Source organism: Cyclopterus lumpus, chromosome 8 (assembly GCF_009769545.1).
Source record: "Cyclopterus lumpus isolate fCycLum1 chromosome 8, fCycLum1.pri, whole genome shotgun sequence".
Classification (NCBI taxonomy): domain Eukaryota; kingdom Metazoa; phylum Chordata; class Actinopteri; order Perciformes; family Cyclopteridae; genus Cyclopterus; species Cyclopterus lumpus.
In genome coordinates, this window is record NC_046973.1 from 11,677,852 (window position 1) to 11,749,940 (window position 72,089).

Here is a 72,089-nt window from a genome sequence, read left to right on the forward strand (position 1 = left end):
TGATTGTCTCTCCTTCCCGTCTGTCAGCTTCGAGCATCTGGACAATTTGGAGAAGCTGGACCTCAGCAACAACCAGCTGGGGGCGGTTGGCTCCGGCGTGTTCCGGGGCCTCTCCCGGCTCCGACAGCTCTACCTGCACAACAACAGGCTGACCGTGGTGCAGCACGGGAGCATGGACATGCTGCCCGGACTAGAGGTGCAATGAACGGTACCTGGAATGACTCTGTGTGTCCAATGTGCCCGTCTGATTCCCCGTCTGTCTGTCTGTCTGTCTAGGTGCTCCAGCTGAGCAACAACAGCATCTCGCAGATTGAAAACAACGCTCTGGCACCGCTCTACAGCCTGGCTGTCCTCGCCCTGGATGGAAACGACCTGCATCACCTCAAGTTCAAGACCTTCATCTGCCTTCACACCACCGCCACGCACATCCAGCTGTCAGGTTTACAGTATCTACGCCTGCTGTTGGCATTTCATGGTCGTCCAACTGAAGAGACACCAACATTGCTCACAATTGGAACGTGCATATTCACTCTAGTGCATAGGAATTTGACAAAGTAGTGAAAAGATATAAGTTATAAGCTCAGTTTCTCATTTAAATGGCAACGGTTTCCTTTTCACATCATGACTAGTACATTTTCATGTGATTATCCGTGTCTGTCCACGGTCAATCTCGCGGAATATTTTGGGTGGCCAGTTTGCTCCGCGGCTCGAGAGCAAACAAAGCAAACAAAACTCCCAGTGTGTGGACGTGGAAGGATTTGATTAATAAAAATGTTTCTTGTAAACATACAAAGTGCAGTTTACGTCCAGATGAAATGAAAAATGCCCTTTTTTAACCCTTAAAAATCACATCCCCAGTCCCATTGTGCCCAATACAACAATATAGGCTTTTTCCTTTTTATCATTTTTATATCAAAATCCAATCATCTTTTTCTCCAGAAATACACAACTTGTGTAATGTATATATATATATATATATATATATATATATATATATATATATATACTACCGTTCAAAAGTTTGGGGTCACTTAGAAATGTCCTTATTTTTCAAAGAAAAGCACTGTTTTTTCCAATGAAGATAACATTAAATTAATCAGAAATACACTCTATACATTGTAAATGTGGTAAATGACTATTCTAGGTGGAAACGTCTGTTTTTAATGAAATATCTACATAGGTGTATAGAGGCCCATTTCCAGCAACTATCACTCTAGTGTTCTAATGGTACATTGTGTTCTTAGAAGACTAATGGATGATTAGAAAACCATTGTGCAATTATGTTAGCACAGCTGAAAACAGTTATGCTAGTGAGAGAAGCTATAAAACTGCTGCAAATGGAGCATTCTTTGATGAAAGCAAAGTTTGAAGAACAAAATTAATATTTCAAATATAAATCATTATTGCTAACCTTGTCAATGTCTTGACTATATTTTCTATTCATTTTGCAACTCATTTGATAAATAAAAGTGTGAGTTTTCATGGAAAACACGAAATTGTCTGGGTGACCCCAAACTTCTGAACGGTAGTATATATATATATATATATATATATATATATATATATATATATATATATATACACACACACTCACATACATACATACATACATACATACATACATACATACATACATACATACATACATACATACATACATACATACATACACACACTGTCATGACGTAATTAAATCTCCGTCCAGGGAGCACCTGTCATTAACATAAATTATTCCGTAATTCAGAAAGTAAATTATATACTTTCCTGAAAATTCTGATTTACCAAATAATACACTTGTGGCTCTTACAGACACTATATATATAGTGTCTGTAAGAGCCACAAGTGTATTATTTATATATATATATAAAGACGCTCCAACTTCTCTTTCACTTGGATTTTAAAAACCTAATGAGTGAAATATGAAAAATTGAAACAATTCATAAATGTTTACTCTTTTGTGCATCCGTGTCAACATCTCGTCTCCTAACCTCTGCCGTTGCACCACCAGGCAACCCGTGGCACTGCGACTGCGACTTGCACCGCGTCTTCAGCAAGATCTTGCACGTCCGCCACCTCCACGTCGACGACTACCGCAACGTGACGTGCCAGGACCCGCCGCAGCTGGCCGGGGCCTCGCTGGCCAGTGTGGACAGTCGGCTGTGCGTCGCGGAGACCGCCACCGTGCTGGTCATCACCGGCACCGTGCTAGTCACCGTGGCGGCGGCCCTCGTGATGGCGGAGAGGAACCGGAAGAGGAACAGCGGGAAGAACTATGACACCGAGTCGCAGAATCAAACAAACACCTGACAACGTGAAGACCTTGTGAACTCCCCTGTTCCTCTCGTGACGAGGAGGAAAGATGGCCGCCACATATGGACGATTACTCTACACGTTCCCCATTTTCCTTTGGTAGAGTAGAAGTCTGGAGGACACTGGTTTGAGTTCTCGCTCATGTTTTCACTTTAAAGCAGAACTTCCTCACCGTTAAAGCCCCGACGTAATGACTTTTCTTGTTTCTGGAGAAAATCGATAAATTCAATTTGTCTTCAGTTTCTTTTGAAAAACAGAAAAGATCAAATCCTACACATAATTAGGGTCCGAGCGACTGACGAAGTCAGTCCGAGAGGACCCTATTGAAATTGCTTCGTCTACATTGGGAGCATTTCTGGGGCACGTAGACATTTTTAAAACTAACCATATTTGGCACGCTTGTCAGGCTTGGTGAAAATAGCCATCTGATCAAGGAGTCAAATTTTTGCAATTCATAGTTACTCTCTAGCGCCCCCTCCAATTTTGACCGGCGACGCCCTCACCCAGAATGTCCGATTGACTTGAAATATTTCACACATGTCCATGTCCACCTGCTCTACAAAAAAGCCTCTCAGACCCCTAAGGTCCACCTCCTTAGATCTTCCGCCATTTTGAATTTTGTGAAAAACACCTAATTGACTTTCTTAACTACATGCTTGGTCCAAATCAACAAAACCTGATATCAACCTAGAATATGTCAACCGTTTATTTATATCTCATTGTGGTAAGGATCTATGGCCCAATGAACATCTTAGGGGCGTGTCTGGTTTTTCAATGCTCATAGGGTCAACATTATTGGGACTAATCACTTTGAAACATTTTTCCTAAGTTCACATGGCATGCCTTAACTTGCAAAAAAAATCTTGTGCGATTTGAAGACCAGGGGGCGCTACAATAATTCGCCGAAGTTGGCAGTTTTTCGCGTTTTGGGCACTTTTTGTCGTTATACATTTAACGTTATCTCCCACAAAAAAATTCCAATCAACTTCAATCTTCTTTCCAGGATGATCAGAAGGCCTTAAGCATGATTATTCTGCAAAAAAAACGTTGCTTTCACCCACTCTCACTTGTCGTTAAAAAAATTCTAATAAAATCCCAGTTTCTGTTTTTTGTTACGCTAGAGACTGTTGCTTTAACTAAACCAATCTTTCCAAAAATAATCATGCATGATGCCAGTCAAGCCCTGAACACATATCCAAGAAGAAAATGTCATAGGAACACCAACTAAAAAAATAAAATGACAAGTTTCAGACCAGAATATATATATATATTTTAAATACATATTTGTTTTAAATATAAACTATATATTTATAGACACAATATATAAATAATTATATCTGTATCTATATATTTATATATGTAACAGATTTGTATTGGGCAGGGAAGAATTTAACTTGGATGATTTCTTTTCCAGCATTTATTTGCTTCTGCAGAAGACAATACCTTGAGTGTGGAAGTTGTGTGTTCAAATCCAGGCCAGGGCAAATTTTGTCATCCCTTTTTTTTTTAACCTTTAATTTACATGATGGGGTCTAGACTTCACGTAGAGACACATGATGCATGTATCTGTTCACATTCTCAAAGCGCTTCTACTGGCCAAAACAAATGAGCCTAAAATGCATCAGATTCACATGTAATTTACACAACGTGGTCTACACTTCACGTAGAGACACATGGTGCATGTATTTGTTCACATTCTCAAAGTGCCACCTAATGGCTCAATTGGACTTGCTCTAATCTGCCCCAACAAGACACGGCCTGAGGATATCGACAAGTCTAATTTCAGTCGTAGTCAGAGCGCCACCTGCTGGCTCAACTAGACTTGCTCTAATCTGCCCCAAACTTGTTGTGCTTGTTACAAGTCACGGCCTGAGGATATTGACAAGTCTAATTTCAGTCAGTCAGAGCGCCACCTACTGGCTCAAGTGGACTTGCTCAAATCTGCCTCAAACTTGTCATGCTTGTTACAAGTCACAGCCTGAGGATATCGACAAGTCTAATTTCAGTCTTAGTCAGAACGCCACCTGCTGGCTCAACTAGACTTGCTCGAATCTGCCCCAAGCTCGTCATGTTCATTACAAGTCGCGGCCTGAGGATATCGACAAGCTTATTTTCACCCCGCCGGCGCCCCCGACTGGCGCGGGTGAGCGAGGACCCGTTCATTGCTGCTCGCAGCTTTAATATTATTTATTGTGTTTTTTTATGTGGATGCAGTATGATTAATAAATCCGTTGAGCCAACCAGTCAGAATCAGAATCAGAATCAGAAACCGTTTATTGCCAGGAATATTTACACAAACGAGGAATTTTTTTTGGCGGAAGGTGCAACATTAGACATGACAAACAACAATCAACGCGACAGCAACAGTGCAATGTGTGTATTAACTTAAGTATAAGATAAAGTGCTCGGACAAATAACGTTAAAGTGTTTAGGTGTGTGTTTCAAGTGACATGTGTGTTTAAGTTAAAGTGTATGTTACATGTGACGTGTGTTTAAGGAGAGAGGAAGGAGGAGGAGGAGCCTGAGGAGGGAAGAAGAAGGAGGAGAGAGGAGGAGGAGGAGGAAGAAGAAGAAGGAGGAGGAGGAGGAGGAGGAGGAGGAGGAGGAGGAGGAGGAGGAGGAGGAGGAAGAGGAAGGAGGGGGAAGAAGGAGGAGAGAGGAAGGAGGAGAGAGTAAGGAGGAAGAAGAGGAGGTAGTCCTGGGGGTGACAGAGTCAGTCAGTGGGGGACCCGGGCTCCATTGATGAGCCCGACTGCCGACGGGAAAAAACTTTTGGTGTGGCGGGAGGTCTTTGTCCTGATGTCCAGGGTGGGAGGGGTCAGTGACAATCTTTCTGGCCCACTTCAGTGACCTAGAAGTGAACAGGACCTGGAGGGATGGCAGATTGCAGACAATAACCCTCTCGGCCGAGCGGATGATGCGCTGCAGCCTACACTTGTCTTTGGCCGTGGCTGCAGGGTGCCAGACGGTGATGGAGACAGTCTGAGGCTCATTGGATGATATTCAAACAGCAGAGAAAGCCACTCAAGGCTTCTGGTGATCTAATGACAGTGATTGGTAAAGACAATCAATCAGAGTGATTTAATGGTACAATCAGAATGTGACAGCTTCTGTTTCAGAACATTCAGCTGACGAGTAACAACGACCAATGAAAAACAGCGACTAGAGTCGAGACCACAGTCCTGCTTTTCTTTTAGATTGTGAAAATAATGGTCCCAATAGGTCAAACTCCAAGAACACTGGATTTCACCTTTCCCATAATGCAACTCATTAAATAATGTAATATATATATATATATATATATATATATATATATATATATATATATGTATTGAACCCCATTAGGAATATAAAAGTGAGATATATATAGTCTAGTACATGAGAAAACTAAAATGGCACAGATGGTGCCAAATGTGCCCAAATACTCATTTTGGAAACCTTGCCTAAACTGTCTTTACTAACAAGGCTAACAAAATTCTGTTCTGCTTCACTTTTTCAAAGTCGACCTTTGCAGAGATACTGTTCATATATTGTGCTATGATGCTGAGGGAAAAAAACTACTAGCTGCATCATTCCAAAGGTTTGTCTTGTAAAAAAACACTTATTATTATGATAATAATAAGTGTTTTTTTGCAAGACAAACCTGTAACTTTTTTAATTTGTGCTGTGTGACATCTTCATTTAATCTTTACCAGTAACATATAGGCTGACACATCTGGAGTATTCTCACAAGTGTTTACTTTTATTATAACACCAACATTATTCAAATAGCCCTGGTGGTAGAGAAGATACAACCTTTTATAGTTTGGGTATGTTTTTCGAGCAGAATCCTAAAAAAAATAGGTTGGGGTGTAAAAGGTTAAAGGCTGTCATTAGATCAATCAGCCAATAATATACAATACTTTACCTATGATGCTGACATTAAATAAAGAAATTGTAGGAAAGAACACACTTGTAATGTCATACTTCTTGAGCGTCCATACCACCAGCACTGTGACCGTAAAACATCCAAATGCATGTTCAGGATGTATATTCCCAGTCAGCAACAGTTCTTTATGAGGACCACGTGTCTTACTGAGGATTAGTGTGATGGATGGAGGCACAGAGAAGTCCTATCGAGGTCATCAGCCAGATGTCAAGATGATTACTGCTGAAGTGGCATACATTTATTTGACGTGTTTTTGTTAAGAGTCCAGACAGGCCTAACTGCAGACATTCTTTTATCCTTAGTTTGTGCCTTCACTTTCACGGAGAATTGTTACACATATAAATAAGGATGCTTTTTTGAAATGTCAGCAACACTTCAGGGAAAACCAACAACAATTTAAAAATGGTGCTGCTCAGGCCCAAATATTACTGTTTCTTTGTTATATATCCAAATCCGAAAGTGCCAAATGTCAACGTGGCGGAACCCCAACGTCATTCGTGAATATTTGTTTGAAGCCCTTCCCGACTGCTGGGGTAAGGTATCCACACTCCAACTCATAATCCTCCACAGCCGTTTGCTCCTGTATTTCACGTGTGTAGAAAGAGACAGCCAGACATTTTGGTTTTGACAAACAGGATTACAATTTGGAGATATTTTGACTGATCATCCAGCAGCTCAACGGCACATATCCTTCCTCTTTAAACAATACTCCACGGTTAACGTTAGCAGAGCAGCTAAGAACATGTGAATGAGACAACTTTGGAACATTTTGGAGGCCAAGCACATCTCCAAACAGTCCTTCCACCGAGAGACCAAACTGATATGAATCTGGTAGCATGTCATGTTTTGCGTGTTGTGTTTAAGTGTTTAAGTAGAAACACACTGAAGTCAACATTGTATTTGTGATTAGACATGGTGTGGAAATTAGCTGGCAAAGTGAGTGCAGTCTTTTATTCTTTGAGCTGTAGATCTGTTGTCCCAAGGGGGTGCTGTTATTTCTTATGCCCCTTTTCAGCACCAGCTGAGAGATATCCTGTTTTTTAAATTTTATTTAAACCTTTATTTAACCAGGTGAGTCCCATTGAGATTAAAAATCTCTTTTTCGAGGGTGACCTGGCCAAGACAGGCAGCAGCAACAAAAAAACACAGAACAAGACAAGTTAAAAGAAATTAATAGTTAAGAGACAGTGACATTTTTGGGAACCTGCAATTTCTTTCATTTTATATTTAAAACCAGTAAGTGATATCAGATCTTTGAGTTTGAACTCATTCTGCAACATATTCCATGATGAGGTGCAGAGTACACAAAAGCTTTTTTCCCCCGTTTCTGTTCTGGTTTTTGGGACAGTGAGCATCAGGAAGTCCTGCGAACGCAAGAAGTATTGTCCCACACTTTTCTTCCTGATGAGGACACACAGGTAGTTTGGCAGCAGACCAAGGATTGCCTTATAAATGAAGGTGTACCAATGACAGCGCCTCCGGGTGGCCAAAGCAGGCCATCCTACCCGTGAGTATAACTCAGTGGTAAGTCAGAGCTTTTCAGTTGGTAATGAACTGCTGTTCAACCCAATCGTCTTCAACAAGGAGGTGGTGAGCCACTGGTGTGGCTCACAGGATGATGGTGTGTGTATTTATTATATTATTTTGCAAACATCTGTACTTAGCCAGAAGGAGGAGTTATATTTATAAGTTATTGCTATAAAGCTATGTGCTGACAAACTGTAAATATTTAGAGCATTGGTTATGTAATTTTAAAACTACCTTGTAGTCTTCAGCAATCATCGACTGTCCCCCAGTGTTGCATAAGGAGTTGGAGGTTGTTTAAGTTCTTTTTATTAAGTACTTAAAATACCGACTGTTTTTTAAAGAGATCCTTTGCATTTTTCATGATGCGGCTTAAACATCTATGAAGAATAGGAATATCAAAGTGCTCCGTGGGATGTTGGCCTGAGATAAGTAGGAAGTACTTCTGCAGCAAATCCTCAAGACTTGATCTGCAGAATGTAATGGAAAGAGATTGCAATTCAATTCAGTTTATTTTGTATAGCCCAATATCACAAATTTGCCTCAGAGGGCTTTACAATCTGTACACGCATCCCTGTCCCAGGACCTCACATCAGATCAGGAAAAACTCCCCAAAAAATAACCTTTCACAGGGAAAAAAGGGAAGAAACCTTCAGGAGAGCAACAGAGGAGGATCCCTCTCCCCGGATGGACAGATGCAATAGATAGAACCAGGGAGCCAACACACATCATCACTGGCCTCTTGTTTGCCCTCTTTCCAAACATCCTGGTGAGATCAGTCTGAAAAGCCAGCAGGAAGTATGTAACAGATTTCCCCGTTACCCGGTGAGTCTCGGACTTAACAGAGGCAGCAACACGGCTTGATGTAGTTCCAAAACCTTTTAGTGTCAACAATCACAGTACAGCTGAATGACGGCTCCTCACTTCTCTCTCTCGCCTCAGTCCCTACTGCTCTTTATTGGGGAGAGACACAGACAGATTAACCCCAGCTGAGACTGATTAGACATCATTCCGGCAATGTTCCCTGCCGTGAGACTCTAAAATTCCGCACACGCACACACGCGCACACACTAGTTCAACAAATGTTATAGGCATTAAGTAAATAAATGACAAATTACCTTCTGAAGCTCAACGGCTGCCTTTTCTAATTTTTTTATCCGGTTTACCAATCAATGCATTTAAATACATTTAAAATTCTTCTCCTCACCTACAAAGCCTTGATTGGTGATGCACCATCATATCTTAAGGAGCTTGTAGTACCATATTGCCCCACTAGAGAGCTGCACTCACTAAATGCGTGACTACTCGTGGTTCCTAGAGTCTTAAAAAGTAGGATGGGAGCCAGAGCCTTCAGTTATCAAGCTTCTCTTTTATGGAACCAGCTTCCACTTTCAGTCCGGGGGGCAGACACAGTTAAGACTTTTTATCGCTGTATAGGGCATGTATCCATGCATCTATATGGAATTTTAGTCTGTTGTTGAACCACTCACAATATGTACAAAGTCATAAATAAATAGGTTTTAAAACAGTTGGTAGGAGCAGAAGGAACATCCTAGACCTGGCTTTTTTCCTAATATCTTATTTTGTTAGTGTAAAGTCTGTTATTTAGTTTGTATGTGTTGAATTAAACAAATTAGGCTGCATTAACTGTATTTAAGTACTGCACATAAGTACAATTCTGACATTTTGTCTTGTAAAAAGTAAAGTAAATTGTATAAAAAAGACAAAGTTATTGCAATTGATATTAAGTTTTATCAATTATCATGTTTAAGGGTCTTAATAATTTTAAGTAAGCCATTAAGTAAAAAAATCTCATGCAAATAGACATGGACATAGCAGGGGTCCTCAACAATCCACCATCCAAACATTTAAGGATCTGCTTTAATAACAGTTCCAATATTGGGAAATTATGAATATCATTTAATTTCAATTAAAAACAGCACAGTAGTGTAACTTCATATGTTATATTTTTTCATATGTCCAAAATAATGTTGTTTTTGACTCGTTATATCAAACGTGGTGCAACGTCAGAATGTTAAGTGATAGAACGTGATGTTGAAATAGTGCTGGCTTTGCTCTCTATTGCATTATAAAGTACCAACCACAAAAACAGGCGCTTAAAGACAGTTAATGCCTTACTCAAAACCACTGGTGATAAAGGACTGTTTCAGCTTCACTATGTCAAATTGAAAAAAAAAAGTCCCCACTTTAAAGCTACTTATATATATGTTGATTGTCAAATTGCAGAACTTAGTTAGTCTGGGTTTATGGTATCGACCAAAATAATACCCCATACAAAGTAGTATCGAACAGTATCAAACAATACTTGCATTCAAAGTGCTAGTGTTGGTATCCTACTTTTTGATTTTTACTTACTTATTGTTATGCACCAAACACCCTGGCAATTACCTTGAATGTGAAAGCCTTCTTGACAATAAAAGTGATTATGATTTGACAAACGCAGACGTTTCTGAAATGGGAACTGACGTTGAATTGCACAGCTTCCATTTAAAAAAAGGAAATTAATTGACCAGATTTCTAGTCAGTATTAAAGGCATGTTGTGGAGTCTGGCCGGAGGAAAACTGACATCCACGGTCTGGGAGACGTTCACACCCAGAGGGGCTTTGGGATACAGGTGCACAGCTGGGCATCTCTTTGGATATTCTCCGGGACAAAGGCAGGGGGAACTATTTTCATGAAAAAAATATTTGCAATAGGAACACAAGGCTAAATTGTAGAAAACCCTCCTCTCAACCGCTTAATTGTGTTGAGTTTGGACATTAAACCTGCAGTAAAGATCTTAAAATCCAGATATGAATCCTGATACGCTCTGTGATACCAAAGCAACCGAGGTAACTGACAAACTGGGTGTGAACTGAGGGCAGAAGACACAAACAACTTCACTGCTTTTTGTTTGCATCCGCACGGCCGTCCGTCTCAACAGAACCGTATAGCTGTCTAGTTCCTCCCTCGACGTTTGTCCATGTCAGCTTGGCCACTGTCGTATGTTTACGGATCGTAAAGCCCTCTGAGGCAAATTTGTATTTTGTGATTTTGGGCTATACAAAATAAATTGAAATGGATTGAATTTGTGTCCCTTGTGAAACTAGAAGTATATGTTGAGGTTACCCTTGGAAAATAACGTGGCTTCTCTCTTAAAATGACATAAGAAAGTTTGCTAAAGGCGGTTGTATTTTATTACTGGTAGTTATGTTGTTACCTTTCTTACATTACTGTTCAAACACAAACCATGATCATTAAAGTTGCTATGTACGATATCTTTTGCATTTCTGTGGCCTCTTAATGAGTCACAGCTTCCGATGCTCACAGCTCTAACAGTGCTGACAAAGCAAACTACGGCAAATGGGCTTTCGGAGCTAACGGTGTTTACACGAGGGGGACCCGGGGGATGGGCGCTTCCACATCGACGCCAAGTGTCGAGGCTCACAAACATGCATTAAAAGCAATGGAGAAGCTCCGTCTCTAATTCTCCCTGCGATTACTCCATCAGCTGATTGGGGGGCGTGCACTTTAAGTTAACCAACTAGATTCTGCATGGTTTCCTTAAGCCAATCATGTCATTGTGATGAAACTTTTAAATAGGTTCTCCTCTCTGCTGCTGTCAGTTTTCATTTCAGGTCAAACTGTTGAAACTCTCCTCTAGCCCAGGCACCTTCAGGTCGTGCTCCTCATTCTACATCTCATTGCAGCAACTCCCTTCTTCACCACCAGTGTCTGGACTTCAGGGAGGATGTTGCCTTATCAGACCTCAGCATCACTACCCTTTGTTTATCCTATTTTCAGGATGGAGTCCAATCAGCAAAGACTTTGCACTATTCACATGTTATTCAATTGTAATGAATTATTGTTAAATTCCAGACAAGTCTCTCCTGATTCAAATGCACTGAATCCTGAATATAAAGCAGGTAGTTTTGTTTTTTATAAACCTAGCCAATCGTTTTACACAGCGATAACCATGCAACATTGTGCCTGCCTCCAAGCTTGATATGAAAACATTTTTTGAATCAGAATCGTCGACATTCAGCAGCGAAGTACAATGTCGACTTTCTAGTGACTAGATGGGTAACGCATCAGTTTAATGAAATGACAGAAAGTCATTTTTTGAGAGGAAAAGAGGCATTGCCTGACAGGAAAGTGTTTCCATATTTTGTGAAACATCTTGACACTACACTTCGCCCCACAAACAATTTATTTCACCTCCAATGTTTGAGGGATGACATCATTTTCAGTGACCATATTTTTTTCAAAGCCTGTACGAATAAAACTAAAACTCTGGGAGATTTAGTGATAACATATATTTTCTTTTAATGTAATATGGGCAAACTGACCATCTAAAGAGCTTCAAAAAATCCCAGTCACTCCTTTTTAAAAATCTGCTTTTACCTGGCCTCACCTTGCCCACATCCCTCTGATGTTTACCCCCAGTGTAAAGTCAACTGCTGAGTCCCACTCGCCTGCAGAGGGGGCTTCCTTTCAGCAAACAGAGCCTCCTCTGTCTGAAACCGGAGAGGTCAGCATTCCTCTGCCCAGGCCTCAAATAAAGACCTGAATTCTATGCAGAAATAATCTAGATACCCACGGGGACTGCAACCTATCCTGGGAAAGCTGGCTCCCTCAACGTGGACAATCAGTGTCTTTGTCAAGCCAAGCTGATGCCAACAGGCTGAGCACCGGAGCAGGTCCACCCGGCAGTCCTGCTGCCGGAGCTGTGCAGACAGGTCTGCCTCGCTGTGGAAACACTGGAATATTTTTTATCATCAATACTGGATTATCAGTGTGTTCTTGATGGATCATGGATGTTCAAATTGGATTCGACGGCCCGCACAAAATGTAACCGGCTCTTATGGGTTGCCCGACAACAACGCGGCATCTCCATCAACTGAGAGGTAGGCCACGATTATTCATACTTTCTGACCGAGACGCGGTACACGCTGCCCAGTGAAGAGCGTGGGATGTGTTTTCAGACCAGATTGGAGGCTGACTTTTTCTTACAATGTAATTTAAGAGATTTTCAGATCTCAGGCAAAATGTCACAGTGCATGTCAAAGTTTTTCACAATCCAGTCGGAGCTTTTAAGCATACAGGGACACCCACAGACCTGATTCAGCTCCTAAACCAAAGTAAAGACCCTCTCAGTTGCATTTCTTTCTCCTCCCCACACACTCACACTCTCTGTCTCATTAAGATCAGCCCTTCCAAGAGATTGATCAAGAATTTCTGAGAGTTTGCATTAATCTTCCAGATCAAATCCCTGTACAACTGGTGAATAGGTAAAAAAAAAAAAAAAAAGCCCTAGTTCAAGTCCTAAGGGGGCAGTCAGTGAGAGAATTAGGCAGAATTCAAATGTCAGACCACTTAACATGCTTTATTTCAGCATTCAAAATAATTAAAAACAACTCAATTTATTATACATATACAAAGTAGGTACAGATCCTTGTGGTGTTTCCCCCCATGGGTGTATCTGTCTGCATTATCTCACAAACTCCTTCCTGATGGCTCTCTTTCTGTGCATTGTTTGAAAAAATAAACTTAAATCTCCAATTTTTTCTTTTGTGAAAATTCATTCTTCGCACAAGAAAACAAGAAACAAAGTACAACAGATGTGTGAATGAAGGGGGTGAGGGGGAGGGTTTCGTTTTGGAAGGACAGAAGAGGTGGAGGTGGGGATTTAAAAACACGAAACCAAAAATTTAGAAAAGAAGAGATGCGGATCCGCACTTCACTTTGAACTTGAAGTTTTTGTGCAGAGAGAAGAAGTCTGTCTCATTCTGGGTGCCAATAGTAAAACAACTGTGCTTTTGTTTTAGCACCAAGAGGGCCCTGCCACACCAGAGTGACCTTAACACTACACTACACAACTGGACAGCCAGGAGACCTCAAAGAAACAATAGCACCTGAAGTTTGAGCTGTTTTTGCTTCTGCTAAAGTAAAGGTGAAAGTCGACTACCCCAACCACAGGCTTCCCTTCACAAACACTGGGCCCCCTTTTAATTAATGTACAGCTGATACTCCTTGCATTTCTGAGGTAGCCATAGGATTGTTTTTCCTTTCAAAAAAGAGGTTGGAACCCATGTTTCTCTGCTGGTGGTTTTAATGTGACTTTTCTTTCAAAATAAAAAAGTAATAGAAAGGAACAAACAAGAAAGCAACAACAAACAAATCACAACAGCAACACAATCAGCGGATGAGGAGGAGGGGGGAGTTGTCAGTGTTGTCTGTAAGTTGAGGGTATGGGGTGGGGGGGAGGGGGGCAGAACAACAGAGACAAACATGGCTGTCAGTTTCACCGTTTATTCATCAACACCTGAAACGTGGTACAAAGCAATTGGGTTCTGTCTGTTGGGGACTGTCCTTTCATTCCTCTCGCCACAGTGGTGTATAAAAATACAAAAGTCATCTGTGTGTTTCTGTAAACTCCAGAGAGGCCTGGTATGGCTGGATGAAGAGGGGAAGTCAATTTTTTTACACTTTACAGAAGCATATATTATTTTCTTGTTGCCAGTGAAACAAAATGTCTTCTCTACAGGATCCTTGGTGTTGGTGATGGTAAAAAAAAACAAAAAAAAAACCAAGTCAGAAATGAAGAAAAAAAAAGTAGTGGTCCCAAACGCGACGATGCAGATTCCGCCGCATCGCCGGCATCTTGTTGAAGTGCAGGTTTTAGGCAAAGTGGACCATCAGAACAATGGCATCAGGAGCGAGGGGTCAGATTTTTCAGAAAAAATGGCATTAGAGAAATGTTTTGGTGGGCTTTTTTTTGAGAGAGATGACTGCTAGAAAAAAATGAAAAAAACACACACACAACAACAATTTCAAGTCCAGATTTCTCTTTTTACAAGAAACAGACGGGTCCAACTTCAAGGCCAAACTCTTGGTCTGGAGCACCAACGTCCATAGGAGCGATATCAATGATGGGCAGGCGAGATGTTTTCGATGTCTTGTAGTCGATGACTGTCTTGCCCCATGTACCGGTGTGTGACTGCAGGGAGAGAAGAAGAAAGGGGAGTTAGGGTCAACATTCAAATTGGCAGCTGCATGGTTAACACTGGACATAAAAAAATAATTCTGCCTGAATTTTTCAAATCCCATGAACAGCAAGACTAGATACAGTAGCGAGCATGCATGTTTGAAGTAGGGTCTTTGCTATCTGACTCAAAACTAGTGTATACCATTTCAAGCTTGCTGAACCTACTTCGTCATTCCAAACTTTAAAGGTTTAGCATTTGAAACTCACACAGCTGTCAGTGGAATTACATGAAAGTGTCAAGTTAAGTTTTTCTCACCGTGCATCCATCTTCCAGGACACTGTAGGTGAAGCGGCTGTTGCCCTCGGCTCTGATCTCGATCTCGTTGGAGCCCTGGAGGAGCAGGGCCTTCTTGAGGTTGCCGACGGTGGCGTCCATGTAGGCGACACTGTTCTTGCAGTGGTAGGTGATGTTCTGGGTTGCCTCAGTGGACATGAGACGCAGGAAGGTCAGCTGGATGTTGACATCCTCTGGTTTAGAGCCCTCGCTGCCATACTCGAACTGTATAGGAAAGGGGGAGATGTTAATGACTGAGGGATAAGAAGTGGAGAGATAGAAGTTGACCTAAGAGCAGGCAGGTAGGGATGGGTTTGGAGTGAAGAAGTACTCTGTTTGGTTGGTTCAGCATATTTACCTGGAAGCCATCAGTCATAGCCTCTCCGAACCAGACGTGCTTCTTCTCCTTGATGTTCTTGCTCATGTACCAGTTCTTGTTGGCGACCTCGGGCTGAGTTGGGGTTACGCAGGTCTCTCCGGTCTCCATGTTGCAGTAGACCTTGATGGCGTCAAGAGTGCAGCCCTGGTCAGGGTCGATCCAGTACTGGCCTGGAGAACAAGCAGTCAGGAGAGGAAAAGTTCAGAAAAATCCAGTATACTAGTTTAGATTCTCCAATCCTCCTCTACACTTGGATTGACTGTTGGGTGAAAACTCACCGCTCTTCCATTCAGGGTGGCACATCTTGAGGTCGCGGCAGGTTCTGGCAGGGTTCTTGCGGGTTCCGTCAGGGCTGCGGATCTGCTCGATCTGCTGGCTCAGGCTCTTCAGGGTGCCATCCACCTCTAGGTCGCGGTCACGGAGAACATTAGCGTCATCAGCGCGGAACATGCGGAAGGGATCGGGGGCCTTCTCCTGAGGCTGGGAAATGAAGCCGAGGTCAAATCCGCCACCAGGGGCACCTGGTGCTCCGGCAGGTCCAGTAAGACCTGGAGGACCCTGCGAGAAAAGAAGGGCAAGAGGAGGAAGATTAAGAAGTTGGTTATTTCAGTGCTCGTAGAGGCTTTGTGGTGCTCCTAGCAAACCACAACCTCTTTTTTTCCCTCAGTTAAAAGATACAAAGTAGATGGACAGAGTGGATGGATAGTTAGACAGCTAGACTTACAGCAGGTCCCATCTCTCCAGAACGTCCACGAGGTCCAGGAGGTCCAGTGGGTCCAGGCAGGCCAGTCATACCGTCCTTACCACTAGATCCAGCAGATCCAGAAGGTCCCTGTAAACAGCATGAAGGGAAAGTCAATGTCAAAGTCCCTCCAAACACTGAGAGATAAACTAAATATTAAAATGCAAAACACCTGAAACTACTTCAAGCACTTAAAGATTGTGTGGTGTGTTAACTCACCCTAGGTCCAGCGGGTCCAGCAGAACCAGAGGGTCCTTGCTCTCCATTAGATCCCTAATGGGTTTAGAACAAAAACAGTGGTTGGAATTAAAGTGTGTATGTTGTTTATGTAATATATGTGTAGATGTGAGTGTAAAGTGACATACAGCTGGTCCAGGAGATCCCTGCATGCCAGTGAATCCTCTGTGTCCCTTCATGCCTCTCTCTCCAGCCTCTCCACTCTCTCCCTTGTCTCCACGAAGTCCAGGAGCTCCCTGTTAGGGGGAAACATTTGGATGAAGAGCATTGTTTAGCCTTCATTTGAATGCCGTTCCAGCTAATTTATTGTTTGTTTTTATCAATGGCGCTAATGTTGTTACTTACCCCAGGGCCACGAGGTCCAGCAGGGCCAGCAGAGCCAGCGGCGCCACTAGGTCCCTGAAGCATACAAAAACAGTTTGATGTAAAGGATGGTTGCAGCAAAACACAATCTATGCTCTCACTTACGGTAGCTCTAATATTATTTTCATGATAGCACAATGACTAAACTGAGTTGTGTCACTCACAGTCTCTCCACGGTCACCGTTCTTTCCAGCGGGTCCAACGGGTCCGGGGGCACCAGAGGGTCCAGGGGCACCAGAGGCTCCAGATGGGCCGCTCTCACCACGGTCTCCCTAAAACGCAAACACAAAATAATGTTATTTCACCAGCATTAATTTTAATCTTATATATTGCCTTACAAGCTGCTATGGTGAAAAAGGCACAGATAGAACCAAATATATCTTAACCAAATAACTGTTCACCCTGACCATGGGTGGAATATGAGACAAGTAGTTGTTACGTGTAGTTTTGTGATTGTATTTTTATTAATTTTGTATCTCTTTGTTGTAGTCCTATTTCTCTTTGTATCCATGTGTGTCTCTTTGTGGTTATTTTGCAGATGTTTTTCATCTCTTTATAGTAGTTTTGGTGTTTGTAGTTATGTTTCTTTGTGGTCATTTTCAGTCTCGTCCTGTCGTTGACATTTTGTAGCTGAAGGTCAGGGGGGCCTCACCGTGGGCCCCAGGGGCTGTGCCCAGTAAGCCCGTTTAGTAATTCATCTGGTGTTGGTGATTTAGCAATGATGTAATTTGAACTCACCTTGGGTCCAGCAGGTCCATCGCGACCAGATGATCCCTCATTTCCGGGGCTTCCCTAAAACACAAACACAAAGCAGGTTAACTGATTAGAAAACACAGACACCAATATACAAAAGTCAGACAAATAGTTAGTGTAAAGTTGCAATTGTTTCTTCATACCTCACGTCCAGCCTCACCAGGGGCTCCACCCAGTCCGGGGGGGTCCCATGGGTCCAGGAGGTCCGCGCTCACCACCGGGGCCAGAAGATCCAGCCTTTCCAACCTCTCCCTGCGGGTGACACGGGTAAAGTCAGTCCAGTCTTAACAACCACAGTTACTTTTCTAATAGATTCAATTTGTTTAATGTTGCAGGTTTTAATGCAGTAGGCCAGCAAGGTGCTGTTAATTGAGGATTGATTTTAGAAAATCTGCTATTGTTGCAGCCAGGTGAATGAAGCGTTTTCATGAGTTTAATGGTATTTCTAAGTCATCCTCGATGATTTTTTTTTCAATGTCACATCATTTAGAAGTGGTTTTCGATCACTTAATATTTCTGGATTTGGAGTGTTGTTATATTCTAAACATCATATTGGCTTGCATAACACTATTATTCTGGTTCCATTCTGGTTGGGTGCAGTTGGTTGTTTTGTAGAGTAGAGTTTGTAGAGTAATAACAGGAACTTACGGAAGGTCCGGACATGCCAGGGAAACCTCTCTCTCCTCTCTGTCCAGGCAGACCAACAATACCACGCTGTCCAGCAATACCTGAAGGCCCAGGAATACCAGGAGATCCCTGCATAGGTGGAGAGAGAATGACAAAGTGAAAGAGGTTATAGATATTATACATCAAGGTGTAGGGACAGCAACGGACATCTGAAATAATGTCTGTGTGTTGTCAGTGAAAATGTTGAAACTTTATTAATTCAATACTACGACATAAAGAGGATAATTTAGTTTGAATCAAATCGCGCTGTTTTTTCTTGGCAAGCAATCATTTGGTTCTGTGATAGATTGAGATGAAAGGGGCTCCAGTTTCTTTTGATAGTTAACTATAACTTACGGAAGGTCCCTCGTTACCAGCACCACCCTTCTCTCCAGCAGGTCCTGGGGGTCCAGCAGCACCCATCTCACCAGAGCGTCCAGCAGGTCCAGTCTCACCACGGTTTCCTTTGAGTCCCTCTTTGCCAGCTGGTCCAGAGGGTCCGGGAGGTCCAGAGTTGCCCTATGGGGAAGGAAGCAACATTGCTGAAAACCATCGAAGACGTTGGGCCCTGCCACAGGAACAATAGGTGCTGATAACATTAGAGGAAGACTTACAGAGGGGCCGGGAGGTCCAACTCTGCCAGCAGCACCAGGGAAGCCAGTTGCACCCTAGGGACAGACAGAGGGCAATTAGCTGACTGTTGCTGGAAAAATGGCTGTATCACATTCATACAATCAATATAAAAATAGTGATGAATAATAAACAATTCATGCAATACAAGTATTACACCTGTAAGAAAACATGTTTTGACAGTGGATTTGCTCCATAATTCTCTCTCTGCCATGGTCATGGGAACGGTGACCTCTGACCATTACACTACTACTTATGATGCTCCTGATCTAAGATCTGAAGATGAAGTCAGCATAAATGTAAACATATTAAGAGTGGTGACTCACAGCAGGTCCTGCGGCTCCGCGGACTCCCTTAGGGCCACTGTTTCCATTGGGACCCTGGAAGGACACAACAAATTATCATTCAACATGAGAGAACCAGTACCAGGCAATGTAGCCTCAACTTTTTATGTTCACTCTGAATCATGGGATTTTCGTGAAGGTGGTGTGAATGTTTACAAACCTGAGGTCCAGGGGCACCAGTGGGTCCAGCAACGCCGGGTTGACCAGCATCTCCCTTAGCACCATTATCTCCAGACTCTCCCTTAGCACCAGGCTGTCCATCAGCACCCTGTGGTGGAATGATGGTGGATGGGGAGAGAGGCTCAGTAAATTCTGTGTTGAAACTTCAAGCTAAAGAAAAACAGTCAGTCAGAGGAGCCAGAACATCCATGAAGAATGACTTACAGGAGGTCCAGCGAATCCAGCAGGTCCAGGTGGTCCAGACTCTCCACGCTCACCCTGAAGAAGAAGAGTCAGTCAGTGACTACAAGATTCAAGCAGCATCCTCTCCTGCTCTTGAGAAGAACAGATGGACAGGTACTTACAGGGCCTCCGCGAGCTCCAGCAGCTCCGATAGGTCCAGCGGCGCCAGACTCTCCCTTATCTCCAGTGGAACCAGCGGACCCGGGAAGTCCAATTGGTCCAGTCAAACCACGGGGGCCATCCTTACCAGGAGCTCCATCACCACCCTTGCCTCCTTGGTCACCCTTGGTTATTGGATGGAGAGGGGGAGTGAGGAATATGTAAACTGGAAAGCTACTGTGGATGGTGTTGCCTCTCATAAGTGACTAGTCCTATATACTGGGAATATTGGGAGTACTAGGAATATTGTTGTGGCGACTCACTCTGTCTCCCCTCAGTCCTGGAAGGCCAGCAGCTCCACGCTCACCAGGCATTCCCTGCAGGCCAGGAGGACCCTGGGCTCCGGAAGAACCGGGGGCTCCAGAATCTCCCTGGGGAAGAGGAGGAAAGGGTAGAAAAAAACAGGAGTGTTACTCAACAAATCAATGAGAACTCCACAGGCAATCAAGTTTCTTTTCTTTCACATCTCCCAAGCTTTACCTTAGCCCCTTCATTTCCAGCAGATCCGACGGATCCACGGGCACCAGCAGGTCCAACGGCACCAGATGCACCGCGCTCACCGGGGAATCCTCTGTCACCCTGAGGGGAAGGGGTGTCAAAGAGTTAGGGAATTTGAAGAGGAACCCCAAGAGCGGTCAAAGAAGTCTTGAGTCATCTATGATTAGTCCTACCCCATCAGCACAAGGCTGTTATTAGCTAGAGTTAGCCTGTTAGCGTTAACATCAATGTTCATTCAAATTACACAAAGAACACATAGCTTTGTTTGTAGTTTGGTTTGTAACAATTTATTTATTTAAACATTAATCATTAATGTATGCTGTTAGGAGCAGACTGCTGATTGATTGGGAACATGACAAAAATATTAAGTGACTTACTCTATTTCCAGCAGGTCCAGATACTCCAGCCTCACCAGGCACACCCTAGATAGAAAGAGAGGTAATTCATATGTTAATTCACAGTAAGAAAGTATCAAGTTGACCAGGTATTAAAATCAACCATATCTCCGTCAGTACCTGCTCTCCGGGCTTGCCACTCTCACCAACGGCACCCTGGGGTCCTGGGAGACCCTGGAATCCGAGAGGTCCGCCAGGTCCTTGTTCTCCTCTCTCACCAGAAGGACCCTGAGGTTGAGCAGGAGAAGGATGGTTAGAGATAACATAATATGGCCAGGAGGAAAGCACAGTGTGGGTACCACTTGTCAGTAGTTTTAAAGTGTAGTTTGTAGTGAGAGACCATCCAGCTTTTGAGGTGGGTGTCAATGTGGGCATGTGTGTGTGTTTTACGTACAGCAGGTCCAGCGGGGCCTTGAGCACCAACATCACCGTCCTTTCCAGGGGCACCCTGAGTAGAGAGATAGTAGGCTTTCAGAAACACAGGGTCAGAAAACAGTAAAGTACAGTGGATTCAAAGGGAAGCAAAGTGTAGACAACTTACAAGTGGGCCAGTGGGTCCCATTACTCCTCTCTCGCCAGACTTTCCACCCTCACCCTACAGACAGGAGTAGAAGAGCACTATTAGCAAGGATGCCTACTTCCCAGCAGTCTACTGACTTAAAGAGTCAGAAACAAATGATCCACGATACTTTTGAGTTGTCAATTGACCCATTACTCACAGCAGCTCCCTTGGGTCCGGGGAATCCCATGACTCCAGGCTGGCCTCTAGCTCCAACAACGCCAGGGGGTCCGGGGCGGCCATCTTGTCCAGTGGCTCCCTGTTGAGGAGGATTAATGAAGGATACATTTAATTAAACACAACATGTCAGTGTTGTGATGAGATAAAGATCAAATGTATTGTCCTGAGCGTGAACTTACAGCAGGTCCCAGCTTGCCATCAGGTCCAGGGCTGCCAGGGCTACCAGTCATACCCTACGAACAAAGGTCAGAGGTCAGAGGACCACCTGTGCAGTGAATAAATTATGTTGCTGGCAATTATGTGACGTGTAGATAGTAGGGAATCTCACCTTAGCTCCGGGCAAACCAGGCTCCCCAGTGCGGCCAGACTCACCGGTTGAACCTTTAGGTCCAAGAGCACCGGGGGCACCGCGCTCGCCATTGGCACCCTATGACGGGGGAGAAAGAGAGAGAACAGAGGTAGAAAGGCAAATATTAGTTAAATCAAATCTGATCCAAGGTATCTCTATGATTGTGAATAGAGGGACATATCAATAGTGTGTTTTTCAGTTTTTTACTCACTTTGGCTCCAGCGGGGCCATCAGATCCAGGGAAACCACGACCACCAGGGGCACCCTGTAGAGAGAATCACACACATGTTGCTTAGCTGAATGACCAACACTGTAGGCACTGTATCTAGACAGGAATGGCAAAGTACTATAATCTTAATATGCCCTGGCCTTTCCCATGAAGTAAGTCCATGTCAACAATATATTAGTTAAATGATAATAGTCTCAAAATGTCAGGTTTTCTTTACTGTGAGGTATGATGCATTGTGGGCCAGATCATGAAGGTTTCAATTTCGGTTTATTTTGTATAGCCCAATATCACAAATTACAAATTTGCCTCAGAGGGCTTTACAGGTTCAGGGACGCAATTGTTGTTAAGGTGGCAGCTATGTTCGCATCCTGTGCGCAATACATGTCAAATATTGTGAAAGTAATAATGTTTCCAAATATCTGAAAATTATGCTGTTCCTGCATTTACAGTTCATCTTTTTGGCCTGCAGGGGGCACTAGAGGGAGTATTTAGATGGTCCTGTTATACTGAAAGGGCGTCTGTATCATTTGTGGCCTACACTATATATACTTGTATTATATGGGTAGATCATATTACAACCTTTTCGCTTATTATTATATTCATAACATTCATAAGATATTCATATTTGCACTGACCAGCTACGCACTTTTTCTTTTTTTAAACTAAGAAAACACCCCCAGAGGGCAACTTATTCACTTTCCTTACCAGTTACACTTAATATTAAAGAATATCACAGTATACAGTATTTAATAGTGAAAAGTGAGATGCTTACTCGCTCTCCAGGAGCTCCACGGCCTCCTGCAACACCAGGCTCTCCTCTGCTTCCTCTCTTGCCTTCCTCACCAGATGGTCCTGGGGCTCCTGGAACTCCTGCAACACCCTGGAGAACACACACAAATGGCATAAGAGACGTGTGTATTATGGAGCTATGCTCCGCTCTGACTGTGGTAAACTTCAACTTACACCCTCTCCCTTGGCACCAGACTCTCCCTTGGCTCCTGGGGCACCGACATCACCCTAGGGGAAACAAGCAAATAAGCAAACATAAACAAACGATACCAATTCAACAAAAGACATCAGTCGTCAAAATCAAACAAACAAACAAGCAATAACTGAGATTGATATCAACAACAGATAAATAAGAATAAGAAGAAATAGACGTCAACTCACAAAACTAAATTAAAAGAATGTTTACTTGTGATTCAGCAGTTTTACTTTTACTTCAGTATATTTGGAAGGATTTACTATTTCTAATCGTGCCCATTAGAGGCGACAGATACTAGACAGAAAATACTATTTTCGGCGTTGGTTAGTATTCTCTGAGAAAGCTTTACTCACAGTGTTACCCTTGGCTCCGGATGCACCGCCAGCACCCTGAGGTCCTGGGGGTCCTCGTGGTCCGGGGAAACCAGGAGCTCCGGCAACTCCGGCAGCACCCTGCAGGGGCGGAAGCACACAACAGCAACACGGTCACATCACACCGCCCCCTATGCGACTATGAAGCAACACCTTTTTGAGCCGGGAAGGCTCATGAGGTAAATGTGATGAGAGAGATACTCACAGGGGTACCCTTAACTCCGGCAGCTCCATCAGTTCCAGAGTTTCCCTGAGAGGAGAAAGAAGAGAAGAGATTTTTATTGACCAGAAGATTAGGAAAGATGCAAATGCCATTATATCATCAATCAGGTGATCTTATCTACATTACATTACATTACATGTCATTTAGCTGACGCTTTTATCCAAAGCGACTTACAATAAGTGCATTAAACCGTGAGTCCAAACTCAGAACAACAAGAATCAAGCAAGTACAATTTCTTCAATAAAGTCACACTACAAAGTACTATCCGTAAGTGCCATTTAAGTGCTACTAAAGTGCTATCGGTAAGGGACATTTAGACATCTAGAACCTGAACAGTCCGTCATAAAGGGGTTACTGTACTTACAGTGGCTCCTGCGGGGCCAGCAGGTCCAGGGTTACCGGCCTCGCCACGGGATCCAGCGGGTCCTTCGGATCCACGTGTACCCTGAGGTCCAGCTTCACCCTGGATAAAGGGGGAAACAAAGAGCAGTCCAATCAATCAGTGTCCAAAGCAAAATTGAAGCTGCGATTTCATCAAGATGGAAGACTCGTAGAGGGATAAAAAGTACCATTATGATGGAACAAAAAGGCAAAATATGTTGGTACTCAAATATGAAGTGGAAGAACAGGGGTTGTATTTACACCGTGTTAAGAGTTGTAGTAATAATACTTTAAAAAATCTTTTTGTACTGTTTTACCATGCTGAATTTATTCAGTGCCATATTTATTTTTACTTCACTTAATGTGGTGCATATTAGTCTCCATTTTTTGTCTGGTTAATCATTTCTAAAACACATTTAAATGCAAAGTTACTACATAAATGCAGCTTGATTAATTGATTGATTGATTGATTCCAATAGGCTCCTGGAACCAATCTCTGTACACAGTAACTAAAACCAATCTCCATACTGTGTACTGTAATACTACTGTATTACAGTATACAGTATTATAATATATATATATATATATATATATATATATAACAATGTAATACTACTAAGAAATATAAGCTAACAAACACAAAGTAAATGTTTTCGGGTGGAATATTCATTACTAATACTTGTGAGCTACTGTAGGCCAATAGAATAATTATCAGATCACTTTTCGGACGCAACTACAAACCCTCAAGATGCTTAGACTTAGTATGTAGTATGAATAGGGACATGGAACAGAATTTCTGTACAGCTTGGACAACCTTGTATGACCCCCACCCTGTGTACCCCTGTTCAAAGATCACATCAAAGTTCACATATGTTACGGGACGAAAGCAACTTTCTAGTGACTGCTGCAAGCTCTGTTAAGAAGAGAAAAGTAGAGGAAATAAGATACGTCTGGTGTTGTTTTGGATGGTGAAGCCGTGAAAGATTAAGGAAGACGATTTTTGCTGTGGACCATAATGGTCGTCGTTGTACCTTGGATCCAGGGCCACCGGGGAAACCGGGAGGTCCAGCGGGGCCAGAGGGACCCTGGGAGGAAAAAACAAGATAAACATGTTCAGACAAATGTAGCAGATGCATCGGGCCATCACAGCCAATGCATAATTTTTTTTTATTTTTGCTTAATTTTTTTCTTCTTCTTCCTATCTGATAATCCCCCTGGGGTTTTAAACAACTAGCGGCACTGGAACACACACATGGTTGTTCTGTAAAATGAAAGACTCACGGGAGGTCCGGCAGAACCAGCAGCACCATCGTTACCACGAGCTCCCTGCGGCACACAGACAAACATGATTGATTAGATGATCTGTTCATTGAGCGACTGGCTGGTCGATTAAAGTATGTGTAAGCGAGTGTGTGGGTGTTTGGACTCACAGCAGCTCCAGAAGCTCCATTGCGACCTCTCTCGCCGGGCAGACCACGAGGTCCCTGAAACAGAGACGCACTGAGTCAGTCAGCTATCCAAAATGCAAGATGGCATACATGGATGGGGATGATTGTTTTACTCACCATGGCACCAGGAGTTCCATTCTCACCGGAGGCTCCAGACTCTCCCTAAAACATGCATAAACACACAGGCAGGTGAGGGATGAGAATGATAAAAACTGAAGCATGGTTTGTAAATATTAACGCAACTAGCCAATATGGCTACTGCTAGCCAATAATGAGCCAATATGGCTGTTACCGCTAATTGTAACATTACTGTGACCACAACTACAAACTTACTGGGTACGTGGAGTTGGCAGGTCTAAAGAAAAGGTTGCATTATGGGACATATAGGTTTTAGCCAATTTTATAGGCTAAACGTTTGGATATCTTAGCTTTCGTACGTATCTTCCATTCCTTTTAAAAAACCATCTCTTCTGAATATCACTGGAGGACAACATTAACAGGATACTATGGCGAGTACTTCCACTACATGTTCTAGTACTGCGACTACTATTCCCATTGCTTTTACAACTCTGTTACAACTACTACTTCTATCACTACTGCCATCGTTTGTGCTGTCAAAATATGCATTATTATACACTGAGGAGAGAGGTATCAACGAGGGGCAGTCACCTTGGGGCCAGAGGGGCCACTGTCTCCCTTAGCCACCATCCAGTCCCACTGAATCCCTACAGAGATGGAGAGACATAGCAACAGATTAGGTCCACAGTTATAGAAGATGCCATAATGTTTATGTGTTGACGGGTTTGTCGCGAGTTCTGACTCACTCTGTGTCCCTTGATGCCGGGCAGACCAGGGGTTCCTGGGAAACCACGAGCTCCCTGAGGGAAAGAAAAGACATTTTAATTGATCGATCTACCACGGCCATGTTTTCTTTTTCACTATGAATAGGAATTACACCGCCACGGCGATTTACCTGTGGGCCGGAAGGTCCACGCTCACCACCACGACCAGGTTTGCCAGACTCGCCCTGAGAGAAAGAGTAAAGCGGACACATTGAGTAAGTCAACCATTTTTAACTTTAAGCTTGGAGCTTGGAGATGGTGCATATGAACAGATCCAGTCGACTTACATCTTCTCCGTTCTTTCCAGAGGGGCCGGCGGGGCCACGGGGACCCAAGGCACCCTGCAGAGAAAGACACACACCGAGGTGAGAATGACCACAGGCTACCGAGACGCAATGCATGCATGTATCTGTTTCAATATGTTCCTAATACTCACAGAGGCTCCGGCCTCTCCAGGCTCACCAGGTGGGCCGGTGAATCCCTGAGGTCCCTGCAGGTGGAGATACAGATCAAACACCATCACTACTACACTTATACCGCCGACGTTGTACAAATTCAATGACAACAATCTCTATTAGGCGTAAATCCAACCGAGTTATTGTAAAGATGTGCAGATTGGTGTGTGTTTCAGTGGTGGGTATCTTTGTTTCATGATTGCTGTCATCTAACTTGTTTGGGAACAGTAGCAGAATTTTAAATGCAGTTGTCAAGAGACTAACTAAACGCTCTCCTTGTATGGCAGGTTACTCCTGGCTAGCTTCAACTACGCTCACAGATTTACTGTGGTGAAACTCCAAAGCTTCAAGCTAACCAACTAGCTTAAAGGTTTGAATGATCCTTCCTGGTGCTGACAAATTGTAATGTTAGTGAGAAGGAGGTGCTGTGAAAAGTGTTGTGAACTGTAAATCAACCTGTTTTGTTCTTAACCGCTAAAATAATAATCAGATTAGAAAATATTTAACGATGTTTGGACTTATTGTAGTTTTCATTTGGAAATTAACTCCAGCGAAGGGAAAGGAGTGTGATAAGAGTTTGGTGCTGGCTTTGCGCCTACTGGGCACCAAGGAGAGGGTAGGGATGTCATAGGTGATGTCATGATATATGATGGGGCATGTGCCATCTCCTCCTCTATCTTCCCAGCTTGAACTATAAAACATTTTGCTTGGGAGAAGAAGTAAGCGGCGTACTTACGCTTGATCCGGGAGATCCAGGGGGTCCGCGGGGTCCCATTGGGCCCTGTCAATCATCAAACAGAGGCTAGGTCAGATACTGCATTTCCATGATTGATGGTGAAATGATTTTGTGTGTGTGTGTGTGTTTGTTTCACCATTGGTCCAGGAACAGGCATGGAAGGAGATTTATCATCGTAGCCACCAGACATCTGAGGGGAGAAGTTCTGGAAAAAACGACAAACAGAGCTATAAATATTCCTGGGAATTAACATTCACACAGAAGCAACCATAAGCAAAACATATCAGATTCAAAATCAGTGCAGTTTGGTCTGCCCAAACCAGTTTCTGGCAAATGTATAAGTGTCTAACTCAGTTGCCTGATTCCTACTTTGCAATATCAGGTCCCATCATTTTTGTGTTAACAAACAGTTTGGTCCCCTTCCCTTCTCTGCCAGCCAGAGCCATCTCCTGACCTTTAACCTCATCAATCTTACTGTTGCTGATGTAGAATTTGTTGAGCTCAAGGAAGTCTCAAGGATGCTACTTCTGTTATCTGACCACAGAAGCTACTTAAAAAGTCCAGTATGAGGTGAGGTTCATCAAGGCTACTGTTGGTGTTAGCTTAGCTTGGTTATTTAAAATGGACGTTTGTTGTTGATATATTGTGTCAGTTGGTATGCCAATTTAGGGTGGGAGTCAATAGTAAACTGAATCATAGCATGCTTATTAATTCAATTCCAATACTTTAAAAAATATTTGTGGTAAATAAGTGGTAAATTTTATACAAGCATGCTAAATTAGACTGTGATGGTGTGTCAGATTACTTTAACATGGTGAATTAGCTTGTGAGTCAATGATAAATCATAGAGAAAAATGCTAATTTAGGATAGAAGTCAATGGTAAAGTGAATGCAAAGTTAGATTGTGATACTATCAACAATACACATTAGCATGGTAAATTAGAATCGGATGTCATGTCAGCCTAGTGAATTAGCATGGGAGGCAATAAAACAAATACTACATAGGTATCCAAAACAGCCTGGGAATGTTAGCTCATATTCTAAAATGAAAGTCAATGGAAATGTAAGTTTATACTAAAGACTAATGAGAGTCAGTGAGCATGTTAGTTTAGTATAATAAATTAGGATGGAAGTTGATGCTTAGCTGAATCATAGCATGCTAAATTTCATTGTAAGGCATGTTAGCTTTGCATGCTCAGATGTAATATAAGAAGTCTACGGGCATTGTTGATAAACTTGTTCATAATTATTATAGGAGGCTAAATGTGTTCACTCTACAATAAACTAATCAACTAATGGATCTGACAAGCATCCGGGAGGTCTCTGCTTCCTTTTTCTTGAGAATCTACCCTAATTAACTTCTGACCTTCTGACCCTAGACTGAAAGCCAAACTTCAAGTCGGAGGCAACATTGTTAAGCCAAAACTGACACGTCAATAACAAGCTTGAGTTTTAGCTGTGACGGTGGAGTTCAGTTTCCCAGTTCCCACCCTCCCAGAAGCTGAGTGCACAGCCACCATATTGGTTTATACTGGTCCATTTGGGAATCCATTTGATAACAGAAGCACTGAGGTGGTATAGGCATGCAATCCAACAAACTACAAGAACCAATAGAGATTATGGGTAGGGGGATATGAGGGCTGGGTAGCTGAAAAGAGCAACACTGAATTGGGACTAACTTGTTTTGATTACCACCACAGAGGAAGTTGCAGCTAGTGACATCAGCTAGTTTATATGATACAATATGACACCTGTCTTTTGCGACTTTTGTTTTCAGCCGTGGTCGGTTTAGAACTGGTCAATTTGGACCCCGAAGGATTCAAACACAAAAATTTTAAAATAAAAATCTACAACTTACTCACACCGAGGCCGGGGGGTCCAGGGGGGCCGGGAGGTCCGGGATAACCGGGCTGGCCGGGGTTACCATCGTTTCCAGCGGGACCAGCATTACCCTGCAGATTGGAAGATGAGAGAAAGAAAGAAAGAAGGGGTCAGGCTCTAGAGTCAGAATAAAGGGTCGCCTGGATGCTAAACGCAGCCAGAGACAAAAGGGAGGAAAACATCAACTGTTTGATTCTGTTCAACCCCCAATCACATGACTGCCTGTACTCTTATTACATTATCAGATCGGATCCTTGGGTTTTATCTTTAGTTTCCTATGTGTGTCCTGGCAGGCTCACTTGCTCCTTGTAGTGGTGAACTCAGCATTAAACCTGGAGGAGGTGCAGTTCACTCCCCTGGGAGACTGACCATGTGATCAACCAGGAATGGACTGGCGGTCACGTGACAAGCAGGATACAGAAAGTGGGTAAGACCTGCCATTGACACTTTTATAGGGAACTATACATTCTGTTCAACAAACCTCCACATATATTAACCCTAATGACTTCTACATATTAAATAATACCATAAATACATTATAATACGCATTACTGAAAACTCAGAAATAGATAAGAATATGATATTATATTGTAATAACAAATTATTATTTGCTGTAGGTGACCTAAACCAAAACAAAGATGTTGACAATACAAACAGAAATTAAAAAATGTAAATAGTTTTCCCATCAATTTAGATAAAAGTGGCAGCACCACTGCAAAAGCAATCCCAAACGCAGCTTTATTATTATTTTTGCAATATAATACATTTTGTGGATATTAAATTTGAGTTTTCTCTATGAAAAGTCTGAATATTTTAACGTACTTAAATAAAATCAGACTTTCTCGCAGTTTCTCACTTTCCTTCATCCAAGCAAAGTTTGAATTTCCCCCTCGCTCTGCGTGCCTGAACTGGACCTCTGCATGTTTTCTGTCACTGATCTTTTCCCTGCTCTCAGTCAATGATGAACCCTGCTAAAGCACACTACTTCCCTTTAATCTACTGTAATGGTTTCTAGAAACAAGATACTTTGACATAATTCAGAGGTGAATGGGGCAAAGTAAAAGCAGTGCAGTTTAAGGATGTATATGTGCCTTTTACTTTAGTATTGCTATTTTCAGGGGCTTTTAAATTATTCTGTGTATCTGATGCCGGTAGTTACTTTGCAGGCAAAATGTTTAAATGCAATATCCATCTCTAAATATGAAGCTATTTGTCAATCAGACCTGATGCCATTTCTGTTTCACTTCGAACTCTTCTCTACTATGATGTAAGTAAGCTTTTTGAATTCTGGACCGAGCTAAAGGATCCGGTTTCTACATGTGACATGAAATGAAAACTGAGTCAGTACAGCAGCTCCAACTCCATCATAAACACACAAGAGTGTCAGGCAGTGAACGCACCACGTGGTGACCAGAAATCAAAATAATTGATAAGCTTGTGAACCTACCCTCTCTCCCTTGGGTCCACGTTCTCCCTTGGGTCCCTGTGAGAAAAGAACAATTTTAAAAAGTGTGATTAAACTGAATTATGTAACTGATATATTTGAATATGATTCACATGATTATATATGTATCTGATTTAATCAATAAGTGATGTAACACAGCTAACGATCAACTAACTGTGTCTACTATGGGCCAATTAACAACATCTAAAGAAGAATTATCTTCAACTTGATATATGTCCTAATTCTCACTCAATCAATGATCAATATTACAATCAATAGGTATATTAAACTGAAGTATTTATTTTTCACTGAAATATAGTGTTTGTGTGATGATATTGATGATGAAACATATATTATTCATAATTTAGAGCGATCATTAAATGGTTGGTGATCAATGCAATAATCAATATTTACCTCAACCTGAGGCTCCTGGAAGCCTGCAGAGAGAGGAGACAGATTATGAAAATGTGATTATGAAACAAAACACAAGCAAAAGTAGAAGGGGCAGATGTATAGCCAGAGAGGGGAATGTGCACTGGTGCTGGATTAGAATGAATGTGTGTGTGTGTGTATTTGTACAGCTATCTTTGTGAGGACAGTGATCTTTGTGAGGACCACTTTTGTGTGTTCTTGTTCACCTATCTTTGTGAGGACCAATTTGAGTTTTAGACCTTCAGAGGGAGGATATTTGAGTACAGTTCTCACTTTGGGATGGAAATGCCTGTTGAGGGTTCAGGTTGGAATTAGGTTAGAGTGTCCTCACAAAGATTGAGGTAGAAGGTTGTGCGTATGTGTGTGTGTGTGTATGTTTGGAGTTCATGGGCGTTATTTTGGAGCCAAAGGTGAAAGAAGTGAGGTAAGGTCAGACTAGAAGTGTTTTCAATTTGGATTTGACCCTTTTCTGAGGAAAAAAAGGGAACAAGGAATACAAACTCAAGGAAATTAAATAGACAGTCGAATCAAGACAGAATTCCGGAGAACATAAAACTCATGTAAAGAAAGACAGAGGTGAGGGGACACAGTACCGTCGTCGGGGCAGATGGGGCAGCACTCGTCGTGGGGGATGATGGGGTTGGGGCAGTCAGTTGTGTCCTCGCAGATGACCTCATCGCACATCACCGTGCCGCTGTCGCACACACAGATCTGGCATGGCTCAGGCTTCCACACATCCCGGTCTGCAAACACTTGTCCGTCCAAGGTGCAACTTCCGCCCGTGCCTAATGGGGGGCGACAGAGAGCGAGCCAGGTGAGACATTTTTTTTTGCATTAAAATACCACAATGTTCTTTTCAACAACTTATAGTGGTGTTTGAACACATTATATTATTTTTTAAATACCCATACCCATCTTAAACAATATTAAGAATGTATAGTTTGTGTATATAACAGTTGTGCTTTACTCAGGACCATATTGTTGTTCAGTGTAGCACTCTGAGTATTAAAAGGAAAGTTTTTAAGAAGTTCACATTCAGAAAAATCATTTAAAAGAATTGATACATTTACACAAACGTCACAAAGGAAATAATTTAGACAGTTACATGGAAACATCCAGTGGGAGAACTGAGTGTTCTGAAAGGTTTGGACGGGAACAGCTAGCCTCCGAATGGCATCAGAGAGAGAGAGGATCGAATGAGGTGACCGAGAGGGCGCCGGTGTGCTTTACGCGGACGCAAGTTGCATCGGCAAAAAGAGGCAGTGGACCAAACGTGTCTCAGAGTGATATCATTTCCCTTTAACAACAATCGGAACAGAGATCGCTCCCCCTGCTCTGACTCAAAGTCACATTTTCCGACCTCTAGCTGCATCGCCGCCGCTGTGGCATTTTCTCAGCAAAACTAAACCCAAATGGGGGGCTCCCTTTTGAGGCTTTTAAGTGTCCCACAGCATGCCAAAGTGCTGAGCTCAGAAAGGAAAAGCAATGGAGACTTTGCTGCAGACTTTGGCAGCAGCTGGTGGAAACTCGTCCTGCATGTGTTTGCAATTAGAGGAAACAAAGAACAAAAAAAAAAGAGTGGAAAGAAGAAGAGGAGGAGGAGAGGAGGAAAAAGAAAAAAAAGTAGGCGGTGTGGAGAGGACGTGGCGGCCAGATGTGTCCACAAGTGTTGGAGTGAAGCCTCTGGGTGGCGCTGTGAGACTGCTCACGGGGGTCAAACAGCATCTACGTCAGACAGACAGGCAGCTGAATCCTTTCCAGAAGACTGGAACATCTGGAAAAATAGAATTTCAGCTCCATGGCTTTTGGTTTTCCAGAGCTGATTTTCTTTGTCTTCTTCAAGGGGGGGGGGGGGGGGGGGGGGGAGGTTTGTGTCTCAATAGAGGCACTTGGTTCACCCCGCTTCACTGACCCCCAACTCTCTTTTGGAATGGACATCTGAGCTTTTGTAAAATCTCACAAAAGGGCAAGATTGCTTGGGCTGTGAAGGTCAAATGTTTCCGGTGGCCCAACTCTCTCCCTTTGCGAATCTCTCACTCGATCACCTGGCCAACTCGACACTTGGCTCCAGGCAGTGACTTACTCTGCCACATCGACCAAAGCCTGAGGAAAGCTCTACCCTCACTACCTCACTGGAAGCAAAATGGGGGGGGGGTTCTTCCAAAGAAAAAAAAAAGAAGCATTTTGTATCCCCTCTCCAGCCTTACATCCACAACCGTAGAGTTTACCAGCTTTTCATGCCGGGGTCGACCTTCGGCAGGCAGAGGGGTTAAGGATGTCAAATTGATAAAATACCACAAGAGACATTCTGGCTGACAAGTCCAAAAGAAAGCAGATGCTTTCCTGAAAATAAATATTTTGTGTGTGTGTGTGTGTGTGTGGGGGGGGGGGGGGGTCCTAAAAATTGGAGAAAGCCTCGCCTGGAGGAAAAGCCTGGTAAACCTGCACCAACTCGCTCTGCATCATGCACGGGGTGGGGGGGGTGGGGTAGAGAGACAGAGACAAACACAAGGAGAGAGGGAGAGAGAGAGAGAGAGAGGGGCCTTCTTGAGATGCCCAATGCATTACGTATGCCCTGTACTGTTTAGACTGCAAGCTGCAGAAGCTCCTCCATCTATCCATCTTATCTTTCTAGTGCAAACAAAAGGTGCAGCACGCATCAAAGTTCCTACTTATACTTCAAACATTTTGTTCCCTCTCTTCTCGTCCCACCCACGAAGAGAGAAAATCCACTTTCAAAAACCAGTAGAAAAAGAAAAAAAGGAGGAGGTTGAGAAGCTCCAGCAAACAGTGATGAGACTTACGGTCGTCTTCGCCCTGCGCCCTGACCAAGAGCACTGCTGCGCCGAGCAGCAGCGCGAGCCGCAAATCCACAAAGCTGAACATGTCTAGATGCCACCAGACATGTAGACTCTTTGAGGTGAGTGAGGAAAAAATAAATGCTGGGGGATGTTTTCTCTTGCTGTTACACTCCCTGTTTTTGGGGCAGGGTCCGCTCGTCTGTTCACAGTCCTCCTGACCCCAGCCGAAAACTCCCTACTGCCTACACTCACTTTCCGCCGGGGCTTTTATATGGGAGCCTCAAGAACTGGGAGGTGCCGGGGGGGGGGCCTGGACGAACTGGGGACGCACCCTCATTACCCCGCCACTGCTGCACGTTTAGGGAAGACAAGAATGGACCCCTCCTTCAAAGAAAGAAAGAAAAAACAGTAGAAAAGAGAAAAGCAGAAGAAGAAAAAATACAGCAGGTCCCTCCTTCTGTAATTCCACAGCAGAAGGGTTGGAGTTGGGATCAGAGGAGGAAGGGGGGGCCGAGCAAGCATGGAAATCTGATCCTGAAGAGCATTGGAGGGTTCGGAGGAGGATCTCCTCCTCCAGCAGACACGGGTTTAGTCCAGGTTTTTATTTCTGGTTCTGGTCCACTTCCTGATTCTTTTTTTGTGCCTATGGAGTCTGGCTTCAGCTTAAGGTGTCGCTCTCGAAGACAATGTCCCAGAACATTAAAGATTTTGAGTTTTTGAGTGTTGTAGTTTTGTTTGGAGTGCGTTTCCTTCATTTGCAGGTTTAGCTCAGTGTGTCGTTGGGTTTTCTGTTGCTAACTCAGTGTAGAAGTTTGACCTCAGGTTTGGAAAGCCTCACTGTTTGCCTTGTTCACACAACTTTAGGTTAATCTGTTTCATGTCTGGGGTCTTCACCCATGCTGAAACTCGAGTTTCAGTTTTTAAAATGTCTTCTCTCTTAGTCCACATTGACAGAAGTTGTACTTTCTAGGAGTTAGAAAGAAGTAAGCATTTACCACGCAAAGGAGAGGCCATCAAGTTGCATTATGGGAATTATAGGCCCCAGCATTTTTGGAGCTCTATTCATACTAAGGGACTGAATGTCAGGATATGTCGGCCTTTGCTGCTTTAGTTTAAACCATTCTTTCAAAAGAAGAGTGGCAACTTCCAACTTCATTAAAGTGCCAAGTACCAACTTTCTACAGTGCGCCTTTAATTTGCATCTGATTGTCAAATGGCTGCCACAGGCCTTTCACTCAATGACTCCCACAACTTGTTGAATGTCAGTGTGTGTTTCATGGGTTTGACTCTCAGACAGCGAGTGTCTGAGAGAGTCCTGTATCCACTCACATTTCAATACTAGCATGCAAGCTAAAGCCCACATCACTTCTTCATCCTCCTACATTACTACCCACAATGCAACTAGGCTGTTCGGTTGTAGATTCGGTAGTGTTATGCAAGCAGCGGCTAATGCGCCCTCAAGATTATTGGTGCCTCAAAGTTGACCATGCACCTATGCTGTTATGTTGGAAGTATTTCAGTTGGCTTACTTTGAGTATGGTATAGTGATGTGTGCAAAGGTTCAAAACGCTTCCTCCTGAGATCCAGAACCAACAGAATTATCCCCCCTATTGAGATAGATTTCATGGAAATGTATAGAAATAAGAACGTTAGGGTGCTGCACGTTTGTCTCCACGTAATCACATAGATTAATAGACGGATGGACGGACAGACAAATAAATACCTCAGCGAATGAAGCAGGAGACTGTTAAAAAAAACAACCCATAGTGGACCAGATGTTTGCATTTTTTAAGCGAGCGGCTGCAGTTGGTCAAAACTGTCTGTTTTGAAATACCTGCACAATTGCGGGGTTTGCAGACATTATGGTTGTTATTGGCTCCAAATAATAAAAGCCCTATTTTAGCGTCTGTTCCCCCCCCCACAGTCCAAATAAAGGATTTACATGGGCGATCCCCCCCCCCCCCGCAGAAGGCTGTGTGCAGCGCCGGCCGGGCTGCAGGTGAGCTGTAATTAAGCCGAAAGCAGACATTATGGAGCAGAAAGAGCTGCAGGGAGACGCAGCTTTCTGCCATCTGATCCAGCAGCAGCAGACACGTTGCAGTCTGAAGCTGGCCAAGAAAGCCTCTAATTCACTCCTCCTCTCTTTCGCTCTCTCTTACATTCACGCACACACACACACACACACGCACTTGCAGATACCTTCACATTATCCATGTGTCTGCCTGTTCCTTTTTTTGTTTTTTTTTTACAGTGAAGAGGGTGGAATGCTATCTTTATTTCAGGAAGAAAGCGAGGCAGAGAAAGAAGAAGAATCAAGGGAGGAAAGTGCCACCTCATCATTTCCTGATCGGCTCTCCAGTTCTGATCGGATCCTCAAGGCGTCAAAAAACCCACACACACACACATACACACACACACACTTACACACACACACACACAAACACACACACACACACACACACACACACATTCACATTCACACACACACACACACACACACACACACGCTCAGCTTTTGTTCCAATGTGTCTCTGATGAAAAGAACTTGCTCTCGTTTCAGCAGCAAACAACACAGACTCAACTCTTGGCCATTCAACGATACCTTCACTGTGTTCACTTTATTCAGTTCACAATCAGGAAGCAACCTTCCTTTTTGTCAAGTTTCGGCACATCAAAGAAATGATTCAGGCGTTTACATTTAGCAATATCTTGAAGAGAAACACACAGATATTATCCTGTGTATTGTGGTATATATTCTCTTATCTATGTAATGTTAGAAAATAGTTTTAAAAATTGTGCTTTTATAAGCTGCCTCAAAACATGGTTGATTCATGCATTCTAATAAAAAAGGAAATCCTAAAATATTGCAGACTGTTGGGTATCCTAACAGGCGTTCTAATCTTTAAAGCGACTGTCGCTCCTCTCCTCTATATCAGTTTTAAAAGTGACAATATGTCAAGCTTCTTTCTGCTGGCCTAAAGTGGCCAAAAAGAAATCTGTTATTGCAGCTCTAATATTCGTTTTCTGAAAATACTGCATAATAAAAGTGTGTTTGACTGAAAAGTATATTTGGAGGAAGCTTGACCACCCTGCATGTATTAGAATAAATGATGCACTTTTGTTTAGAAACCAAATGTTTTTATGTGTAGTTAACGTAGAACTGGGAGAATACATTGAAAACAAATGAGTCCACTTATTGTATTCTTCCTGTCAACATGCATGTTGACAATGTTTACTTCTAAATCTATACTTGACGTGAGGAGTTAATGGGAATACATCAAAAGGGGTCAGTTGGGTGGATCGATCATCACATATTTGATCAATCATCTCGATGTTGGCCCTCCTTCTCTTGGACTATTCCCAAACGTGAAGTAAAATAATTATGGAATCAATCACCACAAGATCCAGTGTTTCTAAATGCAACGTGAAACTATATGTTGTTTGGTATTAAATGGGTTTGAATGAACTGGGGATGTTCTTGCACAAATGGAGCTATAGCGCAAGTTCAGACCGGAAGACCATACCCCTCAGCCTGCATTTATTCCTCACATGTCTGCCAATCATCCCTCACGCATGCTCACTTATTGTTTACTTGCCGTCATTGTTCTGCGCCGTCAATCATGACACCAGCTGCGCAGATCAGCTGATACCCTCTATCCAATGAGTACACGGTAACGATGACATGGTTAGCCAATCATCTTGCTGCTGTCCTATTTAAATATGACTGTCTCTCTACCTTCAGTTCATTCATGCTGCAGTTACGCACCCCTCCACCTCCCCATCTCCGCCCAGTTTTCACGGATCCATCAGCTTCATCAACTCATCATTCTATCAGCTCATCACCACCAGGTCCGAACTCCATGGGGGGATCTATCTCGTTGCTTATCGGGGCAATCGGCCCTCAATTTCAAATCTCCCCGTAGAGTCCAAGCGCCAAAGACTCTGAGACTTCATCATTTCATATCATCTGTTAACAATAAACATGCTCAAACTCACACATACTCCCTGGATAGATGAGGGTTGAGCTGCAGTGCAATAAGCTCGTGAAAATAGTTTTTCCCTTCTGTGTAGAAGTAAATATGTTGTCGTGGAGCTGATAATTAAGCCTATTATTTTTCCCAGCCTAAAAAATATTGGGAACTAAATTAAAGAGTACGGGATCATGTGCTCTATAAATGTACATAATGCCTCTGATTCTTAAAAAGCCATTCCTAGCTAACATTGCCTTCACAGAGCTGTCAGTGATTGGTTGCGAGTGGAATTTGGAAGGTCGGATCAGCCACACACACACACAAACACGTATAAGTGTGGTCGAATTGAAGACATTGCAAAGCGGTTTGGCAATAAAAGTCTGAGTGATCAGTGGAGCTAAATGTTCAACTTACCCGTGTAAACATAAAAAACTAAGTGAACCCAAAGTGTAAGTTTAGTTTTTAACACACACTGTGCGTATGTAACGGGAGAAATCTTTAAGTTTAAGTTTATTTTGAAAAGAGACTTTTCATTTCATGAACCAAAACTGATACGGCGTCCCTGCCCGGTTCGCAACTCGAGGGGCACCTTGAGCGTCATAGTTTGAGGCGAAGGGCCACTGAACAAGCGTAGTTATATGACGAGTTGGGACTAAGAATGTGTTGGAGGTAGAGAGAAACATTTAGGTTTAGCAAGCTTAAACCAATGAAAGCAGTGTAGAGGGGACTCTACATGGACTATGTACCAGGGAGCTGGCGGGGTAAAGACCGCTTAATGTCCTGTTCGACTGATTCAGACGTTTCCCTTTTCACAATGAGCTTCAAGTTCGGGGTTGCAGTGGATGTGTGAAAGGACGCACACACAGTTTGGAGGGAAGGTAACGAAAAGGCAGAGAGACAACTGTTAACAAGCTGTGAAGATTGTTTCACTCGTACCTGTTAATGCGTTCCACACCTTGACGTCAACACACAGCCGTGTACTTCTATCTTCTTAGGACGTTATTGGAATCATGCATTCTCTAGCACCTTAAAACATTACAACTAAATACCTGACCCCGAAGCTAAAGCTAGTTCTAAAGTTGACCTTAAAAACTAGTTTAAAGCCTCAAACAAAGACCTTTGAAGGTCTGTCCCTCCGCGACCTTCACTGGTTACCGGTGGCCGCCCGCATCCGCTTCAAAACATTGGTACTTGCGTACCGTGCTGCGAACAGATCGGGTCCAGTCTACATCCAGGACATGGTCAAACAGTACACCCCAGCTCGTTCACTTCGCTCGGCTTCTGCCAATCTGCTTGTAGCTCCTTCACTTCGAGCTAAATCACGACTGTTTGCTGTGCTGGCTCCTCATTGGTGGAACGAGCTTCCCATTGACATCAGGACAGCAGAAAGTCTCTACATCTTCCGGCGCAAACTAAAAAACACATCTCTTTCGACTATACCTTGAATAGGTAGCACTTAAATGCCGTAGTAGCACTTAAATGTCCCTTACCGATAGCACTTTAGTAGCACTTAAATGGCACTTACGGATAGTACTTTGTAGTTTAACTTTATTGAAGAAATTGTACTTGCTTGATTCTTGTTGTTCTGAGTTTGGACTCACGGTTTAATGCACTTATTGTAAGTCGCTTTGGATAAAAGCGTCAGCTAAATGACATGTAATGTAATGTAATGTAAAAGTGAGGACTGGACCACTCTTTCCAAAAATGATTTTAAGTGCATTGTTCTGTCTTTGTCTTGGTTAACTGCTGAGATAATAAAATGACTAAGGAGATGAAATCATTGATGGCATTGTCTTGATTTGTAATAAACCAGTCACCCCTTAACTGCAGAATTTGGGCTTTTGAAATCAGAATTCAGGAAGTTGACAAAAGGGAAAGCATTTAAAAAAAGAAAAATGTCTCCCCTCTTTTTTTCTCTGTGTGATACAAAAGCTGTGTGATGCCATCTCTGCCACATCATCGCCACAATGCAGTCAGCGCCCCAGACCAACTTGGCCTGCACTGAATAGTGAAAAGGCCACAATGTGGCAAAAATGCTATAAAAACAAGGCGTGTCTCTGTCTATGCTGTATGAATAATTCTGCTCATGATTACGGATTGATTGAATCTCGAACCTTGACTCCCACCATCAAACATCCCCAACATGTTGTTTATGTAAGTATGCGGGGATGCTTTACATATTTACTCCATTCTAGGCATATGGACAAATGACAAATGAATGGCTTTGCGCTGTGAGTTAAATGTGTTTTTCCCTCATATTACTCCGGCAACCGCTGTTGTCATTACTGGTACTTCTGTTTCTGTTGGTAATATTACCATCACTGGTAGCACATCTTGAGCATTTGGGTTGGGGAAAGATCTACTATGATGAATAAATGATAGATGAAGGTCTGAAGGTCAGATGCACTCTCTGCCTTGCTGCATCAAGATCACAATAATGTCAGTGTTTTTACTGGGCATCACCAAATAGTGGACCAGGACCGAGTGATGGTTTGAATGACAGTAAATTAATGAGAATAAATAATAATTTTAAGGGGGCTTTGCTTTTTTTCCCACCTTAGATATGAATTTAGAATGCGGTTGCAGCGAAACCAGTTAATAAAGCAATACCTTCTCACCGTTGAGCCAATCCAATCGCTTGTTTGCTGGACACAACGAATGCAGGGCTTTCACCCAGGAGACCCGTGTTCGTGTTCAAAAGTCACGTTAGTGTGAACTTACGTGAGTGACTTTTGTAACGTGTAAATGTATTTTAGGTAGTCTATATACTTGTTATTATTATTTATGTCTTTTTTTAACATCCGCACGGATCGAGTCGGTACAAATCCCTTTCCCGTCCGGTACATCTTGAATTACTTCATAAATGTCTATTATTACAGACTTCATTTAGTATATTTTGTGGGTTCTCTTCTGCCCAGATGTCACGCAAACAGCAGTCCAAGTCAGTCCTCCTCCACTCATATTAACCTGTTGATAACTCCAACAAATTCCTGTGCAGGCAGGCTGTGATTTGGGTCCGGTTAAAGTGGGAGAGCAAACAGACCGCTGAGAAAATGTAGCTTTTTGGAAGGCTAAACACCAACAAATATGGTTTGAAGCTGAATACATTGTTATGTTGTGAATATTGAAAATAAATGTTGACCTTTTTGGACAACAACCCTCTGGAGTAATTGAAAGAAAGAAAAAAGTACAACACTCGTAATATTAGTGTCGCCTGATCTTAATCTGCAACTGTGCCGTGTACCGGGTTTAAAGAATGTGGCCTACTTCTTTTGAGTGAGGACATAACGTTTATATTACGGATACGGGTGTTATTATGACTTTAATTTTACGTGTCTAAATCTAATTTTGAGCAGACGGATCCAGGTGCACCCCTTGGACCGCCTGGACCCCAGATTGGGAACTATTGCTCTGAATTAGGCACTTTTTAAATTGCTGTATTCAGAAGATTATGTCTTGTTTTCTTGGAATTTCGACCGTGACTTTTATTTAAAGATAGCCGTTACAGTTTAAAGTCTTACAAAATGACTTACAAATTGTTGTGTCCATCTGCCATTTGGTGAAACGCAGAAGATTATCACTAAATATGGGTATATACTTGCCTAATAAGCATCTTGCCTAATAAGCATCTTAAACACACACACACACACACTCACACACACATACACACACACACACACACACACACACACACACACACACACACACACACACACACACACTTAACTGATGGGCGTCTGTCAATCCAGGTGTTAGGGCTGTTTGCTTTCTGCTGCTCACCTTTCAGCAGGAGCAGGTAACGGGTGGGAGGGCAGAGGATGTGAGGAAGGGGGCAGGGAAAACCTTCATTTTGTTGTTGCCCCAAGCTGTTTCCCCCCTGGGAGCGAGGCTCTTCTTCACTTCAGTTTCCCCCAACTTCATCGTTAAAAAAAATAGATAACAGATTGTGCAGAAGTGAGTAGGCGGGTGGAAGAATGTGGAGGGATGGACAGAGGGATGACAACTTCAGGGCACGGAGAGCGGAGAGGAAGACAGATTCAATCATTCCCAATAAATCATGCTTACAGATAGAGACGTCTGAACGGGAAACAGCTACAGTCATGTATTATCACCAAAAGGTCAGAGAACCACCTCCGTCGATCTGATTGGCTGGATGAAACCCCCTGTTGTGCAACTCTGCGCGAGGTGGAAGTCGACAACATGGCGGAGCGGATCTGTTTCAGCAGGGCATATCTGAAGAACTAACTCAGAAGGCCTTCAGTTCTCAAAAACAACACGGTTAACCTCTTGGCTCCGTTGTTCTACCGCGTCGCTCCCTCAAACATTGAAGTTCCTCATCAATATATTTTTATCCAATCTAGTTCTTTGAAAGTAACGCAGAACACTGGAGGAAGCACACTGGTATATGTGTTTGTGTGTATGTGTGTATGTGTGTGTGTTTGTGTTCGTGCGTGTGTGTGTGTGTGTGTGTGTGTGTGTGTGTGTGTGTTTTTCTTTTTCGATTTGTGTTTGAACCCCCACTCACTGCGATTAGCTGACAGAAGCTGTGTGGCCCTGAACCTAACATTAAAGGGTGACTTAAAACATGACGACCTATCTGTGCTACAGCAACGGACCAAACAACTTGGCAGAAGTCAGGCCAATGAAGTGACATACTTCCTATGAATATGTATTGCCAGTGTCTCCTTCACTGGGTCTTTGGCACTATTTGTACAGAGAACCGTATCAGCAGAACATCCACGGCACGTCCGTCTATCCAGAGAGTGGGATCCCTCCTCAGTTGCTCTTCCCCAAGTTTCCTCCATTCATGAGGACAGAGGGCGTCGACCGCTGTACAGATGTGAAGCAGGATGGAGGACGATGACGGAGAGACGAGGGAGGTAAGAACGACAGACGAAAGGAAGATGGAGATGAGAAGACAACAAGAGGAGGACAAAAGAAGATGAAAAACAAGTCTGACTGTCTCTCTGACTGTCGTTCTCTTCCTGACTGACCGACTTCCTGTGCTGCGTTGTCCTAAAGTTGGTTGGCAGCAGGCAGATTGCAGGGTGGAGCTGCCTTCACTCTGTAACCACACACACACACACACACACACACACACCCACACACACACACACACACACACGCACACACACACACACACACACAAATGTGATTTCCTCTTACTCTGGATCTAAACCTAAGGAAGTATTTTTCTTGCCTAAACTAAACTGAATTGTTTCCAGTGAAGAGACAGAGGTTTATTTTGAAAAGCCGGTATTGCATGTAACAAACCATAATTTTAGAGAGTTTCTCGACTTTCATAAGAAAATGCAAACAAAACGAGTTCCTTTTGGTAAGATATCATACGACTACGATGAGGATACGTAATGAGGATACGTTGCCTAAATTTACATCCTGACACAACGAATGTATTTGCGAAGGAAAATTATTTGTTTGTTTTTCGATGTAGCTCAAACACATTATATTTCATAGCTCCCGGTAGTCAGCATAGGGAGGAGGTTTTGTTGGACGGATGGGTCATCACAGGACTTTCACCCAGGATAACGCAGTTTGTGTAAACTTTCACTGTTTTAAATTTAGGTCTGTAACTTGAATAATGAAAGAAAAAATATTATTTAAAGCCAAACCATGATGTTTTTAAGTCATTCTGTTGCATTTCTTGTTGCAGAAATACATCATCTCTGCAGCACTTGATTTGGTGCAAACATTCCTGTTCCCCCTGATGCCTTAGAACATCTAAATGTATCCAAAACATTGATTTATGACCAAATACCTGCAGTAATAACATTCCCATCAGCTTCAGCTGTTCAGTGCTATGTGGCAATGCGTAAGGAAAGATTTAAACTTAGCCGCTAGATATTGGGGGTTGATTCAGAGGGTGAACAGAATTCCGCGTCTCATCTCTTTCTCACAAAAGAAAGGGAAGTAGTTGATGTGAGGATAGGATGGCAGAGATATGATCATGTCATTTCAAAACTCTGGACGCAGACAACGGGAACTTAATCCAAATGTGTCGCTCGCTTGGATGTTTTAAAGTTAATTGGATTGGATATAAAGAGACCTTTATGATGTGACCTTCACTGTGTGACCTTTACGATGTGACCATCACTGTGTGACCTTCACGGTGTGACCTTCACTGTGTGACCTTCACTAGGTGACCTTCACTAGGTGACCAATACGATGTGACCATCACTGTGTGACCTTCACTGTGTGACCATCACTGTGTGACCTTCACGGTGTGACCTTTACTGTGTGACCTTCACTGTATGACAATCACTGTGTGACCTTCACGGTGTGACCTTCACTGTATGACCGTCACTGTGTGACCTTCACGGTGTGACCTTCACTGTGTGACCTTCACGGCGTGAACTTCACTGTGTACGTGCATTGAATTAAAGTGTATTTAACTGTACAGTAGCGAGCAGCCGCTTTGAAGTCGCCCTGTTGTCGACTTTGCACTTCCTCTCAGGTTGTAAAAACCTGAACACACAGCTGTCTGTCATCACACACAGCGAGATAGCCTCTGTGTGTGCATGTGAGAGAGAGAGAGGGAGGATGAAAAGCATAGCCTACCTGCTGCTTTCTCATTACTGCCTTTGAGAGCCTCAGCGATGGTTAAACATGCATGTGTGTGTGTGTGTGTGTGTGTGTGTGTGTGTGTAAAGGGTTCTTTATAAACGGAAGCTATTGGTTGTTTGAAGTTTACGCTACTGGCAAAGAACGGTTTGGGGTTTTATGCAGAGTGTGTGTGTGTGTGTGTGTGTGTATGTGTGTGTAAGTATTAAGGGGCCTCCGGCTAATAATCATTTACTGCAAGTGTGTGTATGGTAGGAATGGGAGGTTTACACGTAATAATTGTGTTTCCCCTTGGCGTGTGTGTGTGCGTGTGTGTGTCCTCAATGCTAAACAGGATCTGACCACCTGTTGATTGGCCATTCTGGGTCTGCTGTTGTGTCCTCCGGCCCGGTTGTGACGCACACTCTCCATTAATGTTGTCTTTGGCTTTAAAAGAAACAAAACTAAAGCAACCACTTCCATGATGGACACACAACTAATGAATATGATAACCGCCTCAGGAGAAGGATCCCTAATGTTCTTTTCTTTTCTTAAACCACTGAGAAGCCAATGCTAGACCAAATGAGGACTATGGCACGCACAGACGGATGCGGTCCCCACTGCGCTAATTGTAGAAAGATATTTGAGGAGATTGATACCGCTGTGCTAAATATGACATTAGCTGGTTAGCTTAGCTTAGAACAAAGTCTGGAAATGAGAACAATAATGTGTCTACAAGCACCTCTAAAGCTCACTAATTCAGGGAGTCTCAAACTGTTTTGGGGACAACTCGAACGAGTGACGGAGTAGATGGTTGTGTCTTGTACCTTTCTGTAGAAATAGAGTTAAGACAAAGCAAAACACTCTCTAGAAAGACTTTAAATTGCCTTTAATGATGAAATATGATAATGATGTGTGTGAGAGGGTAAAGTGCAGGCCTGTGGGCTAGACTGACTACACTCTACTGCCACCTGCCACCTACTGAAATTACTCACTGGCAGAGAGAGAGAGAGAGAGAGAGAGAGAGAGAGAGAGAGAGAGAGAGAGAGAGAGAGAGAGAGAGAGAGAGAGGGAGTCGGAATCAGTTTAATCTCAAAGAACATAATGAAGGAATTTCCTGGGTTGAAACAGATAGAGAGAGAGGCAGTGTTGAGACGAAGGGCTTGTTACTTCCCAGTCTTGTCTCTCTCTCTCTCTCTGTCAAAGAAATAATAATTGAAGGCCTTGCTTTGGTTTGGAAAGCAAGAGGAGGGATGGACAAAGACGGAGACGCAGTGATTGAGAGCGAGAGAGAGGGAAGCCACGTCCACATGTATGACTCACTCTCCTTCCCTCCCCCTGCTCTATAACTCTACCTCTATGACACTCTACCTCTCTCTCTCTCTTTGTCAACGAGGTCAACTGAACTCAGGGCTGAACTGATTTTCACGGAAAATACTTCCACTGGTACTAATTATTGATCCTGCTATTGATAGCAGTAACAGTAGTATCACGTTGTCCTGGAATAGTAGCTTTGGAAGTAACAGTAGTATTGAGAACACACACTCCACGTAGCAAAGTGTGTCTGAATGTTAGTCAGACACTAACACACAACACACACTCATTGTCTGTTTTTTATGTGCTCGTCAAGGTGAACTCAGACTGGGGGCGGGGGGGGGGGGGGGGGGGGGGGGGGGGGGGTCTGGCATCTAAATATACGTGAACGCAGCAAATGCTACTTGCTCCTTTCGGTAACCACAAGAAATAGCTGCAACAGACGTAAAACAGCTCAATTAAAAAGTGGGAAAAATCCTACGAGCGCTGTGTGAAGTTAAGACCGGTGAAAAAGTTAAGGCCGCAAAAATGGATGTTTAGTAAGTGACTGCAAAGAATAACAATATCAACAACCACTGCAGTGTGTGGCGTTATAAAAGGAAACCACACATTTGATAGTTATGTTATCCCCGAGGCCCCCGATCACACCGAGACGCGTCCAAACGGGCTCGGCCGCTTAAAGAAACGCCTCTTGGGAAAGAGAGTCGGGCCAAACAGCTGATGAGTCTGGGCGCATGCGCAACTGGGCCAATCAACGTGGACAATAGGGGGAAAACTATTCACGGCAGACTTCGAGCTTCCGTGGAGGAGGGGGAAATAAGTATATAATGCATTGTACTGGTAATGGAGCCTGTACTTGTAATGGAGCCTGGTCAAGTGTAACATTGACGAGCGGCCGGTGCTGATGAGTTGAGAATATTTGTATGTATACATATATTTATATCTTGTGCGCGACTAAAAAACGCAAGAAAAACGCGATACAATACCACAGAAACACAATTGTTCTGAGGGCCCTGTGTTTTGTATACAGTACACAGTAATATACTTCCAGATACGAAGCATTGTATGTGTGCATGGTGTACACTGTTTCTCATTATGTTCTTTATTGCTTCACTGTTGGCCATTGGGATGCTTAATCTGTTGTTGATTCTGTGAGTGTTTTCTGGAGATAATGTCATGGTGTCTATGTAGGACACCGCTGAGCCTCGGTATGCTTGGTCCGTTCATTGACTTCATTAGAAAGTAGTCCAATTCCCACGGTAAATGCCTGTGGCATTGGACACACCTGGGCCCCCGGGACCTCCTCTCGTCCCCGGGACCTTTGTTGCGTTTTTGGGGTTTCTTGCTTCGTTTTTTACTTCCACGCAGCACATTTGAACACGTTGACTAAAGTGTCGTTTATCACATCTAAATAAGGAAAAGTGCCATTTTGCCTCTTTGTCAAAATTGCCTTTGTATTAATTTTACAAAGACTTGTTCGACCGTGCCAACGCCGGCTCCCTCTTTCAAGGTCAGCGTTGCGATATTTGGGCATATCCAAAAACCTGCTGGTATCCAAGTCCTTCTTTTCTTTTGGGCATCTCTACTCTACTATGGGCTAGTTGGTTTGTGTTCAACGCTAAACGGGAAAGAGGCCGTGTGTCGCGGAACAACCCTATTGAGACACATGTTCCGAATGCTCCGTATACACGTCCAAAGAATGCTCCTAAAACCTGAATAATACCGACACGTCTTAATTGAAAATACTCCATCTGGAAAGAGCCCTTATTCAAAATATCCAAACGGAATATGCTGTTTACATCGTATTCAATTCCAATTATTGTCATATTTAACTAAGTTGTAATAACAAACTTAACAGACAGGCAGGCAGGCAGGCAGACAGACAGACAGACAGGCAGGCAGGTCTTTCTCATGGCTCTACGTCCCTCCGCTCACAATGCAACATCCGATCTGCGGCCAATGGAATGCTCGTATGTTGAGAATGTTTCTGCATTAGCAGCGGCACGTTGGCTCAGCATTGGCGCCCAATTGGACCCCGACAAAGTGTCTCCCCCCCCCCGGTGCAGAGAGAAAGGGGGACATCGGGGAATGAAAGGGAGTAAAAGATAGAGTGAAATGAAGAAGGAAAGTCCTGAAGAAGGGATGTGCTGCATTAAGAAGAAGAGACGAGGAGGCCAGCTGAGAGTGAATTAAGTAATGGAAGAGCACTGGGGGAGTGACTCAGGAGAGAGAGAGAGAGAGAGAGAGAGAGAGAGAGAGAGAGGAATGTTTAACACACTTTGTGTCTCCCTGTTGCACTCACTTTCTCTGTTTCCCAACATGTAAAGAATATACAACCCATCCCCCCCTCTGCCTGCCTCTCCTGAGCAGACAGGCTGAGGATGGAAACTATGAGCGCGGCGCTGCTGCCAGACGACACAGAGAGAAACGATCCACAGACGGAAAAACATCCCATAACGCTCTGACTCTGGTTCATCCTATTCTGTTCTGCTCGGCACTCCATTCAAACAGAAGGGAGTGTATTGACGTGGTGACATTATGCATTTGTTCGGGAGTTGGAATTGAGTCGAGACATGGCTACACGCCCCCCCCCCCCCCCCCCCCCCCCCCCCCCCCCCCCCCCCCCCCCCCCCCCCCCCCCCCCCCCCCCCCCCCCCCCCCCCCCCCCCCCCCCCCCCTTCTGCTAGGATGATAATGATAAGATGCCACTAATTGCCGTGAAAAACAAACATGCAATCAACGTCTTTTTATTTGGAGAGAAAGTGTGGTGATTTAATGCACGCACACACACGCACACACACACACACACCCACACACACACACATTGTTTTTCCATCTCTGTCTTTATATCTTTTCTGCCTTGGAAAACAAATCTAATGGGAAAAGGTTAACGTGTCACCACTGCGTACGAGTATTGCTGCTAATAGTGCATACTTTAAAAGTGCATACTTTAAAAGTGCACACACTCCGGGGAGCCGTTAAGCTCCCACGCGGCGATGCGATGCGCGGTGGCCAGTCCCAGAACACGTGTGTGTGCGTGCGTGAGCGTGTGTGCATGTGAGTTAATAACGTGCCATAACCTCTTGATGTCTTCCATTTCCTGTGTATTAAATCCGCAGCCTCCAGTCTCCCGTCACACCTGTGTTGTGTGTGTAGCTGTGTGTGTGTGTGTGTCTGTGTATCTCCACCTCATGGTGCGCCTAGGCGCCATTTGCAGGCCTTTAAAAAGGCAGCCCCGCTGCGTGCCGACTACCAGAGGTGATGGTAAATCTGGCTCGGGCTGATTAAGCTAGGCTAACAAGCTACGCAAAACAAACAACAGAAATATGGTTAGAAAACAACAACGATGACAGAAAGAGGGACTCCAGTGGGTTAGTTCAGGGACCAGTGTTGGAAAGCTTATAAGACGATGAGACAGTTGTGAAAGTCGGTAAAGTCATCAACGACGGCTGTCATCACTTTATCCACGAGTGACAAAAATGGTAGAAACCTGTCAAAGAAGTGATCTGCAGGATCTCACACTGCTGTCAGAGGATAGCCGAACAGAAGCACAATATTCATAGGCGTTGTTCTCTTGATTATGAACGGACGGAGCAGTCGACAAACATCTCGGGTCAAGTGAAGCGATCATGTGACCGGTAGTGGGGCAACGGACCAGTGTCGATGCCAGATCCGTACGGATCCTCCCTCGCGGTTCGATGAGTCCCACAGTAACAATAATCATCACGGTGAACAATAAAGTACGACACATGCGGTCGGGACGTCATGCCGATCTCTGCTGATCCATGTTTAAACCGACAGGAGAGCTTCTGTTCAGATACATTATGATGCGTTCAGGCTCTGTTCAGTAAACATTTATATTGGGTGAGGGTAAATAATAACATGCTCATGACGTGTAATCACGTAAAATGTAGAAACTTCAATAAATCCAGTAGTTTGAAGGAAATTAAGAGATGTGTTGAATATGAGATGAATTATGAGCTGTTTACACTACCTTTAATAATAGATCATTAAAACTACAAGATTTGTTTAATCCATAAAATTACAATCTTTTATTTCCTAATCATTTGAATTCTGTGTTTTTATGAGGCAACTAAATGACTAGATGACCATAACAAAGAAAAAGGATGACATTTAGAATTGTTGGTGGTTTACTGACTCCAGAGTGGTTGAAAGGATTTTTTGGACGTGGCAAAAAGTGTCTTGAGCCGTGTAGACCGGCTGCTGTAAACAAACAAACAAAGGGGTCAGTATCTGCCACTATGGATCGGCAATGATCGGCAATTGGTAACAATCTCTAAAAGTTATATTTACTCCCTTTTCTTTCTGTTGTGCTGACGTTTTCTGATCCGTGGCACCACTAATGGCCGAAGTGTATTGGATCCTCACTTCCTGTGCCATCTAAAAAAATGGCACCTCCCCAGCTGCTAGCCAAACAGCCCAGGAAGAGGAAGAGACACAACACACTTCATTTATCTACACCACCTCTGCGGTTACACACCTACTGTACCTGCCCAGACAAACAGGAGATAAGACTCTCTCTCATACACACACAGATCTGTAACAGTCGCACTGTGACGTTTTGCTGACACAGCTGATCTGTGATTATCAAGTCATTTCAGCGAAAGCGTGTCTTTAAGATAGTATGGCAATGTTTACTGCACAGAGCTGTTCCTTCAGTGTAACACTGATCTGGAGTCATTTCCTCCTGCCCTCCCTGAGTGTATCCTGCACCACATTAGCTCACTCTCTTTAGAGCAGAGCAACACGACAGCATTTGCTTTGTTATGTTTCTCTTTCTTTTTTTCCTCAAAGATTTTGGTTGCAGAACATCTGGAAACACTCAGCCTAGCGTTGCCACATGCAGGAGGCGCACATATGCAGGAGGCGCACACATGCAGGCGGTGTAAATCCGCCTCCGTCCCCGGGACGAGAGAGGCATGATGGAATAGCTGGGGATCACAACAGGCGGGCCGGCTAGAAAAGAGTGAGGGATTTCCTCTGTGTGTGTGTGTGTGTGTGTGTGTGTGTTTGTGTTTGTGTTTGTGTGGCTACAAATTGCCACAAGTGAGCACAAGAGGTCACTCTGAGAAACGTCCCTGCTCATCCCACTGGTAGAGGTTAAAGGTCAGCGGTGGTAAAGCGTCTGACAAGGTAAAAGCTTTAGCAGCTGCCTCAGCTCCAGGCTAATTCTTCGCCGTTCGTTTGATCGGCCCTGAGGTGCCAGCTGGGCGGATGCTTTTGCTGCATAACCTTCCAAAAGACCCACTACAACCACTCATTTGACTCTTCTAAATGGGTCGGGGCCTGAGATATCGTCCGTCCATATTGGAGCGGTGGAGCGTAAACCCCGCCTCCTGCATGTGTTTTCCCCATCACCGCCGAACACCGTGCCTCATCGGCTGAGAGGTCAGCGACCCCGCCGGCCTGTGAAACCCCACATTGAACCGGGAAGTCGAGGTGCGGATTCTCTCCTCTGCACCACACGCGACAGCAAAGGGTAACTACATTACCCATGAATCCTTTTTTCTGCTAACAGAGACACGCGCTAATAGACTGCACAAGGAGGACCGCACGAAAACTAAAGACTGAGTCTGAGACCAAAAGGGTTTTTGCATGTTTTACTAAGACTCTGACACTTTAAAACAAAATCAGGTGCAAGACAGCATTATAACAAGATATGTGAAGTCAAACCATAAACAAAGGATGAATTAGCGTTCCAATTTTTTTTACGTTTAGCAGCTAATTGTGGAAGACCCGAGCATAACTTTTGTAAAAATTACAAAATTACAAAGATATTTAAGTATCTAGAGGTATCTACAATATAATATATAAAAGGAGGCCTGGTTGATATCTGAAGCCCTTCAGCTTTATTTGAGAAAACGACAACCTTAAGTTTCCAAGTCAAAATCTTTGTCTTTTTTTTTTCCTTTTTTTTTTCTTCTTCTCCTTCTTCGTTTTTTAAAAGAATTACTTTTTATTTGGCTACATGTTTTTTAAACCACTCTAACTTCCCTGGTCTGTGAGGAGCTGTGATTGGGTTAGCAATGCAGTCTTTTTAATCCATGAAATGGGAACGTTAACGTCTTCTCTCTGTGACACCCCCTTCTCCACCCGTTCTCATTCTAAACTCGTCCCCCAGAGTTAACGTGAGGTGAGGAGGACCTCGAGCGCTCAGAATAAACTCCTTATTTCCTGCCCCTCTTTTCTTTCTCTAAATTGGCGTCTGATGTCTTTTGCATTTTCTCTTTTTCTTCTGCGCCGACTCTTTGCCTTGTCCTTTTCTCTCTCTAAAGTGACATTAAAGTGACGTTGTGCCTCTGAGGTTTGCTCTAATGTCTGTCATGACAACATCTCTGCCTCGAGTCCCCAGGACGTTCGACCATGTGTTTGATTTTCCCCTCCACTCGTTCTCTTTTCAGTCGTTTCGTCTTCAGCTCGCCTCCTCGCCGTTCTCATCTCTTGCTCTGTTTCGTTACCTCTCTTGACCTCTGTCTCTGTGCATATGTGAAGCGGTGGGGAGGGGGGGGAGAGAGGCAGGCTGCCTGTCCTCGACGTGGCAGGGTGACGTTGCAGAAGCCGAACACAAACCTCGGGCTTGCTGAGAGACAGAGTAGGAGGAGGCAGCTTTGTTATATTCTGCGTTTATAATCGACACTATGGCCATTTAACACTCGTTAAAGTTTTTTTTTATTAAACTGTGTTGTGTGCGCTTTGGGACAACCTTTTGCTGCCGTGTGTGAGGAAAAGAGTGTTAAAAATTAGTTAGTTAAATGTCCTTCACAAAGCTGCTTACATCTGTACAGTACATCTATGATTAAAAGTAATACATTAACAGTTTTTGTTATATATTAAAAAAAAGCCTCTACAGTGTGGGCGACATTCTGCACAACACAAAACCTTTGGTGGAGTTTAGGGTTATTTTCAGCAATCAGTGGAAATCTTAATTTTACCAAGACATTTCCTCCTTTAATCACAAGACTAAATATGTTTTGCTCATACAGACAGAAAATCGGAACCAGGCGGCAACTTCCGGTTCTGAAAAGTGAAGCCAATGCCGAAGTGCCTCAAACTTGCAATCTATCGAATATCCATCAGGGGGCGACTCTTCTGGTTGCAATTAGAAGTGTGTTTGTATGGAATCCTATGAGGAAATTACCCTCCTTCTCACAAGGATTTATTTGATTGCGTTTATGGTCTCAATCTCTAGTTTCAAGTCTTCTTCAAAACAGCATTTGGTAAATTATGATCCATCGAATACATCATAAAGCGGCATATGCTTTATGAACAGTCTTTGGTCTGCAGATTGTCCGTGTCAGGCTTGTTCTCTTGCTCAAAAACACTGTTGACGCCACATAGCCGGTTCGTAGTTTGATGACAGATTCTGCCAGATCAACCATGGCTGGATGTTTTAAGAATTGTATTTCATGCAGCTTTAAAATACACATCTTTAAAAAATCCAACTGTGGTTTCCAGCATCTAACATAATGTACATATTTGAGTTCAGCTAAAATAAACCTGAAGTCAAAGTTAAGAACTGAAGCCATCCCTGTTCAGTTTGCCACCGCCAACACATTTACATAAACCACCCAACCGTGTTTGGTCAACAGTGTCACATTTGATCATTTCCTTTTCCTCATTTCATTTCCTCAGATTAGACAGTCTGACATATTAATGTGTTGAAGCCGAACAGTTTAGAGACTCTTTATTGGCTTTGGGAGCTGGAGATGGGACATTTTAAATACTGATAATACTGATAACATGTTTCTCAACCATCTTTGCTTGGGTCCATTTATGAAATTGGAGTTTTGCTGATTTTGCTAAAAACTATTATGTACAACACACTGTACATGTTGTATACCTCCCTATGCAACTAACTACAGATACATGAAATACATTAGGTTATTTTCATGTGAAATGTCCCATACATTGGAAATATTTAGCCACATTGCAATACTGAAATGTAGCTACTTGCATCATCTAGTTCAGTGTTTACTAAATGTAGATTTACATATCCCAAAAACTATTATTATTATACTCCCAATAATTTCTCTATAATTCATTATTTTTTCTTTAATTTTGAGGTTTCCCTTTGATTAGACAGGACTCCACGTGTTTACCATCCACGGTTTGAAACCAGCAAGTTGTTATTATGAACTGAGGACGTCCTCAACACTCTTTGTGATGGATTCATAGCACTAAAGATAGACTCTGCTTTTCAAAAAGTACTGCAAAGATAAGAAAACAGGCTTTGTTGTGTGATCTTTCAGCTTTCTGAGATGAGCTGTGAAAGAAAGCAAGAAAGAAAGAAAAGGAGAGTAACACGAGAGATGAACGGAAAAAGAAAGTCTGGGTCAAATGTGGGGAAAAGAACATTTGCCTCTCCCTCTCTCTCCGTGGCAGTTTAATCTAACCAATATGTGTGTGTCTGACACATGAGGGGAGGAGACGAGGCAAAGATGGAGGGAGGGAGTGAGAGAGAGAGAGTAAGAAAGAAGGTTTGCATTCTTTTCCATTGAGGTCAATGTTTTACAGAGCCTTTGACCACTGCCTGCAGAGAGTGTGCGTGTGTGTGTGTGTGTGTGTGTGTGTGTGTGTGTGTGAGGACAGTTTGGACGGATGAAAAATAAGTCCTTTGGGCCATTGTCTCTCACTTCGCTGCTCGGTCCAAACGGACTCTTTCTGTCCTTTTCTCCACGGAACGCGTCGGCATCGTCCCACGAATATGACATCACAGCCAGATGTTTTGAAGCGTTCGGTCTGTGATGTGTTTCCTCCCGGCCATTAAGAACTTTACTTTATGTCAGTGTGAATAACAATGCCAGTTATACTATCTTAAAACATAAAGTGGAGCTTGTTAATCTTTCTGTGTATTCAAATTTGATTAATTAATGATTTTAAAGACTTGAAATTAATGTTTTTCTTCATGTTTTATGCTTTTGCGTCTCCCTGCACTTCCCTTCCTTCACTCCATTTTTGTCCTTCCTCAGTGTTCCTCCACCCTTCACTTCCCCCTCCCTCTGTCTTCTCTGGATTGTTCCTCCTCTTTCTCCACACGTCACGCTGTCCTTTCTTTGCTGTCCAGTTTTCTCCCTCTTTTTCCCTTCCGCCCTTCCTTCCTTCTCTCTATCTCTATCCTTTCGCCTCTTTCCTTTTGTCTGCGACATCAATCTTTCCACTTTCTGTCTCCGTCCTCTCAGCCGCCCCTCAGTGTCCAGTTCCCGATTACCTATTTTTTTCTTTTGGATTCTTTTCTGCCTCAACTCCCCCTTCTCCCTTCTCCCTCCCTCTCTCCACCGTTATTATAAAGCCTTGTCATCATCTCCCTCTCCCCTCTGGTCAGTCTCTTCTCTTTCCTTTCTGCGCTTCATACCGGTAGGAACAAAAGTATAATAAGAGTAAAACCAGAAAAACAAGTGCTGTGTTCATTCTAACACTATATAGTATATATTTATATGAGTATGTACTGCTTTTGTAATGTTCAAGAACTTCACCGGTTCTCAAGTCTCTGTCAGTAATGTTAGTTACCATGAGGCCTACTGGCTCCTGAAAGAACAAACTAAATTATTTCTAAATTCATCTAAAATCCCAATGAAATAAGACGAGATGTGTCCACACATGCAGACTAGGAAGCGAGCTGTGAGAAAACTGTTCCCTCAGAATGCTCGGAGGGCGTGACGACGTCAAACTGGACGAAAACGAGACGGAAACTTTTTCCCCAACTAAAACAAATTCAACAAAACGAGTGTAACGGGTCTCGAGATGTATCACAGCATGCACACACACACACGCACACGGACGCACACACACAAACACTATTTTTATCGGCAGCCCTGTAATTTCCCTGTATGCGGCCAGCGTGGATGGAATATGAAGAGTTAACCTCTCTTTAGACGACTCCTCTCTGCTCTGGTTTCTCTCACACTCTCACCACTCCCTAACATGAGCTACAGTCCACCGCGGCACTGAGTCTGTGTGCGTGTGTGTGTGTGTGTGTGTGTGTGTGTGTGTCCAGTCCTTCCTCTCAACTGGATTTGGAGATTTGCAGGAATCAGCTATGGTGCATTTATTTCATTGTCAGAGGTGGAGAGAGAACCAAAAAACTACCACATTTTTGTTCCATCCTATATATTTAGTGAGACTAAACGTTGTGTTATGAAGCAGACATTATTCTGTGGTGGTCGTTTGCTGACGTGTGACTGCAGTTTAGAGTTCCGTCCTTCTCGTCCCTCATCTGCCTCTTTCTTTTCTCTTTTTCTGTCCCTCATCATTACTTTCTGCCACGCGTTTCTTTTTCCTCTCCTCTTACTGCAGTCTGCATATTCACTCCGTTTGTCATCTCTCTCTCTTTCTCTATCCTACACTCCTTAATCTCTCGCCAACATGACCACCTATTTCCTCTTTTCCTCCTCTCCTCTCCCTTCTTTCTTCCTTTGTTTACTTTGCCTGAAGTTCTGCAGTCACAATTCTGTCCTCCCCCCAGTCTCTCTCTCTCTCTCTCTCTCTCTCTCTTTGTGTCATATGAAACAATCAATCACACTCAGACTAATGATCTGAATTCTGGACTTGTTGGACATAGCAAATAATTGTTCACATAACATTTCATATGTTAAGATTTTTGAGTTATTCTTTACTTTTTTTGAGCTGGGATTTGTTGTTGACGTGAACCAGTTTTACCAATCGAGTGACTGAATGTGATACTCTGACACTGGACTTGACCGACGGCAGGTTTAAACTTCCTTTGGGATGAGGTCAAGGTGGATGGCCGGGTGTGATTGAGTTGGTTCACAACCAACAGTCAACCATAAGCATTATGTTTTCCTATCCTTAAAGGAATAGTTGATACCACCTCATGTTCATAAAATGTGAAAGTAACATTATAGAACAATTAGCTTAGCATTAAGACTGAAACCTGGGACAACAACCTAACCTGTGTTTACCTGTTTTGTAGCCTCTATGCTAAGCTAAGCTAACCTGCTGCCGGCTGTAGCTTCATTTATACCGTACAGACACGGAAGTGGTATGAATCTTTATGTCCATCACATCAAAGTGAATTCATTCCTTTACCGAAGCAGCATCAGTTGCCTGAACTAGAATTGGCAGATTGGAAGACGCTTACTTGGTCATTCCAGAAGCCAAAGGACCAACTTTGTTATTTAGGTTGGAGGACTTGTTGGTAGATTTATCAAATGTAAAAAAAAAATGTGAAACTATAATTTAAGTAAACGTGATTGTGTCTGTTCACAACATTATGTATTCCTAACAAGGAATAATTGATACCACCCTGTACGCAGAACGTGAAGCTAACACCAGGGAGCAATTAGTTGTTTTCCCCGTTTCCTGCCGCTGGTGTAGCTTCATATTTACCGTACAGACACCAGAGTGGTATGAATTCGACTAACTCCCGGCAAAAAAAGTGAATAAGCGTATTCCCCAAAGTGTCAAATAACTTTAATTGGGCAGTTTGAGCTGCCTAAACTTGCCAAAACTAGAAGCAGCAGATCAAAAAGTTGGTCGTTCCTGAGGCCAGGTATGAATCCATCCATCATAAGATGCTAAAACGTTGCATTCAGGCTCTGTTATTTTTATGACTCTAGTCTCAGCACCGAGGCTGACCGTCAAGACAATCTGTTTAAAAACTATTTATTGAACAAAAAATAATGATACTCTTTTAAACACATTCCTCAACCGGGCCTCACCTGTCCTGTTAAAACACTTCAAATTACATGTTTCTCCGCATCCCCTAAAGCCCCCCCTGTTTCTCTCTCTAAATCGGCAGGGGATCGGGCCCCCCCCCCCTCAACCCTCCCTCTCCGTCTCTCTATCATCATACCACCTGTGTGCTCTGAAGCAGGTGTTTCCATGATGCCGTTCAGTCTGTAATATGTGACATTATGGAAGCAGAAGGATGAAATATGCGTGGTTTTATGATCGCCCTGACACCCCTGTTATTTTCCTATAATTAAAGGTTCGCCCACGAGAAACGGAGTGTGTATTTTTTGCATTTTGCGAGGATGAGGTGAGGACTCGCACATCAGGGTTAAAAGGTGAGGGAAGGTTTTTGTATTTTGTATTTTTTTTCATCCCATTGTGGAGTTTGATCTGCAACATTATAGATGCCAAGATGTCACAAGGTCAACCCGAAAACACACACACACACACAAAACAGTCTTGCCCTGTGATCATGCGTGGTCGGGTTTCACCGATTAAAGGACGGCCAAAGCAGAAAAAGAAAAACAAGGACGGAGAGACAGAGGACGATAATAGCTGAGAGTTTTTCTTTTCTCTTTTAGGGTGAAAACCACACAAACGCTCACATGCATGGACATTTTAAATGAGTTGGACTCCTCACTGTCCTCTCTTTGCTCAGAGAAGTCACTCAGAAGTTGAAAACTGAAGGATAACGAGAGGGATATTTTACATTTCTCTTTTGCGTTGTCGGAAAAAAAAAAAAAGTCCCAAAAACCTAACAATGAATGTGTCTTCCCAGCAAGCGTCCAACGTCTTGATGCTTCTCGTCCCTTTTAGCACCATTAGAGCTCCAGCTCGTCAACGAGAAGCACTTCTGCACATGCAACATCCCGGTGCCAGAAATAATGTGTATTAATTATTAATCAGTCATGTCATTTTGCATGACATAAAAAACTTTTTGAAAAAAATATTGACTTGCAGATTAAAGGCCCTTATTCTGCAAATGCACAACAGGGCTCCATTAGCCGCTGCTAGCCGAGCACAGCTGAATCTCAGATTGAACTGTCTGCGGTGGAATTGCATTATGGGTAATTTAGGTGGTTACGAACAATGCGTGGTTCTGCATCTTTTTTCTTTTTTTTTGTCTTTAGAAGAACTATCCATCATGAGTCTCACAATAATATGTATTTTAAACAGAACGTATGCATGTTTGCATGCATGGCCATACAGGTCTAATAAAAGTAGTCCAATACCACTATTTGTACATGAAGGTAGGTGAGCATCTCATATACATTATGCACATATTCAAGTATGATCGTGAAGTTGCAGTATATTAGGAAAATTAAGTTTTCTTTCACATTCTGGTTTCCTTAATTTTCCATTCACTTCCTGTTCCTGGGCAAAGAGGACGCACTCAGACGTCTCCCTCTCATTTTGTGTTCATGCTGGGACGCATTGCTTGTGTGTGACTATGAAATATGCGCGTGTTTGTGTCTGTGTGTGTGTGTGTGTGTAGCTGGCTGCGTGATTGAAAAACCTGCTGCTGTTTTTCCTCACGGACACTGGAGCCGCCGTGAGTGCGGGTCGGCCTGCATTTATCTGGGTTTGAGAATGTGTTGCTCATGTTTGCCGGCATTTAAAATGAAAATCGCCCCAATTAGGGGATTCTCTTGTGAGGATCTAGTATATCAACACACATTTAAATTTTGGTCAACCTGGAGCCATAAATATGCCCGGTTGACCGCAGGCCCTCTTAGAAAATGACAAATTGATGGACGCCATCTTAGCTTTTTACATCGGCCTGACAACGGTCAGAATTTTTAAGGGCTCTGATGCAGCCAACGGCGATCAAAATAACGGATATCGGGCCATAACGTCCTCTCATGTGCTGGCAAAATGCTAAACAGACATGAGTCGATGAACGCTTTTTTTGCTCTCCACGTGGACAGTTTACCCACAAGGCTCGAACGTGATTAGTCAATACAACTCCCGCCACAAAACGAATATCCACCGCCTCCAATACCATAATCTTAAATCTAGGTTATGCATTCATATGCAGATATCTGTTTATTGAGTCTATACAAGTGTCAGCGGTACAAAGACAAATATTTTTCCCACTTTTCACCACTGACTTTATTAAAGACAATAAAGAAGGGAAACAAGGAAAAGAAAAAAAAGAAGAAGAAGAAGAGGGGAAAAAAGCATGGCTTTCATCCTGAACATAATAGCTTCAGGTGTGCTTATATGTCATTTTTTGCGAGGATTTCAACATGGAAGGAAATCATAACTGTGATTTTATTTTTTTAAATGCAGGTGTACCATCGCCAATGGAAACGACGCCTTCCTCCACCCTCCGCCTGGTTTTAGAAAATGCCAGGTGTTTCAATGCATAACACACACACACGCACACACACACACGCACACACACACACACACACACACACTGCAGGCACGCTCCTACTTTCGGTTTATACCGGACTCTTCCAATCTCCCCGCGACCCTGTAAAGAGTAATCAGTTACAGATAAGAGATGTGCTCTTTATCCTCTCAAGTACAACATCCTTCTCCTTAAGTGTTTCCTCTGATGTTGTACCATTGGGATATGCGGGCCCTCCAGCGTGTCCCGGATGTGCCCCATGGTTTCCCATGGACAGTAAAGTATCCGAATTAGATGCTCCGACCACCTCGACCGGAACCTTTCAACACGAAGGAGCAACAGTTCTCCTCCCAAAAGCACGGTTACATACAAATGTCTCCGTGTTAGATTCAGAATCAGGGTGCATTCAGATGGTAATATTACCACATATTATAAATATATGTATAAACAAATAAATGGTAAATAGACTGTACTTTCTCTTTTCTAGTCGTCCGACCACTCAAAGCGCTTCAACACTATATGTCATCATTCACTAATTCACACCCATTGATACACTGATGGGAGGGGCTACCATGCACCTGCCCATCAGGACTATCATTCATACAACATTCACACACCAAAGGCACAGCTATGGGAGAGCCACAGTGGCAGTGCGAGTCTAATAAAAACAAATGTAATTAAAAAGAGACAGCTGGCCACCGTACCGATACTTCGTTACCAAGTCAATGCCAAAAATCTGAAAACGTTCCCGAAAAAGACGGACGGAGCCAACAGCTAGCGTTAGCGGGGGGTGGGGGAGTTCGAAGGTCAATTCTAGCATTCTCATGGCATGTCTTGTAATTTGAGAAGAGAAATACATGTCTGAATAAATACAGTTGGTAGAAGGAGTTGTTTTCACTGCAATACACAAGAGACGAAAGGGTAGGAATGACGACCTGTTTTGCTTCCTGTATGCAAGCGGTAATAAAGGAATGCATGTTCAAGTACATTGGATTTATTGTTGTACGTTTTACGCAGAGGGGTATACCAATCCAATTATGTACTGCTGTTAATAATACAAAATCACTGCTACCAGTGTAATATACGGCTAGTATGTTCGGCTGGTTTCCTATAGCTCTCACTTTCAGGTAGCCTTCAAAATAAAAGCCCCAACAGCAACGATTCAGTGTGCTAGTCACAGGAAGGGACGGGGAGGTCCGGGAATAATCACTTCTCTACATTTTCATCCATCCATGGTGGCACTCAGTCTGCTGTAAATACACATCAAATTAAAGACTCCCTTTGTGTGTGTGTGTGTGTGTGTGTGTGTGTGTGTGTGTGTGTGTGTGTGTGTGTGTGTGTGCGGATTGGCCGCTGGTCTCTTTCTTTCTGTCCGTCATATTTCATAACCTTTGTTCGGCAGATGAGTCCAAAGAAAAAGAAAGAGATGCAGCATTGTTTCAAAGCCGGAGAATGTTCGTTCCGAAAAGCCCTCTCAACCCCTCCATTGAGGAATATAAACTCTGACTGTCCGTCAACACGTAGCGTCCTTATTTTCCATGCTGTCGCCGCCGCCGCTCTTAACGTTTTTTGTGTTTGGCAGCAGGTGTGTCGAGGCGTTTAAAAGACCTCCGACCTTTTCATTTGTCTGTGTGTGTGTGTGTTTAAGCAGACATTTGCCGAGCTGCCATTAACGTTACAAACACTGTTGCTCTTTTATTAAAAGAAAACTTCACTAAAGCGTGCTTCAAAACAGCTGTCAGCTTCTTTTCATTCCGTTGCTTTTATTGTAGTTTGGTGTGTATTTCTTCAGCCTGTGGGTGAGTGGCCATACATGTGACATCACATGACATCATATCCACACATTTCCAGTAGAGCAACAGTCTGAGAGCAAGACATGTTTAAGGGATCATAACCGTCAAGCATTAAGGTAACTCAGTCAGCTGCATAGTGTGACCTTTGACCACCAAGTTCAAATCAGTTAATGAGTGCGTGGCAGCCTTTGTGCCTTGAGAAGATCAACAGAATAGAAAAGCAGCATTTCTCTAGTAATGAATTACTAGATAATTTGAGCTTGTCAAGTGCAGAAATAAATCAAACCGATATGGACATCACCACCTCTAAAAGTAACAAAGGTGCGCATGTAGGCATAGCTTCGTTTTAATGGGGCAACAATAAACTAAGTATGAACGCCCTCAATACAGGGCCACAAGATCAGCAGCTTGATATTTGGGCTTAAATAGTGCATATTGCTAAATTCCCAAACCACTGAATAACCAAATGCCTCGTAAATCTGTTTACGGATAGTCAAGATAACGTGTGATATTGCTGTAATGAAAAATTAATTGGAGGTGTACTTTCAGTTTCTTTCCTTCTTCTTTTTTTTTTTTACATATTTACCTTTATTTAAAAAAGATTTAAGACAACTGTGGTAACAACAAGTGAGGTTTAAAATCATTCACACTCTTCAAAACCTCTGCAATGTCTGCAACTGATTGGTTGTCAAAAAAGGGCCAAATATTATTTCCTCTTGTTATTTAGACACGGATGTCAGCGCTACACTCTCTGACGATTTCCTGTTGCCACTTCACAATAAAAGCTGCGGGTGTGTTAGGCCAGGTGGAATGCTTTAAATGTGAAACAGCAGTAGGGAGTGTTGGGTTAGCATGAGTGCTATCTACACATTGCTCTAACACAGTGTTACGCTAGTGGACAGTAAAACAGTGAGGCAAAGATGTGATTTCAAAATGCACAAACATTGACTCAGTGATGCAGGAAAAATACCAACACGATATCCAAAATATGGTTTGGGATTATGTCTGGTTTGAATCAAAGTGCTACAGTTGCTTTCTCCAACAAGGAACAGACGAAAAACTGATGTCAGAACTTTGGTTCTCTACACAGCTGGTTGACGCAAGGCATTCTGGGAGCCGTGAAAATGCGGCGGTAATCACAAATAGAAGTGCACACGGCTAAAAATTCTGCTGCGTTCATCGTTGCTGTTCTTGTTAATGTGAGCACTAACTCCATCCATTTAAAAAACACTGAGATGGATTTTACTAGCGCAATCTGCATGTGCGTGTGCAATCTCACCATGCAGGGTGACGATGGCGGCAGCGGGGGGGGGGAGGGGGGTTTACACGTCAAAAGATCAAGGAGGAGAAGCGGTGAGCAAGGTGGGAAACCTGGTGCGTTTACTGCTTCCTCAGAGACCAGACCCTCTTATTGGGCTGTGTTTGTGTAAAGTCAGCGAGAGAGAAAGAGAGAGACCCTAGCAATACATGTTCTCACCTAAATGTGAATTTTGTGTGTATTAACTTTCCTTACTTACCTTCATCCCCATGTTTCTTTATTTATTTACCTTTATGCGCTATCTTATCCTACTCTCCTTGTTCCTCTTACTACTTCTTACTTACATGATTCTTTGCTTTGGACAGTCAACAGTACAGACAGACAGGAGACTGGGGTCTTTTTCATGTTTTCATTATTCAATGTCTTCATCATTTGAGCAATGTTTCTATAAGTTAAGACAACTTTGTACTCACCCAACGTATCCCCATTCAATGGTTGGTACGAAAAAGGTTCCTCCTCATTATTTACGCGGTACCTTACGCAATTCAGCAGCACGTGGCAATTTCCGCTCGTCACATGCGTATGGTCTTCTTTTGGTCAAGTTTATGAAGAGATGTGCCTAAAGAACGCATCAATGGTGAGTTCTTGTTTTCAAGCGGGGAACGTACTGCGATCTCCTCGCTGTTTGTTGGACCCAACAGAAAAAGAAGAAATTGTAAAACATGAGGGCTCAGACAATAAGACTTATTAGGAGGGGAAAACAAAGATTACTCAAATTGTCCATCGTAAACATCCATCGCAGTTTACAGACCAACTTCCTGCTTTGACCTTTACAGCAGTTATGTGCGCACACTTTCGGGGTTATTAACATTTTAGGTGTCCCCAATTTGACTAACCATAAAACAAAGCGCTTTAGATAATCTGAGCTAATCGGACTATATGTTATAGCGATGTCGCTGTATTCCATCTATCTTTGCTGAGTACAATTATATTGTAGCCAAATGAAAATAGGAACCAAGTTGTAATAAACCAAATGTATCCCAACATTAAAGCTGTATTAATCAATATTCTTACTCTAACAAGAGATCAAAAGGTCACGTGTGATGTGAAAGGTAACGCTTGTGGTGAAAAGCCCAACGAGAATGATCACCCAACTGTGTCAGAGGCAGGAGACCAAAACGGAGCTGCGAGGTGAATTCACATTTGCAATAAACATCGTCAATAAACATCGTCAAGAAACATGCCGAAAAAAACAATTTCTAAATGAATGTTGCTCTGTGTGCAGGAAGAGTTCTGCGTCAGACACAATGAGTAAAGCCTTCGTAGAGGTTGGCTTTGTCGACTTGACCAACATCTGCCCTTGTCACAAGGCCGAAGGACGGCCATCTTTGAATGCAACTCGGTGGTACCTGGGCCAATGCACACAAACACACGCACGCACACATCCGGTTGAAAGATCAGCAACTACCTGGTTGCCACGCTGGCAACCCCAAACTCCTAAACGTCTTTATGGAGGACTTTTTAAATGGCCCCCCTCTGGCGCTTTCCAGTATGACGTCGAGGGGGGGTTTGGGGCACAGGTCACCTCTTCCTCTCCTTTCTTCTTCTCTTTTCATGTCCCTGTTTCTCTCCCTCTCAGCAATTTTTAAATAGTCCTTCTTTCCATATTAGCTGCTCCGAAAGCCTATTAACTACCCCCCACCCCCCAATCCTGCACACCTTTAAACCCACTGCTGTTTTCTGTTAGCACTTAGCCACGTTAGCAGGGGGGGTTACGGATAAACAGGCTCTATAGGGACGAAGAGGAGGCGCTGCCGGATAGGACCTGCATGTTTTTGAAGTTTTATGGTGGTGTTTTAAATTGGATTTGTTGGGCTTTACGTTACAAAAGTTTATAGCTGCCCCTTCTGCTTTTCTCATGGTGGGGATCTTTTTCCCCTCATTCGTTAGGAGTTTGGCTTTGAGACGTCCTATCGCGCTGCAATCTTACACAAAGTATACAAAACTCTTTTACCTCAATCGAGGCTGTTCTCTACGCTGTTTGTAGCTGCACCTTCCGACATCATTTGTACGTGCTCTATAATTCCTATACGAACTGCATAATACATTTGAACATAATTCCTAGTAATCCAGGGTTAATGGGGGCGAAACCAGAAGTCATCGTTGAATTGTTTGTCACTTTATTTCAATCCAAACCACGATTGTCTCCTAAACCTAAAGTTGTTTTATTGCCAGCAGGAGCTTGGACAGGTGCGCTTGATTGACATTTTCATAAGAAGCTTTCATAAGATGAAATCTGTTGTGTGAGGATACCCTCAATTCACATTGGATTGAACTTTATGTTTTGTAAATGTGGTCGCCGTGCTGAAACAAAGGTCACAAGCGGAGACACCCAAATGGACTTGCCTGAAACGTTCAGACTCTGTATGGACAGTCGAGGGACACTGAGGAATGGCTTTGCCACAATACATAGAGTGAAAGGACGAGAGATCTCTTACTATCTACACTTCTACCAATATCTGTCTCTCTCAGATGTTTGGTCTTTTGTTTGCTCTTTTGTTTTCTCATTATCATCTTTTGATTGAAGAAATAAAGTTTTAAGAGCGGGTCGTCCTTTAACCACGAGGCTGGCTAACAAGGTTTGACTCCTGGGTCCCTGTTAGTGCTAGGGTGGGTCGAACACAGAGGTCCAATTTCCTGTATGTCACAATAGAAATACATGCTAAGATGTCCTCATTGACAGCCTTTTATTGTTCTACATCTTCAGGGTTTGAAGCCTGTTGGTGTTCAACAAAAACACAAATGTCCTCACGAACAAACATTAAGACGATTTGAAAGTGAAAGAGCTGCAAGTTTATTTAAAAAAAAAAATTTTTTTACATTGAGAGAAAAGCCATCAGAAAAGAAACCTCGGAGCTGCTGCAGCGGCTGCTCAGATATCCACCAATCAGCGCCAAACTGACGGGCCCTGATTGGTCCTTACCAAGGCAGGTTGCATCCTATTGGCTGCACCGGCAATGAGATATCGGAGCTGCTGGAATCTGAGGGAGTTGATGAGATCTGCAGAGGTTCCACGCACACGCACACGCACGCACACACACACACACACACACACACACACACACACACACACACACACACACACACAGCCAATGGATTACTCATCACTGCCTACACTGTAGCAGTTATGTGGCCTGGTTTCCTCTCTGTTGCTTTCTCTGTGTTTATCTCATCTTCACTGTGTGTTCAGAGATGTTCCGTGGCGCGTGGTCAGAATATCCAAGTCACCTTCTTTTCCGAAAGTAAACCTCATTCTTGTTAATATTAATCAGGTTCTGGTGGACCTGGTCCTCTTTTATGACACTGTAATCATCTCTGACGTGTGCTTTCCACTTTTGCAGAGCGCCTCCTCTTTGTATATTTAACTTTTCCCGTTTACTCTCCCATATTGGACGGCGGACACGTTCAACCATCGTGTGCAGTGTGTTCCTGCAGGGTGGGGTCGAGGTCCGGTGGTGAAAGGGTGCGTGAGGTTTTAACGTCTGGTTGAACCTTGGCCAAGTGTCTCAGCCTCCTCTCCTCAACGATACTCTAACCAAAGCCGTGTGGAGATATTACAGGGGGGAAAGAAGGTACCGAACATCAGCTACACCACACGTAATGCAGGAATTTCCAGAATTGATATCAACATCAAAGTTATGTCTGATGTGTATTTTTTTTTTTTTGAGGGGGGGGAATCAAGAGGCTCTTAAAGGCCATTTGCTTCCTTGCCTAGAGTTTTAGATAATAACATATCACTCTCGTTGGGTTTAACTTTGACTGTTGTATAATGAAGTTTATAGAGAAACGCGTGAGATTTCCAACCAGGTTTTCAGTGTCTTTGCTATTTCTGTAAGGTGACTTCCAACCACCTGTACAGCTGCTTTGATTTCATCCACACTTCTTCATCCCGCCTGCGAACCTTCCATTGGCTCAGTGGTTTTCGTTCAACTGCTGTCAGTGAGCGCACCATCTGAACTAAAAAAGCAGGAAGATATGGCCAGTGATTCAAAAGTCTGGAACCAGTCAAAGTCTGTGAAACACTGCTTTTCCACCTTTCAACATTGGACACTTTTAGTTGCACTTTAATCTCATTACCTTCCCTTTAGGCTGTTTTCAGAAAAAAGCCAAATAGCACAACTATGCAGATGATCAACACTGTAGTTCTGTGAGTGGAGGCCTCGGGTCGACTAGCCTCTACTAGGTTCCCTGAGGGATCTTCCACACAACACTCACGGCACCTACACACTTTCGACATAAGCTCTTTAAAAAGCATTCTGTTATTTGTTACACTTGTGCACATGAGCGTAATAGTGGGAATGGATTGCTGTGGTTTTACAGTACTGGGATCTCAATAGCTCTACTTTGACAGAGAGCTGTCCTGGCGGCCCCTGGTGGTCACACTGGGACACTGCACTCCTACAACCAGAACTCCCATTCACACACACAGACCCTGGATCCCTGCAGCTCCCTTTAAGCTGCTGCTCTACTGGCATTACTACTACTACTACTACTACTACTACTACTACTACTACTACTACTACTACTACTACTCTTACTGGTGGACTAGTTCCCTAGTGGTGGAGCTGTGGAGGAGGCAACGTACTGGATTACTCGGTTAACGTGAGCAATCGGTGGACATGAGAGAAAAACAGTGTTGATTTTGGGGTTTCGGGAAGAGAGGGAAGGGAGGCTGAGGGAAGAGCCGTGGAGCAATGAGGGGGCATGGCTGTTCAGAGAAAGGGGCGGGGTTAAGGAAGCAGAAGGAAGTGTCCTGTTTCCCTGTATGGAAGGCAAAAGGAGTCAGAACGAAACACTCCACGACACATAAAGAACATGCAGCCTCCAGCTGCAGATGGGAAAATACATGTTCAAGTGAATCAGATCATATCCTGATCATATGCAGAAGACACTGGGGTCACAAACTGGCTCAGGGGATGTGGCAAGAGATTTAACTTAAACAAACAAAGAAATAATCTCTGGAGTGAGTAGATCAGCAATGAAGGCAGTGCAGATGTGTGCTTTGGAGGTGTTGAAGATGCAAAAACATGCAGTGCGAAGGCCAGCTGTTCTAGCTTGGAAGGTCAAGGTGTAGTGGATCCAGCTGATTACCACCTCCCACGGCAGCCAACTTAATTAAAGGGTAACTTCTGTATTCTCTCAACCTGGAAAAGAAGCCGTCCAAACCACTCGTGAAGCATTCAAACATTGAGTTGAAAGCGTCACCAGCATCAACACGTCTGGTTGTTTCATGTTCGGTCGTCAGAATCGAGATTCCAACAGTGGACTCAAGTTCTCCAGAATCCAGACCAGAACACAACTTTTTCAGAGCAACAGGTGTTTCAGCTCATCTGGTGGCCTTGTCAAAAGGTGACTTTCGTCCGATGTTTTACAAAAGCAGGGTGTCGTTGGCCCTTTGTCATGTTGGAGAGGTCAATGAGTCGTTAGCAGCTCCACCAAAGATTTCAGCTCAGGTTTTCTCTGACAACAGCGGGGAAATTGTACTAATATTTCACAGATGTCAGGACACACAGACTCGATATGCTCGCTTGCACAGTGCGTAAAGATCTGGTTTGAGAAACAGATCAGATTTACCTGCAGTCTGAACACGGCCTCAAACTTCTTTCACTGAAGTACCGTTTTGAGTATTTCTTACAGTGTGGCACTGGATCCTTATTCACCACTGGTTCTAACATCTTGTAGGAATGGTGACTCAATATTTCCAGTGAGATGATTGGCGAGTGGCTGGCTGTACAGTTTTCAGGTTAGAAATCAGAAAGACTGCATCGAGCACTGTTTCTCATATGTTTGTCTGTTTATATGTTTATTGTTTCTGATGTTGGCTTCGGCCTTTGTATTGGATTGGTGAATATGGAACATATTTAAACAGTGTTATGAAGGGCAAAACTAGTCTTAAGGTGATTCATTTGAAATAAAGACACACACACACACACACACACACACATACACATACAGACAGAAGAGAAACACATTGAAAGCTTGCAAAGCCATTTAGTCGTGTCTCTTCATCCCACATTCCAGGGGAGTTCTCTAGCTCGGGGTGAAAAGACACACCCTGTGAGAACGGCGGACAGAGGGAGGGAGCGGGGGGCGTGTACTTCAGCCTCCTCTCTCAACACTTTGGTTCAAGACTGAAACGTTTTTTTTCCCTCATGTGACCCGAGGATGAGAACTGAGGGAGGACATGTTGCTTCACTTTTGTCTTTCTGTCCGTTGTTAGCCTTTTGGAAATATATTTTTTTTAAGGAGGTGGATGGTTGATGGTGCTCAGCCTTGAATGTTCTACACATTGAAACGTATGCATTCAGCATCACGAGGTGCAGCGTGGTCAAGAAGGGTAGGCGGGTCTTAGAGCCATTGATGCTGTTGACGGAGCAGTGATGAGATGATGGGTCACTCAATGAGAAAACACGATAGCGTCTTCTCTCTGGTGTCAAGACTCACCTCATTAGCCTATATATTCCTGACTGATGTGGATCACCTGTGGTGGCCATGCACTGATTAGCAACACGTGCGTATGTAAGCTCCACACATGAGTGACCTCTCCGATGAAGCTTTCAGCTTGAGAGATGGTCTCACCACTCAGAGAACCTAGGTTACTCCTGTAACCCTCCGATATGTTTGTGTCAGAAGAAAAGTGAGTTCACTTTTATTCGTTTGTTTATTTAATTTAGTTATTTCCAACTTAAACAACTCAAATATTTTAATTAATTCAGAATTATAAATTCTGATATTATTTATTTTGACAGAGTGACAGAGTGACAGAGTTTATACTAACCAAACGGTTCTTGGCTAAAGCCTCACATGACTACACCTACCCTTTTATTTTGTACAATTCTCGTACATTTTCTACACTGAATATAAAAAATAATAATTATATATATATATATATATATATATATATATATATATATAATTACCCAGAAAGTCACAAACAAACATATACACATGAGTGTTCATATCTACATTTTTCAAAGAAATATAACAATTGTATTACACATTTTAATTTCCTTTTCAGAACTATTCCACAAATTAACTTCTTTGACAGTTTGTGTTCTCATCTTTGTCAGCAACTAGCTGCTGAACATACATTTAGCATCCAAAGAATCTAGTATTCTCTCGGGAGGTGGTGGAGACCAAAACTGCTAAAAGTGTGTGACTATTGCACTGAATGATAATGTTGTCCACTGGATGTGTAAACAGGCAACTGCTTGCTAGCTTATAAACTTTATGAAGTCATAATACGTGAGTGTTGAGTTCAGCCTGTGCTCATTTCCTGGTATGACCTCTTGGTGAATCTGCTTTTTCCATTCTGAGGAGACAAAGGGGGAGGAGTGTGTGTGTGTGTGCGTGCGTGCTTGTCTGACTGGGCGAGCAAAAAAAGAGTATGGAGAAAAAGTCCAACTAAGTAGGGAAAAGGAGAGAGAGACACATCTTCTGCCCAGAATGCATGTCGGTGGCCTGCGTCGTCATCTACATGCAGCCAATCAGAGAAGACCTCCACTGCCTTTTGGCTCAACCCAAATCTACACATATGCACATCTGGCCTGCTGCTCCACATCAATAGCTGAGGAACTTTTTTTTTAAAGTTAGAGCTCCCCCCACTCATTGTGATGGCTCCGCCCCCACTGAAGTAGCTCCTGAGACAGACCAGATCAGCAGAGAACGCACGCACACACAGAGAGAGAGAGAGAGAGAAGCCTCTTTTTTGTCGCTCTCTCGCTCTCTCTTCCACACACACATATTTTAACATAAACTATCATGCTGAGTCCTGTGGTAATAAACACTGTCTTGAAGCGGGGGGATATTCCTATTTGACTGCAAAGCAAACTCAGCTTGGAGCCTTATCACACACACACTTTTACAGTTGAAATACATAAGCAACAAATGCACTGCAAGGGTTTACAGCTGATTAACTGCAATCAAATTTGTAGATCAAAAAGTCCTGTAATCCTACAATGTATGTTCACCAAAATCATGCTGACAAGGTGTTTGACCAGCAAACGTTGAGATACGGGTTTATTTTCAGTGAATGATTTAGAAAGGCTGCATATCTCCATATCTTCTCTTCAGCAAACCCATCTTTAATCACAATGTCAACGTCAGTGTCATGACCGAACAAAGACTAGAACCCAAATGCACGACTCAAAGCAAAGTAACAACACAAATCTCTGGCATCTGGCATAAGCTTTTCCCGGGAGGCTGAGCAGTGTGATACCACGATAGTTAGAGCACACTCTCCGGTCCCCCTTCTTGAAGATGGGAACCACCACCCCGGTCTGCCAGTCCATGGGCACTGTTCCCGACCCCCATGCGACACTTAAAAGGCGTGTCAACCAAGACAGACCAACAATGTCCAGCGCTTTCAGCATCTCAGGGCGGATCTCATCCACCCCTGGCGCCTTGCCACCAAGGAGCTTTTTGACTACCTTAGCGAACTCTGCCAGGGATATGGGTGAAACCACCCCAAAGTCTTCCGGCGCTGCCCCCTCTCCGGGGGACATGTTGGCCGGGTTTAGGAGTTCCTCAAAGTGCTCTTTCCACCGCCCGACGATGTCCCCAGTCCGGGTCAGCAGTTCCCCCCCCCCCTGCTGAGCACAGCCTGGGGTAGACCCTGCTTTCCCTTCCTGAGCCGTCGGATGGTTTGCCAGAACTTCCTTGAGGCCAACCGAAAGTCCTTCTCCATGGCCTCCCCGAACTCCTCCCATGCCCGAGTTTTAGCCTCCGCGACCATCGCAGCTGCAGCCCTTCTGGCCCGCCGGTACCCGTCAGCTGCTTCAGGAGACCCCTGGGCCAGCCAGGCCCGAAAGGCCTCCTTCTTCAGTTTGTCCACCACCGGGTTCTCGGGTTGCCGCCACGACAGGCACCGATGACCTTCCGGCCACAGCCCCGAGCAGCCACGTCCACAATAGAGGCTTTGAACAAAGCCTTCCTCGGGATTTGTGAGAAGTTCTTCCGGAGGTGGGAGTTGAAGACCTCCCGGACAGAATCCTCTGCCAGACGTTCCCAGTTCACCCTCACTACACGTTTGGGCTTGTCAGGTCTTTCTAGCCGACTCCCCCCCATCTGATCCAACTCACCACCAGGTGGTGATCAGT

The 72,089-nt window shown here is 43.4% G+C and overlaps 1 protein-coding gene across 1 annotated transcript; it reads right to left on the reverse strand.

Annotated features, from left to right (window-relative positions):
• Positions 1–14,059: 14,059 nt before the first annotated feature.
• On the reverse strand, positions 14,060–34,195 carry col1a1a (collagen, type I, alpha 1a). Its single transcript, XM_034539886.1, is given in 51 exon segments — positions 14,060–14,763; positions 15,068–15,310; positions 15,444–15,634; positions 15,743–16,022; positions 16,189–16,296; positions 16,426–16,479; positions 16,572–16,679; positions 16,789–16,842; positions 16,971–17,078; positions 17,545–17,598; positions 17,703–17,744; positions 17,746–17,811; positions 18,208–18,315; positions 18,583–18,744; positions 18,840–18,893; positions 19,182–19,235; positions 19,360–19,467; positions 19,584–19,637; positions 19,724–19,885; positions 20,024–20,131; positions 20,241–20,339; positions 20,636–20,680; positions 20,774–20,881; positions 21,048–21,101; positions 21,195–21,248; positions 21,373–21,471; positions 21,572–21,625; positions 21,721–21,819; positions 21,953–22,006; positions 22,743–22,850; positions 22,934–22,987; positions 23,309–23,407; positions 23,532–23,576; positions 23,914–24,012; positions 24,962–25,015; positions 25,212–25,256; positions 25,361–25,414; positions 25,496–25,540; positions 26,048–26,080; positions 26,083–26,103; positions 26,203–26,256; positions 26,352–26,405; positions 26,508–26,561; positions 26,657–26,710; positions 27,412–27,456; positions 27,548–27,616; positions 29,274–29,363; positions 30,740–30,775; positions 31,151–31,173; positions 31,762–31,953; positions 33,973–34,195. Coding segments are annotated over 51 exon segments (4,341 nt in total). The 5' UTR covers positions 34,055–34,195; the 3' UTR covers positions 14,060–14,616.
• Positions 34,196–72,089: the final 37,894 nt, after the last annotated feature.